The 53,746-nt window shown below is 35.8% G+C and overlaps 1 protein-coding gene across 1 annotated transcript; it reads right to left on the bottom strand.

Moving 5' to 3' along the window:
- Positions 1–5,413: 5,413 nt before the first annotated feature.
- On the bottom strand, positions 5,414–46,802 carry GFRAL (GDNF family receptor alpha like). Its single transcript, XM_032864553.1, has 7 exons — positions 46,396–46,802; positions 43,101–43,157; positions 41,947–42,277; positions 38,844–39,094; positions 8,993–9,088; positions 8,836–8,908; positions 5,414–6,117 (listed from the first exon to the last, which is right to left on the bottom strand). Exons 1-7 carry the CDS (start codon positions 46,727–46,729, stop codon positions 6,048–6,050), a joined length of 1,212 nt encoding a protein of 403 aa, XP_032720444.1. The 5' UTR covers positions 46,730–46,802; the 3' UTR covers positions 5,414–6,047.
- Positions 46,803–53,746: the final 6,944 nt, after the last annotated feature.

Here is a 53,746-nt window from a genome sequence, read left to right on the forward strand (position 1 = left end):
AGCTCTTTACATCTGGTTAGTTGATGGCAAAAATAAAATGAAACAAAAACCAACCAAACAAAAAAACACAACTTTGACATATGTATTTTACGAGCACAAATATCATGCCAGATGATTCGAATAATTACATAGTAGAAAGCCCACATACACTTCTTACTATATGCCAAAACAGTTACAGTGGACTTAAAAAAGATATTAAAAATTTATTTCTCTCAAAAGCTTCAGGTAAATGCTATTAACCTTATTTCAAAGTTGAGGGAACCAAAGCTCAGAATTTAAGTATTTTGTCCCAAATCACAGAACAAGAAGCCAACAAGGATTTGAACAAAGATAAGCTTAGAAATGTTGCGGCTACAATACTTCCCTAATAAGTATACTTAACGCATTCCCCAAAATAACCATTTCACAATCTCTCTTCCTTCTATCTTTTCCTCTCAGTTATCAGTTGATGATCTCACATTCACAGAAACTCCAGACACATCCCATATGCAATGCTGTCCATAGAAGCAAAACTCTAACACTTGCCTATATTCATGGTTTACATTTTCTCACCTATCTCTTTCCTCTATGGTAACTGCGCTTTTGTGTCTACCAAGTCAGTAACATCTGCTCCAGATCTCAGGGACTTATATTTCTGCCAACACCAAAATTAAATTACTTGTCCATCATAGATATTTGATGTTTGTGAATATTTTCTAAAGGACTTATTCCACTTTTGTATTTATGGCTACTTCTTTTCTTATGTTTACATTGCCCTAAAAATACCATCTGCTCTTCTTAGGAGGCTCATTACTTTCAGTGGTTCACTAAATTAGGATTTTCAGACAGAAGAGCAGCAGTTACACTTATTGCAAAAATATTAAAGGAGTATAGTAAATGTAAGCATTCAGTAAAAACTCACCTTATAAAAGGATTTCTGCAAAAACAGTTATGCAACATGAAATTTTAGTAAAGTCTCAAAGTATTTATTTAGCCATCTTAAATACATATTCTTTTTTCCAGTATTATTTTATGTAAATTAGGTTTTTAATAATCATGGAAATACATCCTCCTCAAGCCTTTTTTAAGAACTTCTATCCAGAGGAAATAAAACTAATATTTATGTTAAAAATTTTAAACCACTGCATAAAGGAAATAAATATTCTTAAGAAAACAGAAAATTTCATGAGCACACACATATGATATTAAAATAAAAATTAACTCCTTAATTAGTAAACATAGAACCAAAGCAAACTCCAGGCTCGCAAATGAAGATTTTTACTTGAAAGATGGCTGTTTTATGTTTGCAGTTGTATTTTTACCTAAGCATAAAAGATTCAGAAAATATTTTACCTTGTCACGGTTCTCTCTAGCACAAATTCAACTAATATACAGATATCCAAAGTCCATTACACTCAAAATGAGTAATTACATATTTCATAGACATATTAATATATTAACATAATTATATGAAGTAGATGGAGAAATTCTAGTTCTATGAAGTTTTATGACTTTATCTAAAATTATATCTGACTAAATCACTGTTTTAAAGGCCTATTTTCCTTCTCTTTGTACAACCAAGATAACAGATACCTGTGTGATAAATCCCTAATTAAAGAAGATACATTTATGGAAACGGACTTGACTACGCAGAAAAGCTTTGGAAATGCCAATTCCCAGAATAAGTTTCTGGATGTAACCAGTGTGATCTGAATGGACATTCAAGTCTCAAAGCAGTATGGAGGGAACAACTTGAGATACCGGAGTGCAGTGAGTGATTGCACCTGGATACTCCTCTTAAAGTTTTGAGGAGCAAAGTGTGAAAGAATAGACGAGCAAGCGCATGGAAAACATCAGTGGGGATGCACCAAATACACATGCTAACATGGCATGCCTTTAAGGCAGTGATGCCATCATTTTGACTAACAATTCCTTAGATTTTATTTCTTTGGTTGTAGAACTCTCCAATTTGATGTTTTTTTTTTTTTTTTTAATTTTTTCAGTGTTCCAAGATTCATTGTTTATGCACCATATCCAGTGCTCCATGCAATACATACCCTCCTTAATACCAACCACCAGGCTCTCCCAACACCACCCCCCCACCCTTGCCAAAACCCTCAGTTTGTTTCTCAGAGTCCACAGTCTCTTATGGTTCATCTCCCCCTCCGATTTCCCCCCCTTCACTTCCCCTTTCCTTCTCCTAACGTCCTCCATGTTATTCCATATGCTCCACAAGTAAGTGAAATCGTATGATAATTGACTCTCTCTGCTTGACTAATTCCACTCAGCATAATCTCCTCCGGTTCCCTCAAAAAAGTAAAAAAAAGAAATCTTTCACTTACTCTTTAAGTTGTTCATCTTCATTTCACTGTACATGGCAACAAAAGGGATGCAGGTTTCCGTAAGTCCCAAAAATATGTTCTCAGAAGGCCCACAGGGAATTCAAAAGTAAGACTAGTTGGGAGCCCTGCCTTTAGAGTAGCAACAAAGTCCTTGTTTTCCTTCTGCCTTAAATCCCTTCCCAAGGAGCTTTCTGATTCATCTTGCTGAATCTCAGCTGGTACCACTCTCCTGACTCCTACCAAGGAGCACCTGTGGGGTTTTATGCAAACAGTTCTAGGGAGAAAAAGTGGCTGTAGGTAAATATGTAGATGAAGCTAGAGGAACAAAACCTTATAACTTAGGGGATTTCTTTCTTTCTTTTTTTCTTTTTTTAATAATGACTTTATTTGAGAGAGAGAGTGAGCATGAGAGGGAACACAAGCTGGGGTGGGAGAGAAGCGGAGCGAGAAGCAGATGCCCTGCTGAGCAGGAAGCCAGATCTCAGGGTCCTGTGATTATGACCTGAGCCTTACGCAAATGCTTAACTGACTGAGCCATCCAGGTCCTCCTCTGGAGGGAATTTCATCACTGTTCGAATTCTTCTGAGAAGTCTGTCATCTAGTAACCATTTTCCCAATGTTTTTTTTTTTTTCCCCAGAAATCACCAGCAACCTCTAGTGGTAAACTTGCTTTCTCCTCTTGGGGAGGGAGAGATAAGGAAAATCTTGTAAAGTTCCAAATTCAGTGGCTCTAGTTTAGATCCCCCTCAGCAATGCCATAACAATATTTTTCTGGTTGGCCACTAGAAAACTCCACATGGATATCCCACTGGTTTTCCAGTGAATGGTCCAAACTGAAATAATTACTAAGAGCATTAGTTTGGGACCCAAAAGGAAACAAATAGTATACTCAAATTAGTATAAAGTCCAAGTTATCTAAAACTCGATGACTATAAGAGTTTGATTTAGGGAGCCTTTATACAGGTATAGGTAGTTGTTGGAAAACCATAAGGAGTAAACCAGTAACTCAGGAACTCAAGAATAGTAATAGCTGAGTAATTACTACTGCTAGTCCTGAATGAAAAGGGAAATGTTTCTGGAATTCAGAAGGGGAGATTCGTGTAGAAAAAGCCACATTGATAGAAACAGTGATATTCTGTCCAGGGAAACAGCTAGCCCAAGTTGGGCTCTCATGGAGGGATGTCCCCCCATCTTTTCACTATTGGCTAAACCCAACTGGAAGCCAGAGGACAAGAGAACCTGTATTCATACAGGTCAGCCTCCTGGGGTATATACAAGGCAGAGAAAACTGGTAACAGATCTGAAGCTAAGTGGCAAACAGTCTTTTCCCATTCCAAGTTCCTCCTCTCCTCTGAGCCGGTTTTCTACTCTTAGTGGTTTATCTACTCTTAATCTCTGTTCCTGCCATGATCTTCATGATGTTGTTCTCTGCAAATATCTAATATCAAATCCCTACCATTTTATTTATGAAATATTTATGTCCATGCTATTCTCTCCTGTCACTGTTACATCACTCTTAATCACCAGCCTATCATTTCTTAGTAGCATCTATCACTTTCACAAATTACTGTCTTTACTTGTATGTACTCCAAATTTCCAAGAGAAATTTAGAACTCTGTCTCCAGTGTTCAGAACTCTGTCTCCAGTGCCTAGTAGAGCGGCTGGTACATAGTATATATTCAGTAAATATATGTTGAACACATGAATTAATGCAAACCCTCAATATTTATTGGCTCCACATTACAGTGCATTTTTAGTAGACTCCGTGACATTAGTGTTAGCCATCTTCAGTCCACCGTTTACATTTCTGCCGACATGCATCTTCTCATTCATAAATTGGAAGTCACTCCTCTGTTTAGAATTATTTAATGACACTTCATGGCTTTCCAAATGAGGAAATTCATTCATTAAACAGCTTTCTTTTAATTGACCATGTATAAAGGAAGGGAAATTTGAGATGAATCAAGAGATTCAATTAGAACGTTTACAATTTACTATGAAAAACAATAATGAAAAATAAATCATAATAAGGTATAGTAGTCCAAGATGGGGGGAGCACTGAGCAGGAGTTCCTAACTCTAGAACAGGACAAGGCTGTAAGGAAAGGCTTTCTAGAGGCCGGGATGAGGAAGAGTGAAAGATGGGGGTGGGATGGTGACCATGTTCTGAAGGGGCCTGAAAGCTACATTTATAGGATCTTGACTTCTTAGCTACATGGTTATGAACCTTTTGTGTCTCAGTCCTGATGTTTGTCAGTTTTATATCCCATATTTTCTCACTTTAGACTCCCTGTCCAGGGATAGCTGATTCTTTAAAGTTCTTTAAATGTTGCATGTGGATCCCTACTTCTGAAATTCTGCCCAAAAAGACCTATTCATTCTTGCTGGCCTAAGAGGTAAGATTCTGTTTAAAGCAACTTGACTTCTTTCCTCAGTTTTCCAGAGACAGTCTGTTTTTCCTGGACATTAGCAAGATCATATTATATAACAGGGATTTGGAGGTAGAAATGCTTACATTCTCTTCATATAATTTAGGGAGCTAACAGACACTGGAATATATAGAACTTCTTGAGAGAGCTTTCTGACTTCCCAAATCATTCTTCCCTGTTTTAAAAGATGGCTTTTTCAGTAAACATAGTCAAATGGTAACTTCAAATTTAATTTAATATAGTGATTTAATCTGAAACATGGTAAACAACAATAGATATGAGACCAAACATTTGACCTTTAAATGTAAATATATACTATTTATTAGTATGCTCAGTTTATTGAATATTTGTGCTCCTGTGCTACTGTAGATAATAAAGCCTCATATGTATTCTAAGCAGTGGTACTAATATGATTTCAGACAGGTGAAAAACCCATATGTATCAAAACTAAACTAACAAACATCTTTTTCATAATTTTCTAATCACAGTTCTATTCTGGTGTCAAATCAGGCCAAAGTAACATATGGAAACAATACGACTATAATAATTTGAGTATTAGTTTATTATTGCAGAAATTCACAGTAATTAGCATAGAAAAAATTAAACTCACAAGTATGTCATTATTGAAATGCACATTGAGTTTTTCAGGCAATGTGTTGCTCTACATTTTTATAGGTATGAAGTAAAGACATCAAGTTAAAGAAGTGAAATTCAACAGTATTTAAGTTACAAAAACCAAAGATCTTATTTCTGATATTTAAGACCAACCATCTAGACAAATATATGTAGGAACTTAAAGTCAATGCTAATGATGTAGCTAATGATTTGAAAATGGATAAGAGTACACAAATAACAAATTATACTGGATATCTCCATTAGCATTTTCCTTTTGGCAAGTCAATGGGAACTTATAAGATGGATCAGGAAAAATAAACCCTGCTAACCATAATATATCATATTTTGATGTAACTAATTACTATTATATAGATTCAAATTTATTATGAAACAAATCATGCAGACTGTAACTTGGGGTAACATATTTTGCCTTCAAGGAAGACTTTAATTTTCTACCAGTGTCATAAAAGTTACCACCATACATTTTTACTTGAATACTTTCTTAAAAAAACAAAAAAATCTAACATCATGCCATTATTACTATTTCTTACATTATTATCCTTAATGATCCAATATCATTAGATCCATCTTCACATTTTCCTTATTGATGACAGCTGGGGTATTCTGTTGACTGACTACAAAGACTTCCTGTAAAGAAAGTGGTTGTTAATGATCCTTGACTCTTAAAGAATCAGTCCTCCAGGTATTTGGATTGGTGAATGATCTCTTGTTTGACTTGATATCCTGGAAGTTCTATATAAAAGTAAAAGTTAAAGTTAACAACATGCTATTTTAATGATTTTACAAATGAGCTTCTATGTGCTTATATTTCTGGATGGATTTTATCCCTGGAGAGAAAAATATAATCAAGTTCCTGAATGTAAAGTCTCAATAGTCGAATATTCTATAGTCTTTCTAAGAAGTATGCATTTAACTGTGATTTCCAAGGAATCATTATTTTAAGAGTCTTTTAAATTACATTTAAGTTTTAAATTATTTAAGACTTACTTCATATTTAAGATTTATTTATTATTTATTTAATTTATTTATTTTAGAAAGAGAAGGGGTGAAGGGCAAAAGGGGAGGGTGAAGGAGAGAAACAGACTTCCCACTGAGCACAGAACCCAAGTGGGGCTTGATCTCAAGGACCTGAGATCATGACCTAAGCCAAAATCAAGCACAGATGCTTAACTGACTGAGCCACCCAGGTGTCCTGGTGCCTCAATATTTAAGTTTTAAATTATTGACTTCTTTACAAATTCCTCCGAAGATTCAGGGTTGTTTTAATTTCGCATAACATGAAACAAATGTAAAAATGTTAACTTGTGTTGCAGAAAGGTATTCCCAATGCCTGAAGTGGCAACCAGCCTTCTTTCATTAAAAGGTGCTGGTCACCCCTAGTGTAACATGGGTTTTGTTGTTACTGATGATTTTGTTTGTTTTGTTCTTTCCATGATGGCTTGTAATTTTGTCATTTACTTAACCCTAGATCATTTACTTTCTGGATCTTTCAGATTATGGGTAAAGATTCATTTTAAATTTTATGGAAAATAATTTGTAACTACATGTGGTGTACTTAATAGTAGGAATGATTTGCCTTAAAATATACATTAGAGTAAATTCAAGATTTTTGTCGAAAACACCCACATTATCATCCAGTAAAGGGATAGGCAGATGAGAAAGAAGGTGAACTTAAACAGGGAATTTTGAAAGAAAATACCTTACTTATCTGCGGTACAACAGTAATCTATAAAAACTCAATGTGATAGATATGAACTTTATACATTATTTGTGTCTAAGAAATAAAGATTCAGAACCATTAAAATAAGATTTTGGCTAAACAAGAAAACCATCTGTGTCTCTCTGAAATGATATGTCTATAATGGAATAGGTAGGCAGGTCCAGTAACTGACAGTGCTCTCAAGTATTTTAAACCAAAGTCAAGTTTAATAAATTCCAATGCTATTAACCCCCTTAGAAACTAGAGCTATTTAGCCTTTAAACTGTATCTTGGGACCCAAGGAACATCTCATACACATACAATTTTAAGGCCTTGGAGAAAAGCAGTTTGGGTACTTGTGTTGGTGAGCACCAAATTAAATGCTCCATGGGATGGGATCCAATGAGTAGATAAGTAGACACTGCATTTAAAAATTCATTGGAATATATTTGGGCAGAGTATAAACTCATCAAGTGCCTGACCTGTTGGTATTGCCATATACCTCTCCACTTAAGTATTTCATTTTATCTGCCTGCTTGTCAAGGTCTTAAAGTGAGAGATTTCTGGAGAAGCCATCAGTACACAAGCATTGAGTAGTGTACTGAATTCTCTGAGATTGCCGTAAGAGAAAGGTCTATTGCCATTGCTCTTCTCTAGACTTAATCTTACTGATAAATATATTCTATGTGTGTGTGCCTATACATGATATAAATGTATATATGCAAACATACATATTTCTTCATTGCACGATACTCAAATGAGACACAAATACACACTCATGTATAATGAACAAGAAAACAAACATCAGGGGCTTCTGGGTGGCTCAGTTGGTTAAGCGGCTGCCTTCAGCTTAGGTCATGATCTCAGTGTCCTGAGATCAAGTCCCACATCAGGCTCCCTGATCAGCGGGGAGTCTGCTTCTCCCTCTGCCTTTGTTGCTCCCCCTGCTTGTACTCTCTCTTTCTGTCAAATAAATAAAAATCTTAAAGAAAATGAACATCACTGATTTATAAATATGAGTTCTTTTTTAAAAATGAAAGGTAAGCAAATATACACTGTTTTATGTCTATTGGTCAATATTAAATGAGTGGAAAAATTTTAGACCCTGGACATCTAGAAATATAGACATTGATACATCTCTAATGTAAGTCCCACATGTTTGCTGGAGCATTACTGCATTCCAGCAACGAGGACAGCCAAGGAAAAAGATTTGGAAAGAGTGAATTAATGCGAGGAAATAGTAATAAGTGTTTCTAAGGGTACCCTGTGAAGTCTCATTAAATGCTTCTTTTAATAACTGTATATTAAAACATGAATACAGTTTATTAGCATATAAGAAACTGAAGAGGAAATCTTCAGATAAATATAAACCATACAAAGTCCACAACAGCTCTGTTAGGTAAGCTGATCAATCCTGCAAATGATTTGAATGAGGAATGCAGCAAAGTTCAACTTGGAATTTGTAGGAAAACCAGGGGAAAGATTGATAACAGTTTAATTGGGGGGAACGATGCACATGTGCTGCTAAAATGCAACATTAAAGAAAAAAAAATCTCCCTGATCACATTTCTCTTGCATCTGAAGACTTAGAGTAATGTTTCCATGGACCTATCCCACATTAAAAAATGATTTAGTATGTCTTAACGGAGAAGCTTTCATTCTCAGGCCCTTTGTAGGGTCTGCCATTGTGAAATGGCTGTAACCAGGCCGATTCTGTTCTAGCCCTTCCCTTCTGAGTTGTATCCAGTTACCTCAGCTTGAGCATAACCAGGAGAAGGATTCCACAGGTGACTGTCATGCACATGACAGCGTAGATTACTTCTCCTAGAAACGAAAGATTAAAAAAACAATTACTGAATTTTTGAGAGAGAATAAATAGCAAAAATAGAGGATGGATTTTTAACTGACCATTGAAAGGGGAATGAAATCCATTCAGAGTTATCTCCTTTGCAGGTTTTCTTTTATGCAATGCCATGCCTTTGACATTAGACAGATTCAGATAATCTGAAAGAAAATAATGAAAATTAGAGTATTTAAAAGTCATACATAACTTTTTTCTAAGGGTTGTAATTTGTTTTATATTATATTACAAGGTAGCAATTTATTTCTGATGCTCTCTTAATAAAATCTGATAGGTGAGGATGAAAGTAGGAGCACGTTCCTTACATTTTAACAGGTTTTTTTTTTCCACCTTTTAATCAGATAATTTCTTTACAGAGATTGCTGGGTTTTTTGTTTTTTTGTTTTTTGTTTTCCAAAACCATGATTAGGGAAGTACATTACACTTCACGACAGTTCACTGTACCTTATATAAAGACCAGGGGTAAAAATCAGCAACTTGAAGCTACCCATTGTAATATTAGAAAGTTTCCTGTTTGTTTGTTTTACGGGAATGATTATTCCAATGTGCTTTTAAGGATATCTCATTTCCCTAAAACACTTTGTATTTACGAATCTTTAAAAAAAACCAAAACTTATTTATTTACTTATTTGAGAAAGAGAAAGAAAGGGAGAGCACAGAGGGAGAATGAGAGGGAGAATCAGACTCCCCACTGAGCAGAGAACCTGAGGTGGGGCTCCATCCCCGGACCCTGAGGTCATGACCTAAGCTGAAGGCAGATGTTTAACTGACTGAGCCACCCAGGCACCCCTGTATTTATAAATTTTTATCAAGTCCCTAAAACAATCACTCTGTTCACCCTTAGTCTTCCAACATCCAACTTTCCTTATTTCCCTACTCTGTCTCTTGTAAGTCCCTTCCCTCTCTATTGTTGTCAACTAGCTTTTGTCACACTTATGGGAAAGGGTCACACTTATGAAAAAGCCACTCTATGGCCCTAGTCTTTGTGGCAACATTTTGCTAAACACGTATCTATCTCACTTCACAACTTACAAGACAAAAAGATGGGATCCTTAAAACTAATTAATGGATTCATTTTTAGTGACATTCATTGATAACTTTGAAGTGAACTCATCCCTAGTTTTGATTCAGTTCAACACAGATATGAATGTTAAATATACCAATAGCCCACTAACCAATTTCTTTGATGATGAAGATTCAGGTAGGATTTGAATCTTTAAAAATGGGTGGGGGAGATAAGATAAAGTTTCCCCTTGAGAGACTGGCTGTCCACTCTGTTTCATGTCCTTTGAGACCTAAAAGTCTGAGTAGACTGTTGTTTGTAGAAATGAGTGCATCAAATAGTGGAATCATACATCTGATGACAATTAGTGACAAGAGGCTCTGAGTAGGAAGGGAGATGGAAAGACATATTACCAACAGTCCCATCCAGTCCTTTCTTCACCAAGAGTTGCTGCTGTACACAAGCCAGCTGCTTGGAAGCCAAGATTTGAGGTCTAAGTTAGGAATAATCAGCAGAAAGCAGAGGAGACAGACTTCAGATCCTAACAAAGCTCTCAGTATGGGCCCAAGAGAAGGAGCCAACGTAAGAGGTAGAAAAGGGAAGATTTTGTTATTAGAAAACCCATTTTCAAGGAGTCTGAACTCTAATACAGTGAAGATGTTTTAGTTTAAGATTTTTTTAATTTCTAGACTTACATACTGGGTTATCATATATTTATAGAAGTCTGACTTTCATAGGAACTGAAAAATCAATCTCTTCTAAAATCAAAAGTAATAGAGGTAGAGTGTGTGAATTTTTTTTTCAATTTTGTCATAAAATACATTTTGTTATTCACTATAAAGTTGGAATGGGAAAACTGAGCTATTTCAAATAATATTTTTATACTAGTGGTTCCTTTTTTGGGGAAGAATTAATTTTAATCAAGTTGATCTTACAGATTTTGGTGAAGCAAATTATATTAAAATTTTATATTCAAATCGCTTCAGAATATGAAGGATAGTTTTGTTTTTAAAAAAATTCTATGGCATTTTATAATGTTTTAATTCTTTTAAATTTAAAATTCTATGGCATTTTGAGGCAGATCCATGGCTTACATATAGATGTATAATGTACATTGGCTAATTATTTGAATGATGCTATAGTATTCCTTTATGAAATTCTATCCCTAAGTACATTTGGTCTAGTTAGGTACCATGATTCATCTTTACATAAGAAAAAAGGTTACTATTCTGACAAATTAGGCTGCCTCTAGGTAGGTAATTGTTAAACATTCACCTACCAAAGTTTTAAAAAGAATCGTCTCATTCACTAAATTTCACTCACATGGAACTCATTAACAAAGTTATAATAGATCAATGACAGAAATGTTAGCTAATGATCCCAGTGAAAATTTTAATGTGTCTAGCAATCACTCCACAATCTTAAATATTGCACCCTAGGAGGATACCGAGTATCAGTTAGAGAGATTAATGTTACAGAGGGTTTCTTGGCTACTGAAGCCCATTGGAGATTCTTCCCTGCCTTTTATAAACAGTGAGGTTTACGGTGTTTTATAACCATGAAATTAAAGTCGGCAGAGTTAATAACCAACCTCAGTCCCACACCATCTGCTATATTTATAGATAAACACTGTCAGTGACTTGTTTATCTTAACTCATACCCTAGAGGAGTTAAACACTATTATGAACTATATTGTAAAATCCCTGTACATTTGATGGGAAATCAAGATTAATTTCAGCCCTATGTTAAGAACAAATTTAAATAGTGTTCTCCTCAAATAACTACAGAGATGTGATCATTTCTTTTCTTTTTTTTTCTTTTTCTTCCAAATCCTTGTGCAGCAGTGGCTGAGAGCTGATGGGATCTAAAACTTTACATTTTATAATTCTTATGAAATGGTAAATGCATAAATAAGGATACAATAGATCAGATACAAAATAATGATTTAAAAAGAAATATCAGAATAGTTGAAATAGAAATTAAATATATCATATAGTGCAACTTTGTAAATCTTCGATTAAAATTCTACTTACATATACAAGTCTGCGTGGAAGAAAAATCTTGACAAAGTGAACATTTTCATAGAATAATTAAATATGTTTTATAGCTTTTTAAAAAATTGCTAACATGTCACATAGCATAGTTAAATGTTATTGGCTTCTTTCTATTTTTAAATAAAAGACTGCCAATACCATGACAAAATTTCATTGAGAATGAAAATGCAAGGATGATCTTCTTGCATATCCAAGGGTTATGCAATATGGAGCTATTTCTAATTTGATCAATATTTCAATATGGTCATCTGAAGATATTTCAATTCCCAAATTGGAAACGAGTTTTGAATTTTTTCACTTAATGATCAGTAGTGAGAGTCCATGTATCATGGACCTTTCTATCATTAGTGTATATAAATCTCCTTCCAAAATGGATCTAAGAAGCATTACAGCTGGGGAGAAAGGAAAATATATAACCATCTTTAAATTTGGAAAGACAACACATTAATAACATGATAAACCTTGGTATTAAACCCATATGATGACAGTATAACATCACTGCTAAAATGTATGTTGTAAAGAGTAAATTGAACAGATAACATGCTTTCCCTAAATAATAACATGCAGCGTCTTCATTCATTTAGATTGACAAATTCAAAGAAGATGAGATGATGTCTTGGATTTATCTTCTTGCACTATGTATGGCTAACCATGTTTGTCAGGCACCAGGGGGAAAGGGAAACTTAGCAGTATTAGCCTGTTGGTTTGCAAACCTCAGAAGTTCCCTGGATGAAATCTATTAACTGGTTCTCCATACACAGATGAAAGACTGAAGAAAGAGGCGGACCCCTCCAGATTGTTAGGTGGTTGTTTTATTTATTTATTTATATTTAAAGATTTTATTAATTTGACAGACAGAGATCACAAGTAGGCAGAGAGGCAGGCAGAAAGAGAGAGAGAGAGAGGAGGAAGAAGGCTCCCTGCAGAGCAGAGAGCCCGATGTGGGGCTTGATCCCAGGACACTGGGATCATGACCTGAGCCGAAGGCAGAGGCTTTAACCCACTGAGCCACCCAGGTGCCCTGTTAGGTGGTTGTTTTAATAAGCAAGAACTTATATATGAGACTTGCCTTGGGCAGTCACGAGATAGTAGATCTTAGCACTCAACTACTAGAATTTTAAAAGTGTATACAGAGGTCTTAAGTGGGGTTCAGTCACATCTATAGTCCATATGGTCACAATAACAACACATTGTTCAAGACTGCATCCTTGAAACAGCTCTGGCTATGGGAACAGTGAGTAGAATGTATACTCCAAGAATAGGGGAGGGGGCAAGGAGCCTCCAGTCTCCCTGGTACAGCTCACAGATTAACCAGCATTAATATCCTTTGGATAGCCCCTTCCAACATAGTCAAAGGGTACGAAATTTCAGTTATGCAAAATGAGTAAGTCCTAAAAAACCTACTGTACACCATGGAGCCTATTGTTAATAATGCTATATTTTACACTTAAACATTTTCTGAGAGGGCAGCTATTAAGTTGAATGTTCCTACCACACATGCAGAATAGTAATAAATACGGGATAGGAAGAAACTCATAGAGGTAATAGATATACTTAAGGTATAGACTGTGGTGATGTGAGTTTCATCGTGTATATTTCTCTTCAAAATCATCTAGCTCTATCCATTACATATATACAGCTTTCTGTATATCAACAAAAAAAAAAAAAGCAAAAAACACATATTTGTGTAAGTATGCACTGAAGAAGATTTGCCTTGATCTTTTGTCATGAACCAAAAGCTCTGTGTTAGTAACTGACTGTGTTGACAAATCTGGCATATTAAGCTCTTTGGCCCTAGGTTGAGTAACAGTGTTACCCACGCATCTAGTAGACTGCGTAGAGATTATAATGAGTCTCAGCTGTTCACATTTTCCTCAATAGTTTCTGCAAATAATGAAATAGCAACTGAGGAAGCAATTAGAATGCAAATTATGCATTGCTACATAATAGCCAACACTAGATTAGATAAACACACTATGATCTATATATGATAAATATGCATAAATATACTATGATTGTTTTAGAAGGCAGCAATTTTAAATCTTGGAATTAAAAATATCTGTCACCTGTGGGCTCATACAAAACAGATCTAAAGATATAGATTGGAGATAGGAATTTAATAATCATGTTTAGAATATATATCGATAAATATATAAGTATGCATGTATAGTAGAATCACAAAATTGGATAGGATGTCTTAGATTATCTAATTCAAACTTTAAATGCAATGATCCATTCTGCCTCATTATTGACAGCAGTAAACACTATTCCAGGAATGAGCCACTTAGTATTTTTTATCTTTCCACTATTATTGATGGTCAGTTCTAGTTAAAATATAAAGTACTTTCCTAGACTTCTCTTTTAGCAACTTATGATGATAAATCTACCTTCTTAGCCTAGCTCTCTGGCTGCTACATATACATGTGTGTGTTGGTGGAAAGAGAGAAAGATCAGACTGTAAGTAGACTACACGGAAAAATGCTTTCCAAACTTTAACATTGCTCTTCGTTTACCTTAAAATGCCAATTCTGACTTAGTAAGTCTGGGATGAGGCAGAAATTCTGAATTTCTTATAACTTCCCAGATGACATTGATGCTGCTAGCAGAACATATATTTTCTGTGTGTGCCTGTGTGTGTATAGAGTATATACTACAGTGTATAAACACAGACACAAGGAGAAATGCATGTGCATACTCATAGAATAAACAAAATGCTTTACTTCTATATATATGGTGCTTAATACTTTAAAAAGCATTTTGACAAACACTGCTAAACTTCACAACATCTACCAAATAGGACTTACTAGCTCAACTTGATTAAGAAACTCAGACTCAGAATAGTTGTCTTATCCAAGGTCAGAGTTGGTAAATAGTGAAGATACAATCTGTAGCAAAATCTTCAACAATATGTATGTAAAATCTACCCCGTGGAGGTCACAAAAATTATGCAAAAACATTTTCAGTATTTTCTAATATGGCAGCCATCTGGATTAAGTGATAAATTTTGAAAAGTAATAGAGACAAGTTGTATTTGGTAGTGTTGCACAATGAGAAGTATTTCATAGTAGTACTTGCTTGCAAATATTCATGATCTCATATGTTTCTGTTGCTGAAATCTACAAAAGAGGTGACGCACATCTAAATAAAGTTTCTGAAATGACTCACATACATCTGTATGATGTTTCAACTTGCAAACCCTATTGAAATATGTTCATCATTTTCAGTGTAATGAAATAAATCAACCACTTTAACTTTGACATTTAACAGAAATATTAAAGAAATGTTGCAATCTTCAGAGCAATTATCTTAGACTATGTTATCAGGGTGAGCATTTTCTGTTTTTACAATGTAGAGTTAAGACGATACATAAAGCTTTCCAGCATATTCAGCAGGCAAAGGGCACACAAAGAATAATGCACAAAAGATTGGTTGTAACTGTTTAAAATCAGACTTGGCTATTTCTTTGGTTGCTAAAATCTATGTCTACATTGATACAACCTGAGTCAGATAAAAATATAAAATAACCCCACTGTCTAAAAAGTACCTCTATCTGGAATGAATTTATTAGAAAAAAAATGTGTTCCCAAAATTGAACAGTAATTTTTACCTTGAATTATATTTTACAAGCACTAGGAGAGCTTGTAATGAGACAAATGTAAGATCAGAATGGGAATAGTTTACACCATATTTTATCAACTTCATAAGTTTTTGTTTTCCTATGCAGAGTTTTCTTATAGAATTTTTTTTTATGAAAAAGTATACGTGGCAATACATTAATTGTCTACTTGATATCTACTGATATCTCTACTTTGAACTGGATGATTCCCTAATGTCTACTGTTTTGAAAATGTGTAAGACTTTACCTGGCTAGCTTACACAATTTTTCATAGGCTGATTGAAAACACCAGGGATAAGAGAGTTAGGAAAAAAAATGAAGAAAAGGGATACATTTTGGAAAGTCTTCATAGACATTTGGAATGATGAGATAATTCAAAAAGTTTTATAAATTACTGAGTTTTTAAAAGGAAAAAAAAGGTATATAATTGCCGTATCTCTTCCCTGAACATAAATTTACAAATTTGGGGGAGAAAGCCAAATATAAAAGTATAATATATGTAGTTAGCTTTCCTTAGATAGCAAACTTCTTAAAAATAGACACCAGATTTATCTAATTTACAATGTAATATGGCTATCATAATGCCATGCCTATGCAATTATCTAATGGCCAAAAAGTATATATTAGCAATTTTACCTTTGATATAGCACATCTGTTAATGTGTAGTATCATCATGTATAGTGTATGATTATATAATGTTTAGTTTTTTCTTATCTTTGACATTGACAAAGGGTCATTGGATAAATCACATATTTTTCACATATCATTATCATTTTTAATGAAAATTCAAGGACACCTAGTTGGTTTAGTCAGTTGAGTGTCTGACTCTTGATTTCGACTCAGGTCATGATCTTAGAATCCTGGGACAGAGCTCTGTGCTCAAGGGAGTCTGCTTGAGGAATCTCTCTCTCCCTCTTTCCCTCTGTCCCTCCCCTCACTTGTGTTTTCTCTCTCTCTCTCTCTCAAGTAAATAAACCAATCTTTTAAAAAATAATAAAAATCATTGTCCCATCTGTAATGAATGCATATTGTTACTATTTAATAGTAATGTGTTAAGAAACTATTTGCCTAGTAATTAATTCTAAAAATCAGGTTTGTTTACTGATAGACAAAAAGTAAGTATCTTGATCGTTGGATTAGGAGATATCTGAGAACAAAGAATTTTGAGAATTTTTCTAAGCTTCAGTTCTCTCATTTGTAAAATGAAACTAGAATACCTAGGTTCACAAAATTTTTTTGAGAATAAAAATATTAAAACTAATATTAGTATAAATAGGGTTTTTGGAGACGTCTGTGAGAAAGAATGTACAACTGTAGGGAGGAATGGAAGGGAAAACAAGGATAAGAGAAGCAATTCCTTTGATGGTTCTTTCTCTTTACCTCTTTCCCTTTGTATCCTCCTTCTCTTCTTTCCTTTCCTTGGAAAGATCTTGAGTCAATTCACTGAAGTAGAATCTTCTGGCATTTCTTATTTCAGAAATCTGACTTGAAGTCGACACAGTAAATTCAAAGTTTGTTAGAAGAGGCAGCATTGTCTAAATATTTCTTATGAAATGCTAGTTCTATAGAACCCATTTACGTGTTAGGCAAATTAAAGATCTCATAAACAAATTAATTTGGAAAATTTTAGATTAGACAAAATAAATTATGTCCTGGCTGCAAGTGTTTTCCAGTGTTTGTTTTTTTGTTTTTTTTTTTTTTTTTTGTGTGTGTGTGTGTGTGTGTGTGTGTGTGTTGTTTTGTTTTGTTTGCTAGGGAAACTTTATCTAAGTTTATTTTCTCCATGGAATACATCTAGGAATCCATTAAAAAAAGGAAAACAAAACAAAACAAAACCCTTGGAAAAATGGCCAAATCTGATTGATAGACAAATATTTATATATTTAGGGTAGGCACAAACTGTTTATTGCAGCTTCCTCTTTTTGTATAGTCAGTGGAAAGTCCGAAAAATCAGACTAATGGTATTTTGTGTTCCTGAATACAGGAATTATTTATAATCCTTTCCTCTACTAGGCATACATATATACAAGCAAGTGATACCACAATTTCTCTTGTTCTCTATTCCTTGGAGTTAAACAAACTTTTTAGCCTATGGCTTGGGAGATGCCTGACCCCCAAATGCTACTCCTATTACCCCTTAGAGAGGTTGGTGTGATGCAACATTAATTCCACATTTGCTGTCAGTTAATCTGCCATAAGTCAATTTCTCATTTGTCCTCATGAGATATGGAGAATTTAGAATCTGCCCTCTACTTAGGAGACCCATTCCAGCAGAACGAGAAGGAGTTCACGGATCATTTACATCTAGTCACCTATGAATGTCCACAGGACCATGTGGCAGAAACCACCAGATTTGGACCCAAGTAAAGGTTTTCCAGATAAGTAATTACTTCCTACTTCAGAGCTAGCACAATGGCAGTCAACATGGGAATATATTGGTAGGATGATACATGACTTTGCTCTTATGAAGTCCTCAATCTGCTTTCAGGTAAGGGCAATAATTTAAATAAAGTGAGGTGGGAATCAACAAGGGACAGCTAAAGGAAAGGTATGCATTTGAGGAATGGTGAGAAGTAGGACCTGATTTGCATTCTGGGTGTTCTTGGGAATCAGATGAAGCTTACATGTGGGAAGGATGAAAGCAGGAGCAATGGAGAGCAACAGGTGTCTTTTGCAGACAGAAATAATGCAATCAAGACACAGTTGGACAATTAGTCTAGTCATAGTGAATCAGCTGGTTTGGTGAAGAAACTAACTATGAAAAAAATCAGATATGAGAAGATGAAAACTAAAAAAAGGTGGTAGAATCTATTGTAGAGAAAAGAGACAGTGGATGGGTATATTTAAAACAAAGAGATTTTTGTTGGAAAGCAGAATGGTGCAGAACATAGTAGCATTGTAATTAGGTATGGATCAAAACTGGCTCTGCCTCACCTCAGCTCTGTCATTTTAGGCAAAGTTACTGAGACTCTGTTCCTTAATCTTTAAAATGGGATGATGCCTACCACAATGCTTATTGTTAAAAGTCAAACCAGATGATATGTGGAAAGAGCATGAAGTACTCAATAAATTACATCCTTATTAAATATGATATAACTTAGAGTTTTATTTGATATTGAAAATACAGAGGACTAAATGAAAAGTGACTTTTAGGGGTGCCTGGGTGGCTCAGTGGGTTAAAGCCTCTGCCTTCAGCTCAGGTCATGATCTCAGGGTCCTGGGATCGAGCCCTGCATCAGGCTCTCTGCTCAGTGGAGAGCCTGCTTCCTCCTCTCTCTCTGCCTGCTTCTCTGCCTACTTGTGATCTCTGTGTGTCAAATAAATAAATTAAATCTTTAAAAAAGAAAAGAAAAGAAAAGTGACTTCTAGGTTCTTCAGATGACATAATGTTTTAGAATACTTCAGTGAATTGGCCCAAGAAGATCCTTCCAAGGAAAGGAAGGAAGACGAGCAGGAAGGGGTAGAGAAAAAGAACCACCATTGGTTCTTCTCTTACCATTGCTTTCCCATCTATTCCTCCCTACAATTGCACTTTCTCATGGAAATCTCCAAAAACCCCATTGATACTAATACTAGTTTTAATGTTTTAATTCTGAAAAAAAATCTTGTGAACCGGGGCATTCAAGTTTCATTTCACAAATGTGAGATGGAACCTTAGAGAAATTCTCAAAATTCTTTGCTCTTAGATATCTTCTAATCCAATGATGAAGATAAAATGAATGGTCAGGATGGAGAATCATTGATAGTGAATTGAAAACATATGATTTTGGAAGTGGACAGGAAGGAAATCAAATTCTAAATCACATTATAATAGGCTAGTGGAAAGTTCTTAATGAGAAAGAGAGAAGGGGTCAGGGACTTTTTTTTTTTTTAGATTTTATTTATTTATTTGATGAGAAATAGAAAGCACAAGTAAGCAGAATGGCAGGCAGAGGGAGAGAGAGAGAGAGAGAAACAGGCTCCCTGCTGAGCAGAGAGCCCAATGTGGGGCACGATCCCAGGACCCTAGGGTCATGACCTGAGCCAAAGGCAGAGGCTTAACCAACTGAGCCACCCAGGAACCCCCAGGGACTTATGTTTAATAAGGTAAAGGCCTTTGAAAAACCCAGCAGTTGGTAGAGAATAACAAGATATAGGGATAGTAACTGCTAAGCTAGTTTTACTAACAAAAAAAAGTACCTATTTGGATCAATAAGAGATGTTATACCTCAGAAGTTCTCTTTCAGCTACCCATCAGTATTAAAAGAACAAAACAATCAATGTTGGATCACTATATTGTACACCTGAAACCAATATAACACTGTATGTTAACTAACTGGAATTAAAATTAAAACTTTAAAAAAAGAACAAAACAATTCAAAGCAACAATATTTCCATTGTAGAGGAGGAGGGGTGCTGGAATGAAAGTTTGGGCCAAAGAACAGTGAGAGAAATTGACTGGGTGGAAGCAGCCGCGTAGACGTGTTGGAAGGAGCTATTAGGGTTGTAGACATATGCTTAGTGTACATTTTCCATGTAATAACTACCATATGTACTTTAAACAATATACCATTGTAAGTTTCAGGCTGTTATACTAAGAAGAGTGAGTGAAGAGAGATGCAGGTATTGAAACATGGTTTTTCTAGAAACTTAAGACATCAACAGGGACATCTTCCTACACAGACCCCAATGACACATAGCAGTCTATCACTAAGATAAGCTGCCTTTTGAAGAAAACCCCACAATCTGATTTATACAGCTTCCCTCCTTGCAGATTACCTTGACTCCCAACTAAAGTAGACATATAATCTGGAACTAGTGGGCTCTAGCCTTTTTCTTCAGTTGAGTTATTCTGAAAGTCCCTATCACATGCCTACAGTGAGAGTCTGGCCACCTGATTCAGGTGCTAATGTAATAGTTGTGAACCAGTCCCAGAGTTCTGACACACTCAAAGCATATCAGAACTGGGAAAGCCACTCTCCATCCTCAGTGGTAATCAAAGGAAGCCATTTCGCCCTAAGCTGGAAGCCAGCAGGAAAGAAAGGGACAATGGGCAACGGTCTCTGTTACAGAGGCACATTTTCGTTAACATCACCAAGCACTCACACTGGGCCACAAAGAAGGTTTCCGGCATTCTTTGCACTCTTTTATCTAGTTTGAAAACCAATTTATTTACTGTGACTTGTTCCACAAGCTGCAAATAAATGCTTTCCAAAGAGTAATGAGTGAGAAGAAGAAAAATTATATTGTGTCCATTCTTCAGTTTACTAGATATCTATGTGATGTTAGAGCATTCTTGAAAATTTGAGACTGAAAATATTTGCTGATGTTTGCAATCTGCAAAAGGTTTTCCTGAAGCCACGAAAAAACTCTAGAAAGTGGTTTGAGACAATCTGATATACTATTGGAAGATGAATGATTGTCATTATCAATGAATTCTTAATAACTCTCTACTCCTTGCTCACCTATCTTATCTATAGGATTTTATTTGTCTAAGTACCAAGCATTCTTTAATATAAGGGGTCTCCCTTTAAGATGATATCCCAGTATAGAGGTGCCAGGGCAATAACTATTAAGTGCCCACATATGGTGTTTTATGGGAATACATATGATGCTATTATACTGTTGTCACAAGAATAGTTGGCTCTTTAAGCCAGGAATACACATGCTCATAATAAATTATTTTTATGACTTCACATACACAATCATGATGCACAGAAAGTATAAAGGAAAGATTGCTTATTTTACGCAGCTTTGGCACTAACTCCATCCCCAATTATAGGCAACAAGGGGATTGTATGAAGCCAATGAAAGCACAAGAGTGGAAAATGGAAAAGATAACACTATGCTTTCACATACTGAAACCTGTTATTGTTCAAATTGTAACAGTATTGTTGTTTTATTTCCCTCCATGATCTTAAATGCTCCTTCCTTCTCTAGTGATGCCAAAAGTTGAGTTGTCTCACTCATCAATGGCAACTCTTTAATCTTTCTTTTCTGGCTTAGAGCAAACAACAAAGGTAGTCATGGGTGATTCATACCATCGTTCATGCTCAGAGGCAGACTTTTCCCCCTCCTTTAAAAGCACCCAAGGCTTTAAGGATAAAGGTGGGAGAAAGTGAAGGTAGGAGACAGCTGTTCTGTTGTTTCTGTGGAGGGTTCGTACACTTCAGTGTTTCCAGATTAAAGCCTTGTGAAGCATTTTCTGCAAAATAGGAAGCCAAGCCAAATTTGCTGGGTTTCAGGTCTGCAGACAAAATTTAAACCAGCTGGATTTTATTGGGAACTTTTGCATGCACGTAAACGTAGTGGTGAAATTAGAGCCAGTGTTTGTCTCCACTGGAGTGGGCTACATCTTTAGGGGCTATCCTCTCCATGTCTCTTCCCTTGAGAGAGTTTTGAATTTTGAAAGGTCCTAAGAGAAACTTTCCAGATTATTCCTCAGAGTACCTGAATGAAATCTTAGCCAATGAAAAGCAGAAGGCACAACCAGATTTGATGCCTTCATAGTCAAATCTTCAGAGAGATGAGAGGAAGCTTGGTCTCTTTCTGTGATCTGATTTTAAATTACCTCAATTAAAATAGTTAATGATTCTCTACACACATATATTCACCAAGACGAAAATCCTCTCCCCCACCAACCCTGCAACACACACACATGTGCCTAGTCAAAGTAGCAAATAACGACAAACTTACTGGATTTGTACACAGCAAAATCCCAAACCATATTCTGAATGTTCCCTAAGTGAAAATTACCATGTTCCTTGCTAAAATAATGCAATTATATGGATTTAAATATATAAATAGAAGCAAAGATACATGCCCTATTAAGACTGGATAGTGAAATTGGAATATGTTACTTATGAAGTTAATTAGAATTTGGGCAATGAAACCATAGAAAATAATCCAACACTAGACAAAGCCATTTTTATTACAAATCTCAATTTAGATCTTGAGGAGAATTAGTATTTTTCAAGGGCAAAAAGAAATAAATGATACACCCTTTCTTAAAATTTTAGTGTAATCATAGGAAGAAAAAGTTCTTGGCAGTCTTGGGCATAGGAAATATAAATCACTTCAGATCTGTTCTTTTATAGACAGCATAGAAGTCTGCTGAAAATGCACTGGCCTCAAAACTATCTCCAGTCATCTAACGCAAGAATAATACTACATCTAATATCAGAGGTCATCTGTTTCTGTTAAACATTACCAAAATTTAATATGCAACAAATCTGAGAGGTCTGGGGAGAGGATAACTGACTTCCTCAATACCACCATGTGTAGTTAGGGCTCGAACTTGTTTCCTAGTTCTTGTTCTTTACATTACAACATACTGCCTCCCATCAAATACATTTTTTTTTTTTTCTGAAAATCACTTCATTATATAGGCATCAGTTGACAATTCTAAATTTCCCATCATTAGATATAAAGAATGTATTACAGTTTTTAACATCAAAGTTTCTGGTGTCCAAAATTTCCTCATTTAAATTCTGCATTTATTGTCTTCTGTGTGACCTTGGACAAGTTACTAACATCTAGGTGTCCCAGTTTCCTCTAGGGTAAAAGGAGAAGCCTCTACTTCATGTATTCCTTGTGGAAATTAACCAGGACATATAAAATAGGTAGAATAATGTCTCTCACTTAGTAAATACTCAGGTTGTAGGACCCTGAGTAAGCAAAAAACAAGTAAGCTAGTGTTCATAGCCATGGTACAGCTTTAAACTGGGAAGCAATATCTTTAGATGTTTATTAAACCTTCATTTTAAGGATATTATATTTATTATAGCTTCAGTTTCTGCCGTGTTACCATTTTACAATGTTGAGATGAGTGTGCAAACAGATCTATTAAAAATGTTCATTGCAGTTTGTCAAAAAGTAGGATTAATTTCATGAGTTTGTCCAGATCCTAATATTATTAATATTAATACAGCATTTTAAAGATCTTCTCCTGGCAATTAGACCTTCACTCTTTTTGCAGTCTCTTTGAGGCAGGTGACAATTTTCTAGAAGAGCACCAACAGCTAATAGTCACTGCTTTCCATTATAAGTGAAGTCAGCTGTGAAGCTAAGGGCATGGGAGAAACTAATCTATAGACTCTTCCTTTCTATACCAAAGATTGGTGCCTTCCAGAATAGCCCCCGGTACACCATCAAAGAGGTTAGAGCATTTCACTAGTCTAATCTGATAACAGAGTCTAACTTTCTCAAAGCTATCCTTGAGAGGTTAGGTAAATCTAGGTTGAACTGATAGGTCCTGAGGTTATTCTATGTGTGGAGGAGTTCAGATGCAGATTCTAACTACCAAAAGTGTTTGTTTGTTTGTTTTTATTCAAAGTGTTCTTTAGAATTACAAGAATTAATATGGGAAGTATGCCTTACTCAAATACATTAAGGTTTCATATTCAGGGTTCAAACAAGTAACTTTATCTAGTGGGTTCTACTCCACCCCTCTCCCCTGCCACCCCAACCCTTCGACTTTTCTCTTTATCTCCAAACCTAATTTCACTCAGTGTGGAGCACCCATTCTATACCATGTTTTTTCTCAAAACCATATATTTTATGCTAAAACTCAACTGATGACACTATTCTTATTTATTTATTTATTTTTGACTCATGACTTTTACCCATCAGATCAATGGTTTTCACGTGGACAATGGAATTTGGGGGCCAATGAGCATTCTTCCAGTGATCCATGTTTACTTTTTCATATTTATAACATGACAGTCTTGGCACTAAATACATCTGGGATATATTAATAATTTATTCATACTTAATAAAAAACAGACATCATTTCACTATTCTTTAATCAAAACCAGTGCCTCTTTTGCTGTTGACTCTGGGGATGTTTTATTGTGTGGGGATAAATGGGAGGTGATGAGATCTTCTGCTTCACTAACTTGGTAAGGAAATTGAAACATTTAAGAATCATGATTTTTAAGATGGTATCTTTTTTTGCTGTTCTGAGACCAAATCCAATGTGGCAGGGGAGAGTTTCCCCACATCAACAAGCAATTCCCAAGGCATCAGCTAGGTGTCCTTTAATTCAACTCAATTCTGATACCACTACTCTGAGTGTCAGATTCCACAGGTCAAGGTCTCAGCCCTATAATGTACCTTCCTCCTATCCCCACTTAAGATGCTAGCTCCAAGTCCACGTTCTTAGATGTACTTCGGAATAACTGGTTATAAATTACAGGTTCCCATGACCTCCTCTTTGGGTTCAATTAATTTGCTAGAGTGTCCAACAGAACTCAGAGAAATGTTTTGCTTCCTGGATCTCTGGTTTATTATAAAAGGATATATAATTTAGGAACAGGCAGATGGAAGAAGTGCATATGGAAAGGCATGGGGAATGAATCCAGAGCTTCCATGTTCTCTCCAGGTGCACTACTCTCCCAGAATTTCCATGTGTTCTCCAACTTGGAAGCTTTCCAAACTCTGTCCTTTTGGGTTTTTATGGAGGCTTCATTACACAGATATGACTGATGAATTCACTAGTCATTGCCTATTGATCCAAACTCCAGCCCCTCTCCCCTCTCCAGAAGTTGAAGCTGGGAGTGGATATTGAAAGTTCCAACCCTCTAACCACTTACTTGTTTGATTCCCCTGGCAACCAGCACTCCATCCTTAGGCTTTCCAAGAGTCACCTAATTAACAAAGGACACCTTTATCATTATTGTCACAGGAAATTCCAAGTGTTTTAGGAACCAATGAGTATTCTAAGCCAGTGGTTCTTAAAGTGTGGTACCTGGACAAGCAGTCTGTGCAACACCTGAAAACTTGTTGGAAATGCGGATGCCCAAGTTCCATCCCAGACCTATTGAATCAGAAACTCTGTGGTGAAGACCCAATAATAACAAGACTTCAGGTAATTTACATGAAGCTGAAGTTTGAAAACCACTGTTCTAAGCTACTATACAAGAAGAGTTTTAGAAATTATAAGAACATCTACTTAAATTCTTTCATGACACTAAGATTCATAGTGTCCATGAAAAAGAGATTACTACATTAACAAAATGCATCAGGTCGATTAAGTTAGTCTATTTCTCAGTAGTAGACAGGTTGTTATATATGAGACACATAAAGTATTTTACACACATACAGGTGAGCATGGCACGTGCACACACACACACAAACACACATAAAATTAGGGTTTTTTTTTTTTCTTAAAAGATTCTTAAGACGTTTAAGTCATGTACTCAAAGTACATTTAAGTCATGTATTCAAAGTGTAATCCCTAGACCAAACATTAGGATCACCTGGGAGCTTGTTAGAAATGCAGATCTCAGGGGCACCTGGGTGGCTCAGTGGGTTAAAGCCTCTGCCTTCAGCTCAGGTCATGATCTCAGGGTCATGGAATCGAACCCCACATCAGGCTCTCTGCTCAGCAGGGAACCTGCTTCCTCTTCTCTTTCTGCCTGCCTCTCTGCCTACTTGTGATCTCTGTCTGTCAAATAAATAAACAAAATCTAAAAAAAAAGAAAAAAAAAGAAATGCAGATCTCAGACCCCGCCCTCACCTACTGAGTCAGAATCTGCATTATAACTGGAAAACATGTGGTTCTAATGTAAAGTTTGAGACCAATTGTCTGAATTCATTATCTGCCCTAAAATTATCCAAAGATAGGATGACACTTATCTTGAGAAAACATGATACTTTAAATCATCTAGAAATCATTGTCTCCCATACCACCTATGTGACATCATATCATTTTCTAAATCCATCAAAATCCACTGTAAGGTTAATTTTATTGAATTTCACTATGTTCTGGATATTTCATTACACGAATTAACTGATATAACCTTTGCACCAACATTTTTGGGTTAGAATTGATTATATTTTCTAATTCACAGAAAATAAATTGTGGCAAAAAGAGAGTAGTTTTTTCAGTTATCTATCTTACAAATGATAGAGAAATTATTTGAACCCTCACATGCTGGTGCCATATTGTCTCCATATGGCTGTGCTCTCTAATAAGGTATATTAGCATTTCCAAACATATCACCTGATTATTAGAGGTATTGCTGCTGATCATGATTTTTAACCAAAATTCAACGGTAGGGCCGAGGAAGAACAAGTTAGAAGAGTCCCTTTATACTTTAGGTTTGAAATTTAATAAAGGTTAAATATCTTGATTTTTGAGGTTGGGTTGAGGTCCCCAACCCCAAAGAAGTATCCAGAATTCTAGGACTACAAATTAAATAGCATAAAAGCCAAAAGTTACAGAATTTACCATGACTCTAAATTTTTACACTGGATGGTAAGTAAGTCATTCTAAAGAACTGGTTTATTTATTTTTTATTCTTTTCATTGCTAACTTGTTACATACATGCCTGTTCTCTAAAGAATTTAAGAGTTTGCTACTAATGGAAAACAAGATCCTAAAGGAATAATCAGTAATTTCCAAGAGGAAAAATATACACTTACAAGTGAGTCTCTATGAATTTGATGGACTACAAATTCACTATGGAGCCACTTTAATCCAGAAAATACAAAATACTAGACTATTTAGAGACTATGTTATAAATATGAATACAGAGGAGAGAAATTCTGTTGAGTGTTCCTTGGAAAACCAAGAGACTTTTTTTAGCACCTGGACTGAATTTGAAGGAAACTGGACCTAAATTAGAGTTTTGTGTAGAAACCAAAAAATAGTCAGTGGTTTTGGCTAGGTGAAGTGATTTATTTAAAGCCAAAACTTAACATAAATCTCCTGGAATACTAACCTATGTGAATTGGCCATAAGAGAAGATGGTGTGTGTGTGTGTGTGTGTGTGTGTGTGTGTGTCTCTACATGTGAGAGACACAGTGGGAGAGGGCTGGGGATATTTTTGCAATGGAAATGTCTCCCAAAATTCACTTAGCTCACTGTTTTATTTATAGTCTCTATTCTTCCTTCCTCAGATAGACAGTGATCAGATGATAATAAAATTAAGAATATGTAAAAATGAGTTTGAGCCTTCATGAATCCACATTGCACAATCTTTAAATGACTTCGCTAAAAATAAATGTAAAATTTTATGTAAGATAACTATGTATTATGCACCTTTACACATATATGGGTGTGTTTAATGGACTTTCTAGTAAAATGCTCACTAATGGAATGTTATTTTTAGATAGAGACCTTCACTGGGAACAGACACGAAACGTTGTAAGGCAAGAAGAAATGCAGTTAAATAATCTATACATTGAATGTAGAAAAAAATGAATAAAAGGGTCTTACTAGCAATCTTGATATCTACGATGAGGTGTCAATAGAGAGATGGGTGGAAAGAAGTGCTACACAAAGGAAATTAAGTGGTAGAAAAAGGTACAAATTAGAAGGGCTCTTTTCTTTATTGTCTCAAAAAGCTATACACATTTTTAGGAGTTTATTAATACTTCAAAAAAGCAAGCTACTTTTGTAAATTGTTGGGAGATAAACTTTTTTCCATCTTTTTGTTACTAGAGCTAAACACATCATAGAGTTCGTTAAAAAAAATACACATATTTAAGAGGAAAACTGTGTCAGGATCAATTGCTTATTTACAGTGTAGACACCATCTCAGGATCAACTGTAAAATAGTTTCCTACTACTCAGACTTTTTGAAAATAGGTTTATAAAGAAGAAAAGTGTTGGGAAACAGAAGGGGTTTGAAACGCTTTTATTCAAGTGAACAGTAGTAGCCCAATCTTGTTAATTCCTGATTCTTTTGGTCAAATATTTGAATTGAAAATTCCAGCTTAAGTAGAAACACAAATGAGTATGGCTGTTAATACGGAAGCTGTATTATTAGAAGTGTTCTAATCAGGGAAAGAAAAACAACAGTGCTGACAGTATACATTGGTTCATTCATTCATTCATTCATGTGTTCATTCATTCATTAACTATTTATTGAGTGGCTAATGTATGCCAACTGTGTTTTTAGGCGCTTGGGGTAAAGCAGACCACCTTGAAAGCTGCGTGATACTAGTCTTGCCTTTCTGAACACAGACATTTCTCATTCTCTGAGAGGTGTGAGCAAAAAGAGGCTTTGGGACCTATGGCCGGTGACCAGGTTTTTCCCACATGTGGATTAGAGCAGTGGTTCCCAAACTTGGTTGAAAATCACAACCACCTGGGTCATTTTTTTTTTTTTTTAATATAGAGTTTTGAGCTCCACTCCAGGCCCACTGAATTAGAATAACTGGGTTAGATAAAATGTATTTTAAACACATTCTCTCTATATTTCTGATAATTAACAGGTTTGAGAACTAACAATTTAATGTCCATCTTCTCAATACTTTGGGGTTGCCTTTGTGATCATCAGTCTCTTCATTAACATTGGAAAGATTGTTCCTAACAGAATTGGGGAACCAGCTGGCTTTAGTGAAACATTAATATAGAAATTCCTAACAACATGCGTAGTCTCTGTAAAACATTAGGGAAAGACACTCAATGCTTCAGTCCTGGATCTGGGACCAAAAACAATGTTTTTTATGGGCTGGACAGTTAAAATGTACAGAATATTTGCTGTGTAAAGGGCACTTTTTCCACTTAATCTCATTTACTCTCTAGATAAATACAGAATTTCTGGCAATCCCTAATAAGAGGGTTCCAGCTCAGATCCCTCATGCTCTGGAACAAGGTTATGCCACCTGCAGTGGATGATCATTTGCTATTTGAAATATAGCTCTGAGTATTATAAGATCCATTAAATCATTGGTTCCCAGAAAGAAGAACATTGTATATCAGTGCTAACTGTAAATGGACACCTGCCACACCACAGATCCACTTAGAAGTGGCCTTAGAGGGTAGTGGTGAAGGGAACTCTTCCCCACCTGCCAAACGTGAGCAGTACATCTGATTGTCCACTTTGTAGAGAAGGAGGTGGATAGAAGTTAAGACTGAAGTAATAAATTTCTTCATTAGAGAGATGAAAAGAGCAAACCTGGATGATTGTGGACATGGTGAGGCAAATGAGGGAAAGAGACATATGGAAACACCCATGATAGTGGTACTAAGAAGGCAGATCTTTTTATCTTGGGTTAATGCCTTGCACAGTATCTACTACAGAGTAGGCCCTCAACAACCAGGTAAACTGATGATCTAACCTGTGGAAGCAAATCATACCTCCTATTCAGCCACCCAAGACCTGTGCAATGAGTGTGAAGAGAGAGCAGCTGTGGTGACAAAGACAGTGGTTATGCATGGGCCGCACAGAATAGATTGTCTCTCTTTAAGGCAAATCCATCAGAGTTCTGTTAGTAATGAATACCAAACCTCCTAGCAACACAGAGACCTACATTGTGCCTACAGTCTGGCAGGTGGATGGCAGATTGATGGTACCATTATCCTTTCACTCTAAAGGAGGCAACAATGCATATGGATGCGTATGGATTTGTCTTTGTTTCTTACCATCAAAATGCTTCCCCAAATGACTAATCTGTCTTTGTGCAGATGCAACATGACAGTGTTTACCCTGGCCTTTGCACCATACACGTTCTTCTTTACTCCTCAGTGATTTTCTGTCACTGCAGCATGAAATGTACTTTGGGCTCCACTCTGCATTCACTGATATACTATCCACAATTTCCAGAGTCAAGGCTCATGGGACCACTCCTCAGAAATGTAAGACAGGATCCAAAGGATCAAGGTTTTCCCCTTTCTTCTACCATGAAGACAGTTCTACGATACATCTCTCCAAGCACCTTGAAAGGTCCCAAAAGGAACAAGACAACTTGAAAGAGCTAGAGTGTTAGTGTGAATTGATTACTCTTGATGGCACTGTGCAGAGTTTTATAATAAAGATATGACTAGGTAGAAAAATGGTTGGTTTTTCAAGCAGAGATCAGCTAAAAATGAGGACTACCCAACACTGAAAGCTGACTGCCTCTGGATTCCAAATAGTAAGAGGTAAGATTGAAAAAAACATCTCCAATCATAAAAGACTCAGCATTTCTGAGTTAAACAAATTGACTCAACTATGCAGTGAAAATCAAATTAAAGGTATTACATTTTCACTTACTCTTTCACTTTAGTCTATTGTTTAGATTAATCATTACATGAGAGAGAGGGGCATAGGGTGAGGAATCAAGGAAATAAGGCAGACTTGGAACCCGAGTACCCAAGTCAAGAAAACACTTTTTTTTTTTTTAATTGTGGATACTGGCACATATAGCTAAATAAAAGTAAAAAAAAAATTAGAAACATAACACATTTTTTAAGAGATTATATTGCCAAAGGAGCCACCAGTCCATTTGCAAAAAGTCTGTGACCACTAAACTTTTAATGCCTTAAACTATGAACTGGATACAGTCTCTGAAACCTCCATATTCCCCAAGGAGGGTATTTTCCCTCAAACCTCCTTCAGATATGGCTATGGAGGAAGATGGATAAGAAAGAACCTTCCAGAGGGCAAAATGGGAACCAGAGAAGGTAGTCCTTCCCAGTTAACAAAGGAAATCCACACTGCAAGAGAAGCTTCACAATGCCTATTAAGCAGGATTTCATTACTGTGTGCTACTACTCTCTCATTTTCCCTTACTTGGAATGGAAATTTTATTGAGGTTATGTTATCCCCGTTATATGCTATGCCTGTTACTGTATATATGTAGTACACACACACACACACATACATATAGGGTATGTGTGTGTGTTTGGTGTTTGTGTTGGAGCAGTTAACAAAACAAAGAGGCAACCCACAGACTCTTAGAAGATATTCACAAATGACACTACAGACAGAGGGCTGATACCCAAGATCTATAAAGAACTCCTCAAACTCAACACACACAAAACAGATAATCCTGTCAAAAAATGGGCAGAAGACATGAACAGACACTTCTCCAAAGAAGACATACAAATGGCTAACAGACACATGAAAAAATATTCATCATCACTAGCCATCAGGGAGATTCAAATCAAAACCACATTGAGATACCACCTTATATCAGTTAGAATGGCCAAAATCAACAAGACAGTAAACAATAAGTATTGATAAGGATGTGGAGAAAGGGGAGACCTCTTACACTGTGGGTGGGAATACAAGTTGATGCAGCCACTTTGGAAAACAGTGTGGAGATTCCTTAAGAAATTAAAAATAGAGCTACCCTATTGCAATTGCACTACTGGGTATTTACCCCAAAGATACAGATGTAGTGAAAAGAAGGACCATCTGTACCCCAATGTTCATAGCAGCAATGGCCACAGTCACCAAACTATGGAAAGAACCAAGATGCCCTTCAACAAACTAATGGATAAAGAAGATATGGTCCATATATACAATGGAGTATTATGCCTCCATCAGAAAGAATGAATACTGAACTTTTATATCAACACGGATGGGAATGGAAGAGATTATGCTGAGTGAAATAAGTCAAGCAGAGAGAGTCAATCATCATATGGTTTCGCTTACTTGTGGAGCATAAGGAATAACATGGAGGACATTGAGAGATGGAGTGGAGAAGTGAGTTGGGGGAAATCGGAGGGGGAGACAGACCATGAGAGACTGTGGAGTCTGAGAAACAAACTGAGGGTTTTGGAGGGGAGGGGTGTGGGGGGTTGGGTGACCCTGGTGGTGGGTATTAAGGAGGGCATGTATTGCATGGAGCACTGGATGTGGTGCATAAACAATGAATTTTGGAACACTGGAAAAACTGAATTTAAAAAAAGTTGCTGCATACAAATGTATGTATGAAAATCAATCAATTTCTATTATTCAACTGTAGTTTGAAAATAGCATAGATTTGATTTGGAAGATTTGATTTACAGCAGCAATTGTAATATTTAGTAATATCTAGAAATAATTATAGCCAAAGTTATATAAGAAAATTATTATTGAGAAGTTATTTTTATTGACAAAATAAAAACTTATTGAAAGTCATCAAGGAAAATCTACATACATGTACTGGAAGGCTCAATATCGTTAAAAATATACAAAAACAAATGTCTGGTGGCAAGTAAAGAGTGGGAAGAGAAGGAGCGTTGAGCGGCACCCAGGACGCCAAAGGGTGGGCAGGCAGTTGAGAACATGTAGGTCCCTAGGAAGTGGCAGGAGGCAGGAGCATATATGAGCTAAAGCTCCAAGCAATGCACTTATGCTCCATTGAAATCTGTTTACAAAACACAAATTCAGTGATGCAATTATTAAAAACTTTAAGAACATGAAGCCCCAAGTTCAGGGCCCTTCTGAGCACACAGCCTGTGTGACTATGCTGATCATATGCCCATGAGACTAGCCCTCCTGATACCCAGTCTTGCTTTCACATAACGGAATTTTGTTGGTTTACGGGGCCTCAGAATTTTTAATCTCTTGGTGATTCTCATATGCAGTAAAGATTGAGAACTACTGTCCTAGACAATATCATGTGTGCGTATTTCTGTTATGTATCATGCATATGTGTACTGCTGTATAGTTGTTTACCTCTGAATCTGGGGAGAAAGGATGGGATATGAAGAAAAACTTTTTTTTTTTTTAAAGATTTTATTTATTTATTTGACAGACAGAGATCACAGGTAAATAGAGAGGCAGGCAGAAAGAGAGGGAAGAAGGCTCCCTGCTGAGCAGAGAGCCCGACGTGGGCTGGATCCCAGGACCCCAAGATCATGACCTGAGCCGAAGGCAGAGGGCTTAACTCACTGAGCCACCCAGGCACCCCTGAAGAAAAACTTTTTAAAATACTTAAAAAATAGGGGCACCTGGGTGGTTCAGTGGATCTGACTCTTGATTTTGGCTCAGGTCATGATCTCAGGTTTTTGGGATCGAACCATGAGTGGGACTCTGTGCTCAGCAGGAGTCTGCTTGTCCCTCTCCCTCAGCTCCTCCAGGAACTCACTCACATACCTCTCTCTCAAGTAAATAAATAAAAATCTTTTTTAAAAAACAAAAAAATTAATGGTAATGTCCTATATCTTAAATTGAATGGTAGATATATTATTTTCTATACATGTCTTTTTTTAAAAGATTTTATTTATTTATTTGACAGACAGAGATCACAAGCAGGCAGAGAAGTAGGTGGGGGGTTGGGGGGAAGCAGGCTCCCTGCTGAGCAGAGAGCCCAATGCTAGGCTCAATCCCATGACCCTGAGATAATTACCTGAGCTGAAGGCAGAGGCTTTAACCCTCTGAACCACCCAGGTGTCCCCATACATGTATGGGGAAAAAAATCGTTCCCAAATTATGCTTTTTTCAGGTATAGGTAACATTGTGTTATGCTAGTTTCATGTATAGAGTGTAACGATTCACAATTCTATACGTTACTCAGTACTCATCGGCATAAGTGCACTCTCAACCCCCTTCACCTATTTCACCCACCCACTTCCTCTCTGGCAACCACCAGTTTGTCATCTATAGTTTAAGAGTCTGTTTTTGGTTTTGTATTCTACTTTTTCTTTGGTAACTTAACGGCAGTGGAGATTACCCAGTTGAAGAATGATTGACTATTCAAGAAATGATTTTAAAGCTTCCTATTTACGTAACCCAGATAACACATAGCAGGTCAAGATCTGAGCAAAAGCCCAAATATAACAGATCATCACTTCTCCCTAAGAGATTATGAAATTAAGATTATTTTAAGAGGTGTGCAGATTAGTGAATTCTCACATATCAATACAAATTTCTGATACAGGTAACAAAAATTCCACTTACTGATACTAAAAAAGGCAGATGTGTCAGGCAAAGAATATGAGTAGGTCAAAGACAGAACATTTCCAACAAACCACTGAACAAATGTTCAGCATCACTTATAATAAAAATGTCAACTAAAACATTAAGATTTTTCTAAGAATGTAATTGGAACAAGCTTTTTTTCCCCTAGTTTTTACCAAATTTAAAAATATAAAAATCCAATGGTCTACTAATCTCACTGTTTGAAATATAGTCTATTGAAATGCCAACTAAAATGTGCAATGACATTAATTTTAACAATGCCTATCATAATAAATAATCACTTTCAACCTAAATGTCCAAATTATTAGTTATAGATTAAATAAATTATGGTATACACATGTGTATGCATGTGTGTGCACATATACCATGGGATGTCATGCAACTTTAAAAAATAAATAAAGTCATCAAATACGTATGTATTACAAATATCCCACCATATATTTTCAAGTTAAAAAGCAAATTGTACAATGAATTATGGAACACTGAAAATAAATAAAATAAAATAAAATAAAATAAAATAATAAACAAAAACAAAAATAAAAAGCAAATTGTAAAGAATTATGTATAGTTTCATTCCATTAAAAAATATTTGTATATGTGTGCATCAGTGTGAGGTGGGCATCTGTTTACATGCATACAAGGTTTTCAAGTTATGTATGTATTATAAGAAAAAAAGTTTCAAAATAATGTGCATCAACTTTGTTAACCTTGGCTCTCTTTAAAGAATAGAATTAGGGGCAGAATTTTTTATTTCTGTTTTCTTTAAATTTTGTTTAAACTTCTATTATATCTGTATTGATATGCTTTCCATTTCCCATAGGATTTAATAGAGAAAGGTAGTCTCTTTTTATTTTTATTCTTTAAAAATCATTCTTCAAAAAGAAAAGAAAAAAAAAAAACTGAGTCTTTAGAGGCAGAACAGGGATGTGTCCAAATCTCTTTGACTACAGTTGACATTAAAAAAGGCAATGTTGAGCAAGGCAAAATAGAACATTCCTGTCAGTGCCAGGTACCCTCACATCTGCAGACTGAGTCTTTCAAGGGAACAAGGAAACACAGCAGTACTCTTTCTGTTCCTTCCACTTCTGGAAGGCTCTCAGTCTCAACCAGTTCCTCTCTCTTCCATTTTACCCACCTCTCTCTGAGTTCTAACTGTCATAAACTTGCTCTGTGCTGCAAGATATAGGGGAAAAGGAAGTCTGTATGGATCCACAAGTGTGGTGTTAAGAGGAAGTTAGTGGCCAAATACACAATTTGCTCAGGAAAAAGTTAGTTTGCCTAAATCCAGTCCTGCACGCAGGAATGGAGGTGGGTTCTTCTGGGCATTTTCAAAGCTAGCAGAACTAAGAAGTTCCCATGGAGAGGGCTTTGGAGCATGTGCAGATTCGAGCTTGTCTTTACCATTTCACAGGCAGGAAGGAGAACATAGCAGCCTCCATAGCAGGCTCCAAGTCAGCCAGCCTGGGTTTGATCCTGAGGCTGCTGCCTGCTCCTGGGTGTAGAACCCTGAGCAAGCCATTTTATCCCTTAGATTCCTTTTCCTCATGTATGAAATGGAGAAAATAATAGTATCTAACTCACTGAAACGTTAAGACTAGATGAGAAAATGTAACTGAAAAATAAGCATTCAATAAATGCTAACTACTCTATAATTATTTGTAATTATTATAAGACTGGCTTGGAGACATCCATGAAGATTATTTCCAGATGAACTTATGCTCCAAGCAAGTGTTTTTCAAACTTCAGGCAACAACAGATTAGCTAGTCATGAAGTCATTTTAGTGGGAGTAGTCAGCGTTGTAATTAATGGACAGTTAATGGAACAATTAATGTAATAGAAGACATTGCACATCAAAAGCTAATGTAACATGCCTTGCCTTCTGCCGTCTGGGGTCAAATGAATTTGAAAAATAATGCTTCTAAGCCAAACAAAGGTGGCAAACTGAAAATCTTCCAAAACTACCCTCTGAGCCCTACTCCATTCAGCTCCTTTCAAGAAGAGTGAGCCAAAGCCCAAGAGCTTTGGAAAGGAGCTACGTGGACGAATCATTTTGATGATGCATGAGCAGGCCACAGTGATGTGAATAGTCAGGATGGAAACATGTTAGGGAAATGGTTCCTTCAAAACTGTTGTTGTACTTCTTCTCAAGTACCTGGAACAGGGGATAAAGGTTTGTAAGAACTAGCCAGGCTGAAGGACTTAGTTCTTGCTTTGTTTTGAAACGTTTCCTGTCAATTCAAGAACTATGACGGAAGGCCTTGAATGTTCCTTTAATTCTTCAAAGCTGTCACTTGAAACTCCTACTTTTAGTAAGTGATGTTTGAAAAGAAAATCTCACAAAGTTTAGTCTAAGTGAATAAAGAAAGTGAAAGAGTTTTGAATTTTCATTTGTCAAAGCATTACATAGTACTTCGATGTTTATGGCTTTTTAAGTGTCCATTTCTGCTGTTTTTCTACAAATTTTTTGGCTGTGTACAGGTTACAGCAGCTAAACACAATGCACATAAAGTATAACAATGATTAAAAACACATGGGAGAAAATCAGACTCGGAACTGGAATTAGGTTGTCAGGACTGGCATTTTTAGGAACTGATTTACCGCTGACATGTAGGATCTTCCTATTTTTTTTTTTCCTGGATATCATTTAATATGGAAAAACCCACTTATAAATTACCATGGTAATATAACTGTATTTATTTATGCTGGTTTAAATTATTTTATTTGGTATTTCCTTCTATAATGCTATTAACCATTCCTTATAAGTACCTTTAGTTCTAACAGAATTATCCACCTAATATTCCATTATTTATGTAATATGGCTCAACACAAGTAATGTTACATTTTCCACTCTGTATCATGATTTCAGTTGAATATGAAATTTGATTTGAAATGGTGCTAATTATAGAAATTGTAAAAATTCCACAGAGACCTCTGTTGGAATTAAAACCATACACTCTGAGTTGTGTATCTATTATCTAATACACAACAAATCACAATTTTGATCACATTAGTTAATGTGTATCTCTTTAGTATCTAATAAAAAAGAAAACATTTAAAATGTGTGTATCTATATATAGTTAAATGGGTATGGTATAGATATATTCATAACTATATCTGTCAAATTTATGTGTAAATATAAGGATCTGGTTTGCAATAAAACAGTAAACATCTATGATTTTCTCCTGGGAATGGTATTTGCAGGTTCCATGGTTACAGTGAAGAGCCAGTGGGCCTGGGGATATTTTAAGACATGGATAGTTGTAAGGACAAACCCTTGAAGATGGTTGATAGAGATGTCTTGAATTAATATGTGATCACATCCTTAGATTTTTTTTTTTTTTTTCTATAAGATGCCTACACATATCCCTGTCAACCACTTGCTTATTCTGAGGCTCTGGGCAAATTAGTAAAATTCCTAAATCTCAGTTTTTTAATTCGTAAAATTGAGTAAATATTACCTTTAAAGAATATGTTTCCAGCCTCTCATTACAGGTAGATGAGCAGACATGTTAAAGACCAAGAGGAGAAAAACTAAATCCAAGAGTCAATGTTTTACAGAGGTTGGGACAGCTGTATTAGATGATTAAATTAATGATCACCCAAAGAATCTATTATAATATAATATAATATATTATAATACATATAATATATAATATAATATAATATAATATAATAATATAATAAAAATATATATCCTTGTATAGTTTCCTCTCATAGTGATTCTGGATTTGGTTATGGGACTTTCTCTGTCCAATAAGACATTAGCAAATGTGACAGATGCGGATAATTGGTAAGTACATGCAGATCGGGGCTTACCTGCTGGGAATGCGATGTCACCTGTGTAAGAGTCCAGAGTCAACTGCTAAAGAGGACACATGAGAAGAATCATGCATCCCAGTCAGTAGTGCTTGCTGGATACCATCTTGGACCATCCAGACTCAGCTGAGTCCCTTGATGACAGTAGCTACTTGAGTGACCCCCAGCAAGACCATTGGAAGAACCACACAACTAAGCTAAGCCCATTGTCCAGAATTATGAGCCAATAAGTGGTTATTTTAAGCTACTACATTTTGGGGTTGTTATTCATGATAGATAACTGACATACTCAGTAATCTTATAGGATAAATCCTGCATGCTGTTGATATTGAAATCAATAAATGATACCTAGGAGTGGCCAACCATATACATTAAAACACATATACCACTTATATATAAATGAGTAAAATAACAAATACACAAAACATAATCAGAAAATACATTTTAAAATGGAATAGCAGGTGCACCAGTGCAGCTTAGTCGGCGATTGGGCGTCTGTCTTCAGCTCAGGTCACGATCCCATGTTCCTATGCTTGACCCTCACATCGGGCTTCCTGCTCAGCAGGGAGTCTGCCTCTCCCTCTGCCTTCTCAACCTGTGCACCCCACCCCCACCACTGGCTTGTGATCTCTCTCTCTCTCTCTCAAATAAATAAAATCTTCTAAAAAATTTTTTAAAAAGATAAAATGGAACAGCAAACATAAGGTTGTCTTTGTTAACTTTTCTATGCTGGATTATTACTTTGTGCTGCATAGACCAAAAAAAAAAAAAAAAGTATGATTTACTGAATATATATAACTTACCGAAACATGATCTTCTATGAAGCATGTGTTGGAAAATCTTACACAGAGATTCTTCACTTTGTGTAATGGTCCTACAGGTGCACTGTACTTGAAGGACTGTCCCAAAGGTACCAATATAAGCTGCTTTGCAGTCATCACTTCCTGAGCAAATGAGGTCCTGCTGGCTTAAGGTACTGATGCAGAGCTCATCTTCATGGCACTTTCTAGTCACATGCTGCCAGCATTTTGACTGAAATGTTCTATAGCGCCTCCTAGAAAGAATCAAGAAATGCAATTCCTCTGAATAATATTATCTTGCAATAGCACTTGGTGTTGCCTCAGCTAATGAAAGGCTGGCATCAAACAAAAGACCTTCTAAACCCCAATACGTAGCTGAACACAGAGTTAGTACATACAAGCATCCTAACAGAGACTGTCAAAGAAGAGAAACCTTGTGAATTATTTTCCTTTTGTGATGAAAGACAGAGGCTAAGTTTAGGATTCCCTGGATGAATCATCCTTCACTACTAATTTTAATTCAATTGGTGATGCTTTGCAGTATAAACTACTTGGTGGAATTATTAGCAGGATTTTTGAAGCAGAATGTACTTTTGTGGCTAGCATTTGGCCACTGTCTCACACCAAGTGATTTCATATAAGTCTCTTGACCTTTCCAGCCAGTTCTCACACAGGATGGAAGGTACTGTACTTTTTTCTCAATATTTCTGAGCGGACTAATGAGAATTTATAAAAACTTTGAGCTTCTCCGGCAGCAAGGGCTAATTTAAAGCAAGAATTAGGAGTTTATTCAATGACTGAGATAATCCATTAGAATGATATCAATTCATAACTTTTCTGACTATGTATTTGATTCGTGCTATACTAGATTTGAATGAAAAGTCCAGATAATGTACAATAATTTCATTTTTAAAACCTTCACAGAAAGAAGATATTCTCAGTGCAACCAAGGATATTAATCTGCCTACTTAATATTTATCACCTAAAATTACTTCTTACCCTTTCTTGAACAGATCACTGTCAAACAAGCATGAAAACCCTCTGAGTATATAGGCATTTATCATGAGCTTACTTGTCCACATGGTGCTACTCCGCTTATCCAGAAATATTATTTTTAATAATTTCATATTTTAAGTAACTTTAAAGAAATCAGTTTTTTAATGTAATGGGAAAAAATAATCAGTGCCTATTAAAGTTTATATTTAAGAAATTCCTACAAAAGTTTTGAGCCAGAAGAACAATTTAATGCAGTTAAAGGTTTTATGGAAAATATTATGTAAATCTAAGTGTTGACAGTATGGTTTATCATTTATGAGTTGATGGAGAGTAGATTTGTACCTAGGAGTCATTTACTCATTTTTAAATATGTGTTTTGCTATAGTTAAGTCATGTGACTTATCTACTCATAGAACTTATTTCATTCAGAAAATTAGCTGTGAAATTCGGAAAAAAATGCAAATGTGACAAATGTGACCCTTCTTGCTCTGAGCTATCACACACTAGACTACTCTTCCACATTAAATGTTTATTTTGATCTTTAAGTGATTTTGCTATTTATGGAGTTTTATTTATTTAAATGAAATTAAATTGTCCCGGATTCAAGACACTGGGAAAACTGATATGAAGATTTTTTTCTGAAGAGAAGCAAAAGATGAATCCATATATTAAATTATATAATTTAATGTTGGTTGTTTAAATAAAGCTCCTTGACCTGGTAACATCAATGTTACTAATCATTTTGATTCATCAGATTTATTCAGTACTCTCATTCTTTGCTGCATTTTCTTACTCGTCCAAAGAGGCCCACTTCACTGTGAATTTCTTACCACACAAAAGATAAATTCATCTTGAATATACAAGGAAATGTGTTAATGAAGACTGCAGTGAGGGAAAGAAAAAGCCAGTGTTGAATTAGATTTATGGCTCCCAAGAGTAATTACCTGCAAAGGTTCCGTCTAGTCTCAACTAGCAGCAAGAGTGGAAGTTTTAAAAAGTGAGCCAGCTCATTCATACTTCTGCTCAACATCCTCCAGAACCCCGCCCTTTCCCTGGGAGCAAAAACCAAGTCCTTAGTGTCCCCCTAAGCCTTATGTGATCTAAGCCTGCCTGCCCCGCCATTCCAGTTTAACGTCTAACTGCATCTTCTACTGCTCTCCCCCATGTAGGCTCAACCTTCATTGCTTTTTGAATATGCTGTATTTTTTCCTCAACACTGGTTGATCTGTTTGGTATCTCTTTTTTCAGATGCTTACTGAGAGAGGCTCACTTTCCAACATCTTCAAATCTGGTAAAATGCTCCCTACTGGGACCTCACTGTTCGCACTGAGCTCTTTCTGCCCATTCACAGAGGCACTCATTCTGTCCTCTCCCTTTGCCTGTTAATCTCTACAACACTCATTACCTCAGAATATACCTTTTGACTTACTTATTATCCTTCTCCCCCTACTAGAATATAAGTACTCCCCTACCAGGGCAAGCATTTTGCCCTTGTGTGCACTGATGCCTGAATAGTAGAAGGTGCTTGATTATTATTTATTTAAATAAACAAATAAATGACTGACATTACTCCCCTGAAAATCAAGGGTGTGAGGTTAGGAAGAGGAGAATGGGTACATTTCTGACATCATAGCATACATATGTGCTGGGGATGTCCAAGCTGAAGTCAGGCTACCTTCTCCTCCCGGATCTCCAGCCTAAGAGAGAAAGATTCATTCTGAGGTTTGAAGAGGCGCCGTGTCAAAACTCTATGGCATTTAACGACTTTGAGTCATCATACCAAAGACCAAATTAAACTGACGTGCCAGGCAGGTCTATTTACTAATTCATTAGTCTCACTAGGGTGTATAATTTTAATAATACTATTTCATGGCTACCAGATCCTGACACACTGAATTCACTTATTCCAAAAACATGTTCTGCATTTGAATTTCAAAAAGGACACTACACATGTACCCCAGATTGAAAAATATGAGTCGTCTGGCTTTGTTTACATCATGTTGGATGAAGGTGGGAACTCCAGCTAATGTAATGAGATCAAGTGTTAGGACTGGACTGTAACAAATAAGGTGCCGAAATAAGAAAGTAAGGTATGCGTGTTTTTACTCACCTGCATAATTCATCATTTCGGCAGCTGTGAATTACATCGAGGCAAGTAGGGGGTGGAACTATGTTCACTGCACATGGCTTGCTGTGAAGAGCTTCTTTGGACTGCTGACAAGGGATATCAGATTGAGCACAGTCACAAAAAGCCAACATCTGGGCAATGTTAAAAGGCATATTCTGATAGAAGAACCGTATGGCTGCTTGGCAGTGTTTCACATCACACAGATTTCCATTTGCTGAGCAAGCTTTAAGGTAAGGGGCCAACTGTGTGTTACAGACCATATCCCCTACACACGCCTCTGCCACTTCCAAACAGGACTGGATTCCTTTGATTCCTGAAAGCAAGGATATGTCCGGGTCATGGAAAAGTAAACACAAATCTGTACATACAGAATCTGCAAAACACTGAGAAGTCTATGAGCAAAACACAATGATATACCAATGTGCTACTTGGGGCCAATGTTACTTTCTCCCCCCGCCCCCAAGAGTTAGTACAAATTAGCAGTGGGCTATTTGAATCATCTTTCATTTATACTGGGTACATATTGTGATCTAGAAACCATGGGGAATGTGTAGGGCTAAAACTGAGTGGAAAAAAAAATCTTGAGTCCAAGTTTCTCAAACACAAACAATAAATCTTCAGAAATTGTATTTGAGGTCTATAGCTTATGGTGAGTTCATGGGCTCAAATCAAAATGATTTTTGTTCTGTTGCACCTTTTGTTTTGGGTGAAAATCTTGACTAAAGGCTCTACGGAGTTACGTACTTATTCTAGCACATAAAGATGTTCATATTCTGGAAAACACAACTACATGTGAGTGCTTCCACACATACCCCCCAAACATATATACACAAAAACAGCCTCAAACAATTAACTTATGTGATCAAAATACCTGTGAAATTTAACCAAGATCTAGTCTTTGGTTTTAATTATAATGTATTCCTCAGCATAATTGTAAATAGAGAATGGATAGGTGAAACAGTTGCTTAGATACATGAATGGAAGAAATACGGTAATTTTGTTGCAATATTAGACTAGTAAAAAACCACAGAATTCATTTCATTTTGACATATCTTTAAGAAAGCTAGTAACTATGTTTTAAATTATACTGCCTAGTATTTACAATGTAGATAAAAAATACAATGTATAAATATTACCCTGATAGGGAAGAGTAGTTAGATTCCACTTGGATTGATTATCCTCTTCCATGTTACCTAGAAAGAAAATAAAGAGACTAATTCATTAGTGAGTAATTTTTAAATTTAATAGAAGAATGTGGGTTACATTTTTATTTTATTTTTTTAAAGATTTTATTTATTTATTTGACAGACATAGATCACAAGTAGGCAGAGAGGCAGGCAGAGAGAGATGGGGGAAGCAGGCTCCCCGCTGAGCAGGGAGCCTAATGCGGGGCTCGATCCCAGGACCCTGGGATCATGACCCGAGCGGAAGGCAGAGGCTTAACCCACTGAGCCACCGAGGCGCCCCTGTGGGTTAATTTTTAAATGAATAATCAGGAAATAATCCATTTGAGCTCATGTAACACTTATTTAACCCTTGATACACAAAATTAGTTAAAGAAAAACACCCCCCCCCCCGAAGTATCAAGTGAGTTAAACAGCCCTGCTCTGAGGATTTAGTTACTTCAAGATTTAAACAAATGCTGACAATCAGACCATGTGTACTGAAGTAAACAAAGAATCTGGGGAGAAATTACAGAAGCAATATTGTCTGAATAAAAAAAATTCTTCCTAGTAGAATCTTAATTAAGTTGAAATACAATTTAAGGATGATTTGCACCTCTGATTATCTTAGTCTCTTAGAATTTCTAGGAATTACAATCACAGAACTAGAGAATTGTGTTGATGGAAGGGAAGTCTGTGGTCAGCTACTTCCAAATCTTTCATTCAAGAAGCATTGGCTGAGTCCCTACTATGTACCTGGTGTCAGACTGAAGACACAGATATGTAGTCCCTGTCCTGGAGCATCCACAGCCTGGCACAGAATATAGAGATCTAATAAAAAAAATCCAAACAAAATATAAGGAGTGTGAATAGACATGTACGTAAAGTGATAGGGGAATAGTATGATCAGATTTGCATTTTAAAATAAAATTGAATTGTTGCCATTGACTATTAGGATAGTGACTTCTGTTATGACTTCATGATTCAATTTGTCCTTCCTTGAGCTGCCTGCACAGCCTCCCTGCCTGCCCATCCGCTGCCCATAAAAAGAAGGTACAAGCACAAGAAAATTCTTTTTTACCCCCAACTGGGTCCAGAATCTGTTATTTTCTCACTTTGCTACCACACTGGCCCAAGATAGCATGCATTTCTCTGTTGACCTCATCTAAGCCATGGGCTTATTTATCATCTATAAGTGAATGACCACCCCCCTTAGACTTACACCTATTCTACAGATCCCATTTTGTTGTGTCATACACAGAATTTAGACAACAATTCCATATGTGGGGCTGCTAAATTTGATATATTTACTTGGGTATTTTATATCATTTTTGACTTAACATGTCCCAAACTGACCTCTGACTTCTCTGTCCCTTACTGAAGCTTCTTCCTCCTGTGGTTGTTCTTGTAGTAGTTAATGAAAATAATGGCAGCCATATCCTTCTAGTAACTCAGGACAAAAACCTTGGACTCAGCCTCCATTTCCTTTTTTTTTTTTTTTTTCCTTCCATCCTCACATGGTTTGATACTAGCAAAGTATATCCAGAACTGACAACTTCTCACAGTGGTCCATCATCTATCAATTTTTCTCTGTCATTATAAATGCTTCCTACTGGTCTTCTTACTTGAGCCTTTGGTTGTCTTCCAGTCAATGATCAATTAAAAAAAAATCAGGATTATCCTTTTAAAAATAGGAACCAGATCATGACAATCTCTTAATGAAAATTCTTCAGTAATTTTCTGTATCCCTGAGGGAAAGAGCCAATGACCTAGAAAGTCCTACCTGATCTTGTCCTTGTTTTATTTCTGATCTCACCTCCCACACTCCTCTCCCATATTCTTTCTTCTACCTATGTGTCTCCCCTTAGCTCTTCCTCAAACCTCCAGACACATGTCCAGTTGAAGACCTTTAACTCCCCATTTCTCCTGCCTTAACTGCTCTTTTCCCAAATATTCACAAGGTTCATTCCCTTACCGCTTTTAGTCTTTGCTCAAACATCAACTTAAGAGTGCAACTGCCTGGCTATCCTCTTAAAATTACAAATCACTCACTCAGACCTCTTTTTCCCCCTCTGCTTCAGTTTTCTCCTTAGCATTCATGTTGTTTAAAATATCCATCTTATGGGTGCCTGGGTGGCTCAGCTGGTTAAGCGATTGCCTTCAGCTCAGGTCATGATCCTGGAGTCCTGGGATGGAGACTCACATCAGGCTTTCTGCTCAGCAGGGAGTCTGCTTCTTCCTCTCACCCTTTCTCATGCTCTCTCTCTCAAATAAATAAATAAAATCTTTAAAAAAAATCCATCTTATGTCATTAACCCTTCTAATTTTCTCTTTGTCCCCATACTAGATTCTGTGGCCCAGTACTAAGACACCCCCTAGGCTTTCATTTCCTAAACTGCAGAAAGTTTGGTTGGGTGATGACACACACCAGTTCCTTTCTAGGCATTGCCATCATTTGAAGTAAATTGCCACAGACAAGGTGACAGACTTTCCCAGGGGACAGCTCATCCATTAGGACTACCCCAGAGGAGTGGTATAAGGATCAGGTCCCTTTCATTAATGGTCATTCCATGCCCAGACTTCCTGTGGAATAAACTATATTGGTTGAGGCAGCTGCTCTGTATTTCAGCTTCTCCCTCCACCTAATCCTCTTTTCTTCAGTTCCTTCTAGCTTCTGTTCCTAAACCCTCAGCTCAAACACATCTTTTGTGTGCAAACCTTTGTCTCAGAGTCTGTTGCCCGGAAAAATGATTCAAGATGCTCCTCAATGTAGAGTGTAAACTCCTAGAGAGCAACAAGTTGTTTGTTTTGTTTGCTTTTCCTCCAGGTCTGAGCACATGGGCTAAGACATGGTAGGGACTCAAAAGAAAGATCTATTAAATAAATAAATAAGAGCATGTAACCACATTTTATCTATTTCTTTAATTTTTGAAATCTCCTAACAAACAGCAAGCTTCTTGAATGAAGGCCAGGTGTTTGTTTTGTTATTGTGTTTTTTTTTTTTTAATCGTGCTGTATAATACCTAGCACATTTAAATGTCTCATAAGTATTTTTCAAATGAATGAATGAATGAATACAATTAACATTATGCTAAAACCTTTTAGCATTTGCCTCACTTGCCTCTTAATAATCCATTTTGGACAAAGTCATGGCATTCATTTTTTATTTTTAATTTTCTAAGAGAAACAGGCAGAAATGACAAAGGAGGAATCAGAAGTTAAACATTCTTTAATTAATATACGTTCCTAAGTTCTTTAGAATACCAACCTGAAAAAAAGTCCTGTTTGAATCCATCTTCATAGTTGTCACTGAAAGCTGAAACTTGATTCATCTGAGCATCCTGTATACAAATGTCTTCAAACAAACTTTTCCAAATTTCAGTGCACTCTGCTTTTGAAGGGTCGTTGCAATGACAATTCCACAATATTGTTTCTTTCAGGCTTTCTCTTAATGTGGCACACAGGTAGCCTCCATCGAGGGTTTTGCATTGTTCTGATTCCCTCCCACAGGTTTTCTTAAAATTTTCATACAACAGAGTACAATGTTCTGATTCTTGGCAAATATGTGCTGCTATGACACAGTCACTCTCTTTTCCAACCATTACTGATGTGTCTTTCTGATGCAGCCATTGTGTGGTATTTGACTGTCCAGCCAAATGTAAAGACAGAGCTGATTCTTCTTTAACTAAAATTTTAAAAATTGACAAAAAATTAAATAAATTCATTTACTTGTGATATTTTAATGTTTTACATAAAGTATATAAACTTATTTTTTAAGGAAGATTATTTATTTTAGAGACAGAGATGGAGACAGAGTGAGTGAAGGGAGGGGCAGAGGGAAAGGGAGAGAGAGAATTCTCAAGCAGACTCCCCGCTAAGCACAGAGTCCTACCTGAGGCTCAATTCTAGGACCCTGAGGTCATGACTTGAGCTGAAATCAAGAGTCTGGCACTCAACTGACTGAGCCACCCATGTGCCCCTAAGCTTATCTTTTGTCTTTCAAAAACCATTAAAAATATTTCAAGAGGGCTACAACAAATGATCCTGAATTTCTAAAAATTAAAAGAAAAACACTGATTATTGATAGTTTATATAACCACATAATGGTAATGTTCAATTGCTTTGGATGACATTTGGTTCTTATCATTTACTTTGGTCCAAAGTTTCATTACATTTTGATGATGACTGGTAGAAATCGTGTGTAACTTAAGATACTTATAAAATAATAGATTATTTCCCTTGTATAAATTTTTATGGATTTCTCTTTTCTACTAGAAATGTGCTCAAATTGTTTCTCCACCTTTTTAAAAAAATTATCATTTTCCCCTTAACAAGCATTTTTAGACATTTATTTTTCTAAGTCATTAACCTCCTTGTAAAATTTTAATTCTACAGATATACTGTTTGGGAACTGGATGCATATCTCTGCTTTAAATATAATAAAGAGTAAGAGATTTTTTGCCCAACCCCATGTACCAATTTTCATCCTTTGGAGGTTTTATTCCTCATTGAGAACACATGTTCTACTAGATAGTTCCAACAAACCCATAATTCTATGAACTTTATAGAAAAAAGATGAGAAAAACAACTTCAACATGAGACTCCAAGTCAGCTTAGTATAGGCTTTATGATGTATACTCTCTACTTCTAAAATATCTTATCTTCTGAGGTACTTCAAAAAAGATATCCACAATAAAAAATTCCTTGACCCTATCATTCTTCCAAAAGTCATTTTTTTTTTCTGGAGTAGATGATCTTAAAAAAAAAAAAAAAAAAGATGGGGCACCTGGGTGGCTCAGTGGGCTAAGCCTCTGCCTTCAGCTCGGGTCGTGATCTCAGAGTCGTGGGATCGAGCCCCGCATTGGGCTCTCTGCTTGGCGGGAAGCCTGCTTCCCTCTCTCTCTCTCTGCCTGCCTCTCTGCCTACTTGCAATCTCTCTCTCTCTGTTAAATAAATAAATAAAATCTTTAAAAAAAAAGTTTAACTTTGTTTTATTAAATTAGTTTTCTTTTATCTTAGTTTCTACAAGACACCCTTATACAAGACAAGGATAACATAATCAATTTCATGATATGAAAATGTTTATTTAATAACTGCTAGGGCATCCTTACAAGCACTAGTCTAAGTCTAGCCTCTGTAATGCTGCATATGTTTTAAAACGTACAATACTATATCATTTTCCCCTTTTCTCAAATAAAAGCTCAAGATGGATTGTTATAATTATATAAATCAGGCTCCTTTACTAGAATAGAGGCTGTCTCTTCTATTCCTTTTGGCTAGCATGCTTGCATGCATAAGATACATCTGATTTAATGCTGTCCTCATATAATTAGTGCTATTATATTGGTAATTATATATTTTGAAATAATCTATAAACCTGTCTATATGTTTGATCAAACTGTCTATCTAAATGTCTTTCTATTTATATATTTAATTAGCTGGGCTAAATGAAATAATATGGCTAAATGTCAATTTTACTCTACTATGTTTTCAGCTATCAAGAGCAGGGACCATCTTAGTCATCTCTCTTTTTTTTTTTTTTTTTAAAGATTTTATTTATTTGAGACAGAGAGGGTGAGAGGTAGCAGGTGGGGAGGGGCAGAGGGGGAAGGAGAGAATTTCAAGCAGGCTTTCTGGTGAATGCACAGCCCAATGTGCAGGGCTCATCTCACAGTCCTGAAAGCATGGCTTGAGCTGAAATCAAGAGTCTGAAGCTTAACCAACTTAGCCACCTAGGTGTCCCATATTTTATTCAGCTTTATATCTATCCTTCAGCATTTATAAAATGTCTACACATATTAACTAAATAATAAATATAGACAGACACATGATTTAGGGTCTCAAAAATATGTTTAACAAATTTAAAGTACTTACACGATATTCATTGGTCATTTACTAAGTATCAGATATCAGGTAATACACTGGGTACTTTATCATATTAAGAAAAAAAGAAAGAAATGCTAAAGCTGATTTGCTCAAGAAGTTTACAAGATGTCAATGAAGAATAGAAAAATACATGCCTATATATGTTGGGGAATGTTTTGAGAGTCTAAAGTGGGGAGAGAAGGAAGAAGAGTGGGAAGGGGAACAAGGGGGGAGTGGGGAGAGACAGAGGGAGAGAGAAAGAGAGATCAATCATGGCTTGCTGGACTGATGATCAAAGAGTCTATGAGGGTACCATAGTTAAGATAGGATGAATGATAAGATTTTTTTAATCATTTCCTTTCTCACTCTAAGCTCAATGAAAAGCAATCAGCTAATGCTTCCTGTATCCATAACAACTAGGTCTTGTCCATCATGAAGTGCATTTGTGAGGCTATGTCAGTGTTCTCTTCTACAATGTTTTTATATTCCTGGCTTATCAATATTGCCACATAGTTGTCTTTACTAAGTGTCTATTGTGTGTGTAGGGGGAACGGGGGGGGGGGACTGATTTCAGTTTAACTGATTTAACTTTGTATTTTGTGGTAACTTAACTATTAACTGTGGTAACTTAAAATTAACTTTGTATGTTGTGTAATTTAACTGTTGACTGGTAACTATATTTTTTTAAAACCTGGTGTGATTAAAAGTGGCTAGAGAGATAAAAATTAAGTTGTCTTGTCATTGTGAAACAAAAGTCAATAAATATTTTAGTATTTCAATATGTTTTCATTTCAGCCTACTTCAATCAAAAACTAGTAAAGACCTATTAATTAGCTAACTAATCTCATTTTGGGCTCTATCATTTTTTATGCCATCTCAGCATTTGTAACTGTTGACTATTTTCTCTCTATCCCTTTCATTGACTTCAAAAACTCTTTCTGTGGTTTCTTTCCATGTCTTTGAAATCTTATTTTTTCTCTTCAACTAGATCATGAATGCCATTATCAAAATCTTTATATTGTCACTTTATAGTCTTTATAGACCAATCCTATCTTCTTTCTTATGGTTTTATCTGCTTCTTATAAACGTATAACTCCAAAACCTGTATGTCTATTTAATTTTATCTTTTTTTGTGTGTGTCTATTTTAGTTTACTCTCTTCAGTGCAAGATCCATGTTTCCATATGCAAACTAGATGACACACATTCCTTCATTTCTTTTTTGAAATTATTTATATCATGTAAAACTTAAAACAAAATGCTAACATTCCTAACAAGAATGTTCCAAAGCACTCTACAGATGCAATGTCTCCAAAATATTACTCATCACCTGTCTCCAATCCTGTACTTTATTGCTTCTTCCCTATCTCAGTGTATCACGGTATCCTGTCCCAAGCCAGCAACTTGTAGAACATACTTCATACATTTCATACTCCTCATATCCAACTGTCTCCAATACCTATCAATTATAATTCATAAACATAACTTACTTTGGCTTTCTCCTCATAGTCCTCAGCACCAATGTGTTAGTTTAAGCATGCATCACCTCTCTCCCAAATGATTTTGATGGCCTTTTAATTGACATCCCTGGCCTGCATCTTTCCCTTCTCTTCATTCTGTCCTTTGCACTCCTGCCAGCGATACCCTTTGAAAAGCTGATTCTGCATTCCTCTGTTTAAAATGCATTAAGAACTCCTTGCAATAACAGTTTGAAGTCTAATCCCTTTAGAAAGATCTCTAAGTTCAGCTTTCCTCCTTCTTAGAACATCTGGTTTCTTTCCAGCATCATTTCCTAATACTGCTCTGTTCTACAGATCAGCTTCACAAAGGATTTGTTTCTCCTCAAATGTGCTCTGCTTCATTCTATTTCCTCTGTATAGAACATCCATGTTGTCTAATGAGCCAAATTTACCCTAAAATCCCAAGTCTGTCATTTCCTCTATGAAACCTTCTGAGTCACCATTCTTTATTCCTCTATAATTTCAAGTACTTTATGAAAGGGGTCGGGGGAGAGAGAGAGAGAGAGTGTGTGTGTGTGTGTGTGTGTGTGTGTGTGATCTAGCATGTATCACACTGAACAGGTGATATTCATCATTTACCATTTTAATTAAGAATTGAACTAAAAATAAATAACAAAGGTATCTTGGAAATCCTCAAACATTTGGAAATTAAACAATAGTATTATAAATAAACCATGAATCAAAGAAGTCACAAGGGAAATGAGAAAGCATTTTGAACTGAATAAAAATGAAAATACAACATACTAAGATTTGTGGACGTGACTAAAACAGTACTTGGGAAGGAGATTTATATAATGAAATGATTATAGGAGGAAAGACAAAAATCTCAAGTCAATGATATAAGCCTTTATCTTAAGAAACCAGACAATGAGGAGCAACTGCAAGTCAAATCAAACAAAATAACCAAAAATAATGAGCAAAACTGTGAGACAGAGAGAGACAAAGAGAGAGGAATGCACAAGTTCACCAGTGTCTGAAGGAAAGAGAAGATACCACTGTAACGCCTATAGACACTTAAAGGACAATTTGGGGATAATAAGAAGAACTTAGCAGAGAGATAGAAAAAGGTAAAAAATAAATAAATAAAATGGAAACTCTAAAAACAAAAATTCAACATAAATCCAACAAATGGGAACATTCACTGAACATTCACGAACTACCAAACTCACTCAATAAGGAATAGGTAAGTGAAACAGTCCTATAACAACTAAACACATTGAACATTTTAAAACCATCCAATGAAGAATAGCCCAGATATCTGCACTGGTAAATTAAATTAAACATTTAAGGAAGAAATAATACTAATTCTTTGTATCCTGTTCTAGAATAAAGAATAGGAAGAAAAACTTCCCAACACATTAAGAAACCAGCATTATTCAGACAATAAAATCAGAGAAATACACTACAAGAGAACAATATTCCAATATCCCTCATGAGCATAGATTAAAAACCCTTAATAAAATATTAGCAGATTGAATCAAATAATATATAAAATGAATAATACATCATCACTGATTAGTATATAGCCTCAGAATAAAGGGTGAGAACAAATGTTCACAAATCAATAATAAAATTCACCACATAAAAGAAAAGTAAACCATGATCATTTCGATAGAGGCAGGAAAAGTATTTGCAAAATTTAATATTTGTTTATCCATTCATGATAAAATCTCAAAGCAAACGGGGATATAAGAAGGAATTCTTCAGCCTGATAAAGGGAACCTGCAAAGGACCTACTGCAAAAACCATTCTTTATGGTGCAAACCTAACGCATTTCTCTGAAGACAGATAAAAAGCAAGGATGGCCACTCCCAAGGATCCTATTTAACATCATCTAGGAGGTTCCACCAAGAACCATAGAGCAAAGAAAAGAAATAAAGGCCTACAGATTGGGAAGGGAGAAATAAAATTCTGTCTACTCATAGATATGAATATTTAGATCTATATGGACAGTCCTATAGATTTTACCAAATAAAAGATACATAAGAACTAATCAGTGAGCTGAGCACATTACAGGATATAAGGTCCGGATAATATATCAATTTTATTTTGATAGGTTCTCTATACTCAATTGGAAATTTAAATATAAAATAAGTTACTATTTACAACAGCATCAAAAAATGAAGCATATTTGCATATATCAATACAATGTAAGAATTATACACTGAAAACAACAAAATATGATAAAAGAAATCAAAGAGATCTTAAATGAATGGGCAGACATATCATGTGTCAGTTCTATCCAAACTGATATATAGTTTCAATGTAAGCACACCAAAATGCTAATTTTTTTTATAGAACTGACAATCTGATTGTAACATTTATATGGGAAGTCAAAAAATAGCCAAAACAATTTTTAAAAAGAACAAAGTTAAAGGAATTATACTACTTGATTATAAGACACCCCATAAAGTTAAAATAAGTAAGACTGTAGAGTATTGGCAAAAGTACAGAAATACAGAGTATTGGCAAAAGTACAGAAATACAGATTATTGAAACAGGATAAGAACTCTAGAAATAGAGCCACTAATATACTGCCCAAATGAGTTTTGAAGGTGAAACTCATAGTCTTTTTAGCAAGTGGGGTAGAACAGTTGTCTATCCTTACAGGGGGAAAAAAAAAAAAAAAAAAAAAAGGAATCTGACCCATTGTTTGTACCAAAATCAAAAATTAACTCAAGACCTAAACTACATTAATTTCTAGACCATATGAGAAATATTTCTGTGATTTGGGGTTGGATAAAGATTTCTTAGATGCAACATCACAGGTATTATTCAAGAAAAAAAAGTTGGCATCTTGCACGTGAATAAAGAAAAGAAAAGAAAAAAAAGAAAAAAAACCCTGGTTATCATTAAAGTTTAAAAAGCAACAGACTTCTTTTTTGGGGAAGATATTCCTAAGGAAATAAATAAAAAGACATAGAGGGGAAAATATTGTTTCCAGAACACATGTTCTGATAAATCCTATTCAAAACAGAGAAGCAACTCTTAAAACCCAGTAAAAAAGCCAAAACTCAAATTTAAAATGAGCAAAATTTTGAAGAGATGTTTTACTAAATAATGTGTAGAGATGACATGTAAGCACATGAAAATATGTTCAACATTACTCTTATTTAAGTGGAAATCAAACCTACAATGTGAGACTATTAAATACATATTAGAATGGCCCCCAAGCAAAAACAAGTAAAAAACAAAATCAAGTGCCACTGAGAATGTGGAATGACTGAAACTTTTAT

The sequence above is a fragment of the Lontra canadensis genome, unplaced genomic scaffold (assembly GCF_010015895.1).
Source record: "Lontra canadensis isolate GAN:19392208 unplaced genomic scaffold, GSC_riverotter_1.0 scaffold27, whole genome shotgun sequence".
In the NCBI taxonomy this organism is placed as follows: Eukaryota; Metazoa; Chordata; class Mammalia; order Carnivora; family Mustelidae; genus Lontra; species Lontra canadensis.

Bases quoted from the DNA above. Each gene is read 5' to 3' on its own strand.
- GFRAL (XM_032864553.1), bottom strand. From the start codon at position 46,729: ATGGTTGGAAAAGAGAGTGACTGTGTCATAGCAGCACATATTTGCCAA. The intron at 42,278-43,100 runs GTAATATTTATA...CCTTGCTTTCAG, and splicing joins AACTACTCTTCCCTATCAGG to GAATCAAAGGAATCCAGTCC. The intron at 9,089-38,843 runs GTAAGTTATATA...ATTTTCTTTCAG, and splicing joins TCATAGAAGATCATGTTTCG to ATTATCTGAATCTGTCTAAT.